General features: G+C 34.4%; 3 protein-coding genes and 2 long non-coding RNA genes across 8 annotated transcripts; 1 reads left to right on the forward strand and 4 right to left on the reverse strand.

Moving 5' to 3' along the window:
* Positions 1–17,770: 17,770 nt before the first annotated feature.
* Positions 17,771–19,118, reverse strand: LOC112786862 (uncharacterized). Its single transcript, XM_029296095.2, has 4 exons — positions 19,012–19,118; positions 18,495–18,916; positions 18,323–18,395; positions 17,771–18,212 (listed from the first exon to the last, which is right to left on the reverse strand). The coding sequence occupies exons 2-4, from the start codon at positions 18,834–18,836 to the stop codon at positions 18,136–18,138; spliced, it is 492 nt and encodes a 163-aa protein (XP_029151928.2). The 5' UTR covers positions 18,837–18,916; positions 19,012–19,118; the 3' UTR covers positions 17,771–18,135.
* Positions 18,099–19,768, forward strand: LOC140182792 (uncharacterized). The gene is made up of 4 exons (XR_011878922.1): positions 18,099–18,238; positions 18,587–18,816; positions 18,933–19,084; positions 19,151–19,768. It is a non-coding gene; the product is annotated as an uncharacterized lncRNA (long non-coding RNA).
* A 4,900-nt stretch (positions 19,769–24,668) lies between these two features.
* On the reverse strand, positions 24,669–27,853 carry LOC112786503 (putative SWI/SNF-related matrix-associated actin-dependent regulator of chromatin subfamily A member 3-like 1). Of its 3 annotated transcripts, none has more exons than XM_072229992.1 (4): positions 27,040–27,335; positions 26,564–26,958; positions 25,865–26,129; positions 24,669–25,246 (listed from the first exon to the last, which is right to left on the reverse strand). In XM_072229992.1, exons 2-4 carry the CDS (start codon positions 26,750–26,752, stop codon positions 24,819–24,821), a joined length of 882 nt encoding a protein of 293 aa, XP_072086093.1. In that variant the 5' UTR covers positions 26,753–26,958; positions 27,040–27,335; the 3' UTR covers positions 24,669–24,818. The 3 variants fall into 3 exon arrangements, 2 of the variants coding, with proteins under 2 accessions (XP_072086093.1, XP_029152256.1); XR_011878768.1 differs by having other exon boundaries at positions 25,129–25,246; positions 27,040–27,853; XM_029296423.2 differs by having other exon boundaries at positions 26,564–27,557.
* Positions 27,854–50,004: 22,151 nt separating this feature from the next.
* Positions 50,005–52,248, reverse strand: LOC112786505 (putative SWI/SNF-related matrix-associated actin-dependent regulator of chromatin subfamily A member 3-like 1). The gene is made up of 3 exons (XM_025829876.2): positions 52,060–52,248; positions 51,697–51,724; positions 50,005–50,804 (listed from the first exon to the last, which is right to left on the reverse strand). The coding sequence occupies exons 1-3, from the start codon at positions 52,246–52,248 to the stop codon at positions 50,005–50,007; spliced, it is 1,017 nt and encodes a 338-aa protein (XP_025685661.1).
* A 1,212-nt stretch (positions 52,249–53,460) lies between these two features.
* Positions 53,461–55,339, reverse strand: LOC112782855 (uncharacterized). Of its 2 annotated transcripts, XR_011878360.1 has the most exons (4): positions 54,997–55,321; positions 54,689–54,775; positions 54,093–54,189; positions 53,461–53,591 (listed from the first exon to the last, which is right to left on the reverse strand). It is a non-coding gene; the product is annotated as an uncharacterized lncRNA (long non-coding RNA). The 2 variants fall into 2 exon arrangements; XR_003816278.2 differs by lacking the exon at positions 53,461–53,591 and having other exon boundaries at positions 53,773–54,189; positions 54,997–55,339.
* Positions 55,340–65,815: the final 10,476 nt, after the last annotated feature.

Consider the following 65,815-nt stretch of genomic DNA (forward strand, 5'->3'; position numbering starts at 1 on the left):
GGTACGCGACTAATGACCCTTTCCACCACAACGGAAACACTTGTCTTCTGTTGATTTACTCTGCCCGATATTTCTTTCTTTTTCCCACTTCTGGTGAGATCCTCTCTTTTGAACATAATTCTTTTTCCTTCCATAATTTTTCTTGTTATTAAAGCCTTGCCATTTACCTCTTCTGGGGTAATTTGCCACATTTACTTCAGGAAATGGGGCGGCGCCAGCTGGGCGCGCTTCATGATTTTTCAATAACAACTCATTGTTGCGTTTAGCAACAAGAAGGCAAGAAATTAACTCAGAATATTTTTTAAACCCTTTCTCTCGATACTGCTGCTGCAGGAGCACATTCGAGACATGGAAGGTTGAGAAAGTTTTCTCCAACATATCATGATCAGTTATTTTTTTCCCACACAATTTCATTCGTGAGGTGATTCGAAATATTGCAGAATTATATTCATTTATAGATTTAAAATCTTGTAAACACAAATGCGTCCATTCATATCGGGCTTGAGGAAGTATCACCGTTTTCTGATGATTATACCTTTCTTCAAGGTCTTTCCAAAGATCTGCAGGATCTTTTAATGTAAGATATTCATTTTTCAATCCTTCGTCAAGATGACGACGAAGAAAAATCATGGCTTTAGCTTTATCCTTCTGGGATGCATTATTTTCAGCCTTAATGGTATCTCCAAGATCCATTGAATCAAGATGGATTTCAGCATCTAATATCCATGATAAATAATTGTTTTCAGATATATCAAGAGCATTGAATTCAAGATGAGAGAGTTTCGACATAATGAAAATTTGTTACCTGAGTCTTCTTAAAAATTTGATTAGAGTCTCGTGCTGATAACGTGTTGTAAAACAACTAAATAAATAAGGAAGATGTAAATATAAAATATGTAAATAGAAGACTCTAGCATTAATATAATTAACTCAATAATGATTTATATATATACATTAATATTATATGTTGTAATATGTATATATATGTAAAGATAGAAAAAAGTATTAAAAATAAAGAGAGAGAGAATTGCATTTATAAGAAGAAAGGAGAGAGAAAGTATTTGCTTTATTACTTTTATTGATTGTTGCTGTGTATAAAACAAGCGAGGCTTCACCTATTTATACTGATGACAAGCTTTTGGTTTCAACCTTTATTTACTTTCATTTTGCCTTGAAAATAAATCTCTTTACATGGGAAACATAGTAGCTAGAATCTCGATTTAATTCTTAAAATCTTTCGATATTACGATTTTAAATGAGTTAATCGATTTTATCAAATTTGTACTAGGTCTGACGATTTTACGATTTAAATCTTGTTAACATTTTACGTTTTACGTACTTAATTTATTTTTTCGATTTCACTTAAAATCTCGATTTTCTCTACCTTGATGGGAAAAATTATTAGTCGCCCAATTGATAAATGGGCATTCATTTCATGTTTATCCCAACATTGAGAATAAAATTTGAGAAGAATAGGGAAAAATTATTTTTGGAGATAATATTTTTTAAAAAATTTATTTAAGAAAAAATTTGAGCAAACTTTTAGTATCGAGTGATGTGCGACAAAAGCAACGTGGCATGGGCTTATCCGTTTATAAGGAATAGCCATATTCTATCGCTTCCAATTTCCAAAACAACCAGAGCACCCTGCCCCACGAGGAACATGCCATTAATTGTTATCCATAAAATATTTGTTAGTACTCACCTCTCTATTCACAAAGATAACTTTCTTTGCTACTCTATTCAGATTTAAGAATATTTCAATCCTTAATCTTTCCCAAATTATTTTTGTTACGGCTAAAAGGAGAGATCAGAGTAAAAGAATTTAGTAAAAGTAAACACTGATAAATCAATAATAATTTTTACGATAATATCATAGAGATGATAATTTAAAGTTATTATTTTAATTTAATATTTATAATAATGTATTTATTATATTTTATTTAATTATCTAAATAATAATTAAAGAATACAAAATAAAATAAATAGTAATTAAAAATATAAAATAAACTAATTTTAAACTGCTTTGAATTATGAACTTTTTTTATTATTATTTCTCAATTGTTTTTTGTAATTTTTTGTTGTGCATAACATTCACTACGCAATTCAAAATTAATAAATATTATGATTTATGTAATAATATATAAACCAACATAAGAGGCGACAGAAACGTGAGTCACAATGAAAACGTTCGCAAACAGCTTGTTTTCGTAATTGTTACGTTAAACAAAAATTGAAAAATCAAACACAATGAGGCTTGTGAGATGATCGAAATGTATGTAGCCATGTAGGGCTATTTTTACTTAAAATTAATAGTTAAAAAATATAAAATAATTTGATATGTTTAATTAAATTTAAATCTAATAATTTTTAATTATTAATTTTATATAAAAATAATTATATATGAATTTAATTTTATAAAAAATAATTTTTTAATTTTACAAAAAAATCGGTCGATATGATTTAAATAATTTTTATATATTTAACTAAATAACTTGATATAAAATGTACTAATATTTTACTTATTATTTGAGCATAAAATAATTTTAATGGTTTTTTCAGTAAATATTCATTCTATTGTTACTTTTATTTTCATGGAAAAATTCTGCATCCATATATTTTTTACATGGTTATTAACCAAGTAATTTTCCCCACACGCGCGTCTCCCATTCCTCACTGTTTGTTATACATGCGCTACATATAACATGCTGCAACCTAAAGTTTTGCTCAACGTAAACTTTCTGCTGCAACGTAAACCTCCTCCTTATTCTTCTTCTTCTTCTTCTCTGCTCGCGTTCTTCTTTATTGATCTACATTGCCTTCGTCGTTCTTCTTTGGTCGCGTTCATCTTCTCGTTTTCTTATTTCGATCTGGTTGCATTTATCTTCTTCCTATTCTTCTTCGTTTTCTTATTTGATCTGCAATTTTGAATCGAAACAATAAATGACTCAACTTCAAATCAGAAGAGCGATTTGGATTACTCTTTTGAAACAAATCAAACTGACAAAGTTTGGATTATTCAATTTTGAATCGAATTGAATGGAATACAATTGCTAATTTGAATTGAATTAAATGGATGGAGGTGTATTGAATTGAATTGATAATATGTAAATTGTAGGTAGAGTTATTTGAATTTGATTTTATATAATGAATTATGTTTCGTTCACTCAATACTATACAATTGTTTCACTATGAGTACTGTGTTCGGTTCATTCTGCAGAAAGCTGTTTGAATTTGATTTTATATAATGGATTATGTCTCGTTCACTCAGTACTATATCATTGTATTGTGTTCGGTTCACCATGAGTACTATGTTTGGTTCTTCATGAGTACTGTGTTCGGTTCATTCTGCACTATTCAAAACTCTTCTTCCTCACCTTCTACTGCTTCTTTACCAGAGAGAGAAGGAGAAAAAGACAAAAAAAAATACAACAGCAACAACAACAAAAGAATGACGATAGGGTTTCAGGGTTTATGGTTTTAGGGTTTAGGGTTTATGGGTTCAGGGTTCAGTGTATAGGGGTTTAGTGTGTTTCAAACTTTCGCTTCGCCCCGTGTATTAATTTTAGTTCACCGTGTTCATGGTTGAGGGTTTAGGGGTCTAGGGTTTAAGGTTCAGGGTTCAGGGTTTATGGTTTTAGGGGTTTAGGGTTTATGGTAGGATTCAGGGTTTAGGGTTTAGGGATTAGGGTTTAGCATTCAGGGTTCAGAGTTCAGTGTTCAGGGTTTAGCATTTAGAGTTTATGGTTTAGGCGTTTAGCATTCAGGGTTTAGAGTTCAGAGTTCAGGGTTCGGGTTCATGGTTTAGGGTTTAGGTTTTAGGGTGTAGGGTTTAGGGTTTTAAAGATTTAGGGTTTATGAGTTTAGGGTTCAGTGTTTAAGGTTCTGGTTTTAGTGTTTAGAGTTTAGGGTTTAGGGTTTAGTGTTTAGTGGTTCATAATTTTTCGGTAAACAGGAGAGCGATTTGGATTACTCTTCTGAAACGAAGCAAACTGACAAAGTTTGGATTATTCAATTTTGAATCGAATTGAATGGGATGCAATTGCTAATTTGAGTTGAATTAAATGAACGGAGGTGTACTGAATTAAATTGAATTGAATTGATAATATGTAAATTGTAGGCAGAGTTATTTGAATTTGACTTTATATAATGGATTATGTTTCGTTCACTCAGTACTATACAATTGTTTCACCATGAGTACTGTGTTCGGTTCATTCTGCAGAAAGCTGTTTGAATTTGATTTTATATAATGGATTATGTTTCGTTCACTCAGTACTATACAATTGTATTGTGTTCGGTTCACCATGAGTATTATGTTCGGTTCACCATGAGTACTGTATTCAGTTCATCTGCACTATTCAAAATTCTTATTCCTCACCTTCTACTGCTTCTTCACCAGAGAGAGAAGGAGGAAAAGACAAAAAAATACAGCAGCAACAACAACAAAAGAATGTCGATAAGGAGAAAATACGTGAAGAAGAAGGAACGCGAAAAAGAATGAAAAGGAGGAACGCGAAGAAGAAGAAGAAGAAGAAGAAGAAGAAGAAGAAACGTGGGAGAGAATAAGCGTTGGGCAATAACAATTTTGTGTGTGTTGGACGCGTGTATTTCACGTTTCATTTAATGGTATTGAATTTTTTTAGTGTTGGACTAACTTAGTTATATAGTTACATGGATGTGTATCATCCTGTTATTTTTATATCCAATTTATCAATGTAGGACCTACACGGTGGTCACATGAAGACCAGACCGTGATTTCCTCTTTGCAAGTTTTTACGTTTTCAAATGTCAACTCAGCGGAATCCGACGGCGGAGCCACAAACGTGGGACCCATCTCAACAAAAAGTCAAACGCGTCCGATCAGTCAATAGTGAACCATAGCTACGCGTTCTCTATTTAAAGAGGCAAAAACTCATGTTCCCTAGCTCCATACAAAAAAAATTATTAATTAAAAATTATTAATTTTATATAATATTAATTACACTTTAACTTTACAATTTGAAAATCATTTCCCTTTGAGTTACATACTTACATGCAAGAACAAGTCTTTTTACATTAACACCGGCAAAGTACATCTATTGACTATATATAGTACTCACATGTTAGAATTTATTTCCATGTATTAAAGTTTAAAATATTTCACTAGCTCATTAATTTACATGATCTTTTAATTACGTAATGAGTATAGAAAATTGGTACGCATATAGTATTTTGACGTTTATAGTTCATGAAAAAATTAATTCATATGATTTTTTTATTTATTTAGAATATTATACTAGAAGTCTCTGATACGAATTGTGAGATGGATCAGGGACTTACGAATCGAGGCAGTCGCCAGATTATCTAACTGAAACAATGAGGTGGTACCTGCAAAGACACTTCGACGCTCAAGTCAGAATGAATCTAAGAGGTATAAGGTGTGTAGAATGAATGATGTACCTGAGGAGGCCTCTGGCTCCCCTTTATATAACTAGTGGTAGTTATCTCATCTCATCTTATTTGGCTAACATAAGGGAGACATTTGAATTCGAATATTGGTTAGAAATTGTACTTTGTAGGGTCGGTTTGAGCCGTCATCATCTTATCTTTTTTTGGCTAAGATAAGGGAGGTATTTGAATTCGAATGTTCGGTCAGGATATTGGAAGTTATTGATCCGTCTTTGAGTCGTGAGGATGGCCAATCTTGGGATTGCCAAGTTTAGTGACCATTCTGAGAAAAGACTCGGAGATTAGGTCTGAAACAGTTGCCCCATAACATGAGAGCATGCTTGCTTGGTCTCAATGTTGAGTTGTTGGAGAGCCCGGTTCTCTGTAATTCAGGAGACTGTGAGGGGCCTGAAAAGGATATGACGTCATCCTGTGCCAATTGTCTGGATGTTGGTGAGTTCCGCTTTCCGCAAGTTGAAAAGTCATTAGCTTAGACCTTAACGCCGCTTTTGTTGACGAGTTTGGTTTTCTATTATCGGGATGCCGGGAGGGGCCTGAAAAGGGCGTGACATCATCCTGCGCCGATTGGCGGGATGTTGGTGAGTTCGGCTTTCCATGAATTGAAAGACCGTCAGCTCATGCTTGTTTTGTGTGGGCTTTTGGGCAGTTATTGTGAACTTATTTTAGGTCTCTTGGTGGGCCGATTTCAATACTTTGCTTATTTAGTTTATTTGGATATCCGTTTTGTTGGCTTCAGAGGTGATCAATTTATGGGGATAGCCACTTATTTAACTTATTTGGATATCTGCTTTGTTGGCTTCGCGGGTGATCGATCCTCGGGTCACCATTTTTTGTTATTTGGATATCCGTTCTGTTAGCATCGGGGTGACCGATCTCCGGGCTGCCTTTTCTGTTATTTGGATATTCATTTTGTTATTTGGATATCTATCATGTTGGTCTCGGGGTGATCGATCCCCAGATAGCAGTTTACTTATTTGGATATCCGTTTTCTTATTTGGATATTCGTTTTGTTGGCCTCGGGGTGATCGATCCTCGGGTAGCCGTTTACTTATTTGGATATCAGTTTTATTATTTGGATATCCATAGGCTTCGGGGTGATCGATCCCCCTCTTTATTTATTTGGATATTCGTTTTATTATTTGAATATCTGTTTTGTTGGTCTCGGGGTGATTAATCCCTGGTGGTAGCCGCGTTTAGTTCATGCCGTCAGACGGGACAATGCTTTTGAAAAAATGAATTTTGTTTGAGGTTTAGGCCTCGTAAAAACCTCCGGATGTGGGTAGGAAAGAGCGTCCGGTAAGAAAATATACGATTAAACAACTTAAGCAATAAATGAAAGTGAAAAAGGCAAAAAATAAAGGGTAAAGAGATAGTTTTAAAAGACCTCGATCTTGTTGCTTTGGAATGATGTTTTAATGTATAGTAACAGCATAAGTTGGTGGCATTCCAGGATCTCGGGAGCTCGGTCTCGTCTAGTCTTTTGATCATGTAGGCGCCTTTTCCGATTACCGTCTTCATTCGGTTAGGACCCTCCTAGTTGGGCGTGAGATTTCCTTCTCCAAGAGTGGGGGGACCGACATCATTTCATCGTAAAACGAGGTCTCCTGGTTCGAAGTCTCATCGTACCGTGCTGTGATTGTACCTTAGGCATATTCTTTATTTTAGGGGCTACTGACCTCGTATGCGAGGTCCTTTTCTGCTTCTTCGTCGTTTCCTCTCACAGTTCTGCGTGGGGTAAGGTCTTGGCGTGCAGCAAGGTCGGCGAGGAAGATGCCTGTCGTGTCTCGAGATCATTTGTAGATGTCCATGCTGGTGTTGTCGCACTTTACCGCGATTTTTCGGTCTCTGTGTATCATTCTGATGGTGCCATTATCGGCCTGGAATTTCATGATTAGGAACTTGGTGAAGATGACGGCAGATAGTTCATTGATCGTCTTTCTTCCAAGGATGTTGTTGTAGGCAGTGGAGTCTTTGAGGACCACGAAATCGGAGAGGATGGTCTTCCTCTGGCTTCTGGTTCCAATGGTTAGTGGTAACACTATGGAACCATCCGGTTTGAGGAAGTTATCTCTGAGTCTGGTCACCCCGTTGCGGTGGGTTTGTAGATTTTTGTTTCGAAGATCCAGTTTGTCGAATTCTCCTCTAAAGAGGATGTTAGAATCAGCTCCGGTGTCGACCAGTATTCTTTTCACAAGTCCGGTTCCTACTTTTGCCAAGATGACGAATGGGGCATCTTTCGCTGAGGTGTCGTATTGCCAGTCATCCGGAAAAATGTGATTGCCGCTGGAATCGAGGAGATTGGTGCTTGGTTTCTTGTGGCTAGTACTTTGAGATCCCTTTTTAGTGCTAATTTTGACTTTTTCGGCGCATCCTTTCTGGTGATGACGTTTACGATTATGGTGGGTTCGGTTTCCGGATTTTCTTAGGATACCTATCGTATCATTCTTGAGTTGCGTTATTCGTGTTCTGGTGATCTTTCTCTTTGATTTCTCTTAGGCTCTCGAATGATTTTGGAAAACTATAGGAGTTTTCCATCTCAAATGGCTTGTTCGAGGGCATCTTTTAAGTCAAAGCAATCTTGGATTTTATGCCCATATTCTCGGTGGTAGTCGCAGTACAGGCTCTTGCTACCGCCTGTCTATTCCTTCAGTTGTCGCGCCTTTGGGAGGAAGCCTCGTTCCGCTATTTGGTGGTAAATCTCCATGATGGGAGCAGATAGGGGGTGCAGTTTGAGAACTTTCCCATCCTGTGTAGTTGGTTGATGTTTATGCCTTTGGGGTGTTCTTTCTGGGTCTCTTTCGGTAGTGGGTTGCTACGAGGTGCTGTGTTGTCGTGTTGCCATTTGTTGGCAGCCACGACTTGGCTTACCTATTTGTTGTTTATGTTTTCCCTCGCGATGCTTGTGATTTCGTGCATGGGCCAAACTGGCTTGGTGGTAAGGTGCTTTCAGAAATCTTCATTTCACGAGTCTATTGGTCAGACATAGACTGGTTACCGAGTCCGTGAGTCCGTCAATCATTAAGTACTCATCATTTAACCTGTCGAGGTATTTTCTCGTGGATTTGTCTTATCTTTGGGTAATTCCGAGTAGGCTAATCGGGTGCTTTGCTTTGGTGATCCTGGTGGTGAACTGGGCCAAAAAATTTCTGGAGACGTCGTTGAAGTTGGTTATAGAACCGTTTGGGAGGCCATTGAACCATTTGATCACAGGGTCGACTAAGGTTATCGGAAAGGCCCTGCATCGGACCGCAACGACAGCTCCTTCTAAGTTCATCCAGGTCTCGAAGGCCGTTAGGCGTTCCTAGGGATCCTTGGTGCCGTCATAATTTATGTTGGTGGGTTTGTCAAAACCTTTAGGGAGTTTGGCCTTCAGGATTTTCTTGGTGAATGGGGTAGCTCCCATTATTACGTGCTTGTTTCTTGTTCGCTTGGTCTCTTGACGGTGCCTTCAATCATCCTCGTTAGGTCGGCGCTCTGGATCTTTGGATTCGCTCCGGTCGCGTCGTTTTCTGTATCGTTCTTTGGGTGACCGTTCGTGTTTGGCCTCTCAATGTGACCGGGTTCTAGAAGTTGCTTTGACTTGTGTGTTCGGGATGGTCATTCCTCGGAAGTAACTCGGCCCTCGAGGTTTTGCACTACAAGGCATAACTCTTGGATTATCTGAATTGCTTTCTCTCCTAGGCCGTCGGGCGCTCGGGCTTCAGTAATCGGTCGTTTGTCTTTCTTTGGTTGCTGCCGGACCGGAGTCGGCTAGCGGTGCACGGTGCTTGTTATCCTCCCATAGGTGGGAGGTATGCTATCCCGAAGTTCGGTTGTTAGGCTTCGCGGGTTTGAGGAATAGCTTGAATAGTTCAGGTGAAGAGGCGACCACGATAGGCACGGAATTGAAGTAGAGAGAGAAGATGGGGCCATGACGCTTGGAGAGACAGATGAAGGAGTGGTGGATGAGAGGGTCCAAGAGGTGGAGGTGTCCTACTAAAAGGAGGATGGGCTTTGGATTTTGTCGTTGGAGTAGGGTGAAGGTACATAAAGAGTGTTATCACTAAGAAGGTGATTACAAGTTCAAAAAACATTGTTCCTTTTTCCCCTCAGTTACAAGTAAGAAATCAAGTGAGTGAGTTTGAAGGTTACTCCTCGAGGTTCTCTGTCATGCTGTCACGACTTTGCAGTTCCCACAGACAGCGCCAATGTATTAGAAGTCTTTGGTACGGGTTGTAAGATGGATCGGAAACTTGCGAGTCGAGACGGTCACCAGATTATCTGATTGGAGCAATAGGGTGTGGTACCTACAAAGACACTCCGACACTCAAGTTAGAATGGATCTGAGAGGTATAAGTTGTGTAGAATGAATGACGTAGAGGGGGCCTCTAGCTCCCCTTTATATAGCTAGTGGTAGTTATCTCATCTTATCTTATTTGGTTAAGACAAGGGAGGTATTCGAATTTGAATGTTGATAGAGATTGTAGGTCAGTTTAGGCCATCATCATCTTATCTTATTTGGCTAAGATAAGGGAGATATTTGAATTCGAATGTTGGGTCAGGATATTGGAAGTTATTAACCTGTCTTTGGGCTGTGAGGATAGCTCAATCTTAGGATTGCCGAATTCGGTGACCGTTCTGAGGAAAGACCTGAAAATCGAGTCCAAAACAAATATCATAGGATAAAATTTACATCAAACATGAACCATCAAAAATCTCTATGAAGCATTGAGTTGTCGCGTATAAAATATTTTATATAATTAAAAAACACATTAAAAACATTTTAAAAATATATAATTTATAATTTAATATTTATAAAATAATAAAATATTCATATTTAATAAAAATTTAAAATTAACATATACATATTACACAGGTGAATTTATAAAATATTCATATTTTATAAAAAAAACTTTTAAGTATATTAATACACAGGTGTTTCAATAATTTTTAATTGTTGATATTAATTATAAAAATTATATATAATATATAATTAAGATCATTAGTTAAAATGTACTAAAAGACCAGTATATCGATATACTTAAAAATTTTTTTAAGTGTTATGTAATTACTATCACTATTCTCTGAAATATATATGTTCTCGTTAAAAAAATAATTATAAACTAAACAAATTTTTAAATATATCTAAAATATCTTATTTCAATAATCTCAATCGTTAATTTTAATTAATATATTATATATATTTTTTATAATTAATATAAATAGTTAAAATTATTGAAATACGAATCGACTAATTACACTTGAAATTCTTCTCAGAGACTAATATCCATACTCTCTCTCTCCTCAGCTGATTGAGCGCAATTGATGCACATGCTTCTCGCTTTAATTTATACACCATAAAATATTTTTGGATGTTTAATTATACAAAAATTAAAATACTTAAACTTTTCAACGATACAAATTAGAATTCGTTGAAGTCTTTCATACTTTTAAAGTCGGTTGGTTATATATGATTAGATTTAGGTCGCATTAATTTTTTTTAACAAAAGAGTGATAAGCAAGTTTATCTGTTTTGCCTAACAACCCTATAAATGAAAACGAAGATGTGGCCATTAATTAGCTAAGCATGTGTATCCCCATTTGTTAGTCCAAAACGATGGATTAAACATGATGATTAAGGTAATAATTGAACAGAACAAGTAATCATATGAGAGGTATGGTACAAAATCTTGATAATTAACTAGCTAGCTAGGGTTGTTTTCATTTTAATTTCTTAGTTACACTTTGTAACTTGCACTAACTTTAATAAGCCATTGTAAGCATTTTTTTTTAACGTGATAATTATTTGGATAGTTTCTTTTGAAAATGAAAATTTATCAAATTTTGCATACAAGACGTGGGAATCAAACGCAATAAACTGAAAAGTTAACTTGCTTAGAGTGAGCACTAGTAGGTATCCAATTACTCGTCCGAATCCGAATCGAATTAATTAAATTGATTCTCTAATCAATGGGTAATCGGGTCCAACCCAAACCAAATCGATGACTTTTGTTAGTGATTGGTTCGGATATCGGTTTTGAGGGTGCGAAACCCGAACTAACCCGCAAACCCGATCATATATTAATCAAATAAAAAATAAAAGAAATATATATAATTTTTTCATTAGACAATGATTATTCATTATTAATATATTTGGATTTTAATGAGTTTAGTTTTTAATATATTTGGTGTTTAATATGTTTGGATTATTTCTATTGATGTTACATATTTATTGTACTTGTTGAATTTTTAAGATAAAAATTTGATTTTTTTTATAAATTTTAAAGTCATTGGGTACCAAATTACTCGAATCGAACCAACCCATTTTTAATTGGTTTAGTTTGATTTAGGTACATATACAAAAAAACACAAATCTAAATTAAACCGAACTAATTACATTTTGATCGATTCAGTTTTAATTTTACCATAAACTTAAATCAAACCGAACTGTGCTCACCCCTAAACTTGCTAATTAAAAGTACTATTTCACTCTATGAATGAATGCAAAGTACCCGAACCAAAACTTTGAATTATAAAAGAAAAGATGAGAATTGAGATAAATCCCAATTTTTGTAAATATATAGAGATACCGCAAAACGAAGTTTCATGCAACTTCGTTATTTTCAAGGGTTCAAGGACATGTTTTGTTTTACTTAGTCCTATTGATTACTCCTGTGATCCTATTATTCCTATCTCCTGAATTTCTATTTTGAGCTGCACCTTTTCATTTAACATAAAATTGTTGCTGCCAGTTTTTTCAGTGTTTTTTTTTCCTTTTTTTTATAGGGGGTGTCTTTCATTTTTGGCCCCACGTGGGGTTGTCACCTGTTTCCTTCGTAGAAATCTAAGCTCTACCCACTCTTTTCTTGTTTTGTTATGCATCCTAGATCCACTTATTTTTTTTGTTTTATTTTATAGAAAAAATTTTAAATGTACTGAAAACATAGATATTCTAGTTGTTTTAACCGTTAATTTTAATTAATATATATTATAGAAAAAATTTTAAATGTACCTGAAATATCGGTGTTCCAATTATTTTAACTCTCGATTCTAATTAATATATATTATATATATTTTTTATAATTTAAATTTACGGTTAAAATAACTAGAACACCAGTGTTCCAATTACACTAAAAACTCTTCTTATATTATATATATTTTTAATAATTAAGATAAATAACTAGAATATCAGTGTTTTCGGTACACTTAAAACTCTTCCTATTATATATATATATATATATATATATATATATATATATTCTACCCATTGTTTTTAGTTTGGCACAGCATACTTACTACATACCGTTGACAGGAAAGTTGGATTGTTGTTTTCTAAGTTCTTGTTCATAAATTTTAATCAGCTTATTAATCTTCCTTTACCACCGTTTTTTTGGTCTGCCTTCAATGACAGCTACTTTAGTATAATAAAGAAAGAAATTAGCAATTTATGAATGTCTTGTGTTTTATTTATTTTTAATTAACAAGTTCTCTTCGATTTTATTTTCAAATTAGATGGATTAATCTTCTGATCTCAACATTTTTTACTAGTAGCAAAAATATTTTTGTAATGTGTCTTTCATATCCAAACTAATACTTAAACACATAAAAATATAACTGCATATCAGTAGATTCAATTTTATTCTTAACTAATATATTTAAAATGAGTTTAGAGATAATATACATTGTTAATACCAAAATTAAAGTTATCATGCTTCGTATCCGTACATGCGAATACTGTTATTTCTTAAGCATTACTAATACTTCACTCAAACGATACAATAAATTTGGTCAGATGCATGGCATGGGACTCTAATTTAATAACAATCAATTATTACATTGACTTATTGAGTGGTTTTCATGGAGCCAACCCTAAATTTATTACTCTTAAGATTAGGACAAAAACTCTGTCCACATAATTAAGTCAATCGATCATTTTAGGGTTAACACATTCATTATTGTTATGATGATGATGATGATACGATCTATATTCTGAATTTATTTGGATTCTAATTTTGCTAAGCAATTCCCCCTTCTTAACATTCTGTCCAAAATTTGTTGACCTTGTAGCTGTAATTTTTTTTTGTTATAGAATGTCTATTGGGCCCTAGTTGGAGGCCCAAATAGGCCCCATCTCCTTTATTGGTAATATTACTCGATTCTTATTTTCTTATTAGAAGTGTAATTTCACTCCTTATAGTAAAACGACAATACCATGATTATACATCAATATCTAGCAAGAAATAACTCAATGAAATTTCTTACGCAGAAAAAAAATTACAATTATTATTATTTTTTACTTAATTTAAGATTATTTGGAAATTGTGGAATTGAATGATTGTATACGTACGTAGGTGGCAAATTTTTTCCCTTTGTACCAAACGTTATTGGGGGATCCATATCATATCCATTGGTAGATAAACATTTTGTAGTAAGAAGACACGTGTTAATTTGATTGAAACATATCATGACTTTTGGCAACTGCGTTTCTAACAAAAAAAAAAAAAATCGTGTCGTATTCATGTGTGATTCCCCAATTGCATATGGTCATATGGAGAATTTAATTTAATTTTGAAGTATGTGTTGGACTGTAGCGTAAATTTATAGAAGGTAGATAGACATGCAGAATGGAGGGTGGTGAGTTATCGAAAATGGGGTAGGTGGTTACATGCATAGGGCATGTTACTATGTTAGATTGTTAGCGACCCTTTTAATTGCCTTTGTCACTTAACTAGAAAATTATCAATAATCCCAAATAAATAATTAAGTTCAATAAGCCGTGTGGATAAAATTATAATTTAAAATATATAAATTATAGCTGCACAAATTAGAAAAATAACACAGAATACTAGAGGTAGTAAACGGAAAAGTTTGCTCCGTTCCGTCCTGCTCAACAAAGCAGTCTTAAATTTTTCTTTTGTTCTATTTAATGGTAGACTGGCGTAAAATTTTTAAATTCACAATCATTTTAATAAATTTATAATTTTTAAAAATATAAAAAATTATAATTTTTAAATTTACAAATATTAAAAATTTTATAATTATAAATATATAATAAATATAATTATAAATCAAATTTTTTAAATAAAATAATAAAATTAAAATAAAATAAATATTGTCCAAAATTAAGAGTATACATGAGTCGAGTGAAAGCGATTCCAAAAACGGAACTAGATAAAATATTAAAAAGGGGCAAAAAATATTTACACAATAAAATAAGATTAAATAAAATTTTAAGGGGGACTAAACTGAAATTTATATATAATTTATATGTAAAAAATTAAAATTAGGGAGGTCATTGCGCCATTTTCTATAATGTAGCTCCGCCCTTGTCGGGTTCGCCTTGACCCGGACCTAACCCTAAATAATAATCGGATGTATTTTTTAGACCCTTACCCAGCCATTGACCCCGTGAAATTTTACTACTTTCATATCACACTAAAATCGGGTCTAAAACCTGTGAAATTCAGGTCTTGATAAACTTTATGTCAAAAACATACTTGTTAACGAAAAGTTGATATTCATATTTAAATTTGAATTTGTCTATAAATTCTAATTTCATGCTTCTTTGATCTATTTTATAATTTAACAAATGTAATTAAAAATAAAATAATAAGTTTATAATTAATATAACAAAATATTAGAATTAATTTAAAGCATATATACATGTTTTAGTCTCCTTATGATACACATGAGTCGGGTGAAGCAGGGTCTGCTTTGAAATAATGACCGAGTCTATTTTTGAAACCTTTACCTGACCCTAAATCCGGTGAAATCACACCAAATTAGGCCCCAAAATGTTCGGATCTGAACTGGGTCTTCGGTCTGGGTTGGACCATGTACACCCTTATTCAAAATATATAATTAAACATCTTCAAGTTGATAGTCAATAAAATATAAAACATAATCTAAAATATAATTTAGAACATCTTCAATTATCATCTTCATATTCTTGTAGATCAATAACATCATAAAAATTTGTAAAAAAAAAAGGTCCTGACAAACAAAAAAAAATGCATGGCCTGCCGTGCAAGTCCGCCTCGCCCCGCCGAAACCCACATATTAGGCGGTACGGGTTAGACGTGCTTTTTAAGTTTGGCGGTTTTAAATTTCCAATCTAGCCCGTCTTTTTTGGCGGATTACGCGGGCCGCCGGACAGGTTTTGACCTGTTTGTCACTCCTATATAATGCATAGAATTTAATTTTAATGAATTGTCGGTGTAAATAATTTTACATATGCATTTAATTACATAATGTCACATCAATAAAAATAAATATTTTTTATATTGACTACATGAACAATCATTCAAAAGAAGAGATGTAATTATACAACTGTATAAAATATTTTATACTATCAGTATATTAAAATTAAACTCATAATACATATGGTTCATTTTTAATAGAAAGTAAAAAATGATATAATTGTCAGAATATTAATTAGAATATATTTATAAATATAAAAACTACACTAGTCAAATCTTGTAACAATATTAAACTGTAAAATTAATGCTTACTATATTTATTTATTATACTCGTCCTGTTATGATGGTAATTAGTTGGAATTAATTAATCACTTATTTTACTTGTATCAAATTTTAACACATTTTTTTAGGCTAATCAATGATTAAAATAATTAATTTTTAAGAATAATGAAAGAATTTTAATTTGAATACATGAAGTTAAAATGGTAAAAAATTAATTTTTTTTAAATACTTAAAGTATTTTATTTTGTGACAAAAAGGAATAAAATGGGATATGCCATTTTACTTTAAAAAATTTGATTAAAAATCCAATTTTAGTGTAGTAAAGAAATTCTAAATGTGAAAGTTATTCACTTTTGTAAAATTTGTCTAATGCTTATTTTAAATCAAATAAGATTGTAATAATTTATTTAAAAGTGATCTAAAAGAATAAAGGGTTTAGATAATATATACCATAAGAATAAAGGTCAAAACTACAAATAATAAATGGTTTTAAAAAATTTATTTTAATAAATATATAATAAATATATTAAAGTTTATATTTTGTATTTTTTTTATTAAAAAAATTAATAATTTTATTATATGTCTTTATGGCTAAACTCAAATAATAAACTGTTTTTTCCAATACCCATCACATCATCAATAATTTTATTAACATTAACGATTTTTTAATTTTTTTTACTAAAAATATGAACTCTTTAGTATTTTTCTTTTTATTTTATTACCGAAAAAAGAGTACGGTTTATTATCAACCGCCCCTCTACTACTTGATCTACTTCTTCTTCTTTTTTTTACTGAATATACAGAGGTTCGAATCCGCAATCTCTTAATTGAGTATGAAGAGACTATGCCATTTTAGCTATTATTGCTTCTTAGCTACTACTTGATCTGCTTACATTTAGCTACATGTATTAGTTTTATATATATTTTTTCCTGTATGAATGAATATGATTATTATTTGGTACAAGTACAACAACCGCTCCTATATTGCATGCCTATTAATTCCATTAGCATCATGTTGCAATCAGAGCCACATTTTCTTTCTTTTTGTTCTAGTCTTGAAGCCGAAGTCCTTATTGCTATAAAATGATAATCATCAAAAGACTATAATTTATATAGTGGTATATATTATTGCCCGTTAATTCTTATATTTGGTGTGAACAACATTATATTGCAACTACCCTTTTATTTGAAGTTGCGGCAATGGTACGGTCATTATCATCCAATGTCATTACCATATGGCCCTCATTTCTCGTATATTTTTTATCGAAAATATTTGTTAATAAAAAAAATTAGTCAAAATCAGCTAAAATTTATTTATTTAATATTTATTAATTACAACTAATAAATATTAAATAAGACAATAATTAATAAATATTAAATAAAACAAGTTTTGATTATTTTTTTATATAAACATTACCCATTTTTCATCTTGTCATCATCACTATACATTTTTGTCTTTTTAATTCTGTATTTTTTTAATTTTCTGCAAAGTTTTCCTGCTTAGTTTATTTTTATTCAAGTTTGTTCTTTTCTGTTCTTGTTGTATTCCAAATTTCTATGGAGTTTTCTTGTACTTGTAATCACTTCGAAATTCAGTGAAGTTGTTTATCTAATTTGCAAATCAAAGTTGTTTCCTTTCCTTGTTTATTTTTGGATTCTGCAAAGTTTGTAGCTTCTTTTATTTCATTGATAAAGTAAAAACTTTGATGCATGTAAAATTGGTACTCGCAAGAAGAATATGTTTCGCTTCCAGATATTAAATTTAAAACCATTCTAGATGTTTGCAATTGTTAAAGTTGTCATTGATTTCAATATATGTTCAATCATTTATGTTGTTAATTTGTCATGTACATGTTCTTGAATCCTTAATTTGATCATATTTTATTTTCCATCATGCATGTAGAATAAAATAAAATATCAAATTTGGTATAAAAATAAATTCTAAATAAATAAAAACAAAATAATATTTGAACTTCAAACGAGCATCTTTGTAAAACTTACTTAAGGTTATGAAAATCGAACCGATCATTAGTACGCAGATTACTATCTATCTAACAAAATTCTGGAAACTATCTTACCTTAGCATAAATATGTGCCTGTCAAGAATTTAAAACGCTAACATATAAGTTTGTTAAGATCATATCATATCAAGCATAAATGGTAGATTAAGCTTCCTGATTCAGTTATGGAATCCCAAGAACTAGTTTTGCCTTAACCATCAGTTTTTTCAGTCTTTTTGAGACCTTCTGCTTGCATCTCTAGGAATATGTTGTATATCCGGAATGTACTTTATGATCCTTCTCCCTGTTGAAATTGAAATTCAAAATAAGGTATCAGAAAGCAAGATTTTGTAGTCATTATTGCTGGTTTCCAACTTAGAAAACAAAAAGGGACCATAAAAAAGAGGCACACACTCTTTTCATGTGCTTGGTATCTCTGATGGAGTTTCTTCTTTGAGATTTCAAGTTTCTCATCCAAGTCTGATGCCTGTGGAAAGAAAATGACACATGGCTTTATGTAACATTAAAATTCCAGTTTTCTGTTTTCGCTTCTTATATAAAGAAAAAGACACAGTTGTGTTCTTACTTGGCATTTTAGAGCAGAATTTGACCTATCATGAGCTTTCTTCTTGTCATTCTCAAGTGAATTTGTTTTCTCATTTGGTTCTTTCAATGCAGACTTTTGGAGCTTTATGATAGGGAATGACTCTGATAACTCTTGCCTCAGTGGCAACTCCACTTTTCTTTTGTTTTCTGCTGTTGTGAGTTTCCTCTGCCTTCCATGAATCATATCAACACCACTGCTGTTGTGTGAAGGTCTAAAATCTCTTGGATTGTTTGCAATGGTGATTTGTTGTTGCTTTCTTTTTCGGAGTTTGTTGCGGCGGATTGATGCTGATCCTTCATTGGTAGGTTGTTGCACTTCCATTTTATTCTTCTCTTCTGTTGTTGGAATCCTTCTTTTCTTGCTTTCATGAGGCTTTTCAGGTTCACTGCTAACTTTAGGATCTGTTTTTGCATAAAGAGAAGCACACAACCTTGTTAATGGGTTTCAATTCAACCAGAATGGAGGGAAACCAATACTTTTAAGGTTGTTGACTCACTTCCATCTTCATCTAGTTCCTCAAAAAACTTCAACCAGGAAAGAAAGCGGATCGTCGCGCCATCAGGAGAATAGTAAGAACAAAAAACAGAATTTTATTGTTTTCGCTTTAATGCTGACAAGCTTAAATAATTGTGCAGATTTACGTACGGTTAGAAGTTCTGATGGAGGCATAGTACACACTAAAGCTCCTTCATCCATTGGAGGAATAGGCAATGCATTTTCATCCAAAAGGGTGGAAGATTCAGGGCATTCACTACTCCTTTCTGTGTAAATTTGTGTAAACAAGGTAATCTTATAATCTAGCTAGTATCTAATGCAATTTAAGTGAGCTACTATTAATACCACTAACCTGAAAGTGCAGCATAATCAGCATCACAGTCCTTTATAATCCTCTTAAATATGCTGCAATGATATTTTATCAGGTATAGTTTCATTTGAAAGAAACTACATTTCAACTATACTAAGAAAATCTTAGATAAGTCTTCATATAAGTCCTAATCATAGACTCAATAGTTATCAAAACTCAGATAATAAGGTTGCAAGGACAAAGGTGACATGACTCATACTTAGTAGTCTTCCTTGCTGCTTCAGTAACCTTCCTTGACCAGTGATATTGAAGAACATTCACTGTAGGTCTAATATTTGTAGCCTGAAGAACACAAATTTTGAGAAATATAATGTTTTTTATGGAGAAGGGAAGGAAGTGAGAGATAAATAAAGTCATGATCTATTGCCATCATTGTTGGATATGAAAATTTAGTATTAAGTGCTTCATAATCTGTTAAGAAAACTATTTAGTAGTATTGAATTGGAATAACTTGTAGAAATTTGTGCAATTATAAAACCTAAATCTATGCATACTTACATGTATCTCTCCAACTGATTGAACAATCAATGACAGCACCCTTAACAAATTTATTATCTCTGTCTCTGTCTGTTAAAACAAAATCCATTCAAAATTTAGGACAAATTTATGATTGAAAGTAGACAAGCTTTTTAGAAGAACACTTCAAATTGTGATCATTGCATATATTAGCTATCCCATTGCAAAGTTTCATCTCAAAAAATTCTAGTACTACCTCAGTTATGTTTGTTGTGGTTTTTGAAATGTATCACACAACTAAAAAGGGATAACTGAAAATAGAGGAAAGGAGTTTATTACTTACAAAAATTGTATAAATTTGGGTGTACTAAAATCTTATTTTCATTTTCTGTTTTTATTTTTCGTGTTATCGATTACACGAATTTTGCAAAAATACATAAATAATGAGAAGGAAAAAAAAAATTTTTATTGTTATACTTTTTAGTAGAATTTGAACGTAGAATATACAAAAAATGAAATGAGACGCAAAACCCATTTTGAGCATAACAATTTTTATTAATCTCAGCACAATAAGTTATAATCACTAACCTCTTTGTGATGGTTGTAAAGTCTCTCCTTAATCTCCAAAATATGCCTAATATTATGGTACTCATCCTCAATCCTATTACCCAATTCCTCAGTTTCTTCAATGGTGTAGTTGCTAGTATTTTGGTTAAATCCAATTACCTTTGTATCCCCAACCTTATCATTATTATTCCCTCCATCACGAAGCTTATTACTATTAGCACATTCAATTTTGTCACCCTTAACATTATTATTTGAGTAATGGTAGGTTTCACAGACTTGAAGAACAGAATAAAGTTTCTCCATAATCTTACTCCTTCGGTGCCTGAACATTTTGGGATAATCTAAAGCAGCCACATCAATTGCATTGTGGATTACATCAAAGATGCTACATTCTGCACCCTCAAAATATTTCTTCCACTCTTGATGGCTATCAGAATTCATGGGGACTAAACAAAATTAAATCTTTTCCAAGAAATAAATAAAAAAGAATTCACCTTAGGGAGATTCTGCTTCTGGGGTACTACAGATTGACACAGACATATAGATCAAAATCTACCACTGATATAATCCAAGGGATAACAACAAGACTATACCACAAAGTAATAAAAGTGCAATAAGAAAACTATGATTGGGAAAATAGAGATTCACCATTTGGTGATTTTCATCTGATGATGCTCTTTTGGTATGTCTAGAGTGGATTCTGTGCTATTAATGACATTAAAGAGTTTTTCAATTCATTGACACAGGACACCGTTTATGGAAAAGTTACCATGTAGTGTGGCCTAAGGATAATATGGGAAAGATGTTTTTGAAGCATTTGAAGCTACATTTTCCATCGAATGACTCTCTTCATTCTAATTTCTAAGAGTGATCCTTCTGGTTCTGTATGTTTCCAAAACAAATATCACACTCTTGAAAAGGCTTCAAAGTTCAAACATAACACTCGTGCGAGGGAACTAATTTTTGTCATAAACAATGTTTCATGTATTAAATGGATTTTTTTTTCTAAAATAAAATAAAAATAATAATTATTTTCCAAAACCCCATTTTTTAACTTTAATTTCTCAAATACGATTTTTTTTTATTTAGAGCAAGTTCGGCGCACTCCGGCAAACTCTATAATTTTGATAGAGTTCGCCAATCTCCGACGAAAAACTTCACTCTAAATTCTAAAAAAAATAGCTAACTCAAATTCTTAAACTTCACAATGCACAATGACAACTATTGGAATTTTTAAAAATTTAGAAGAAGTTCGCTAGAGATAAGGCTCACAGTAACCCAAACAAAATATCGTATTCCTGAAATTAAAGTTGGAATATTGGATTTGGAAAAATAATATTTTTTTAATTTTATTTCAGAAAAATCCCTGTATTAAATATTTAGTTGACTTCTATTTATTGTAATACTCTTTTTAAAATTCTTGATAAGGTTATTCTGCTAGCCCCTCTCAGTAATTATCTTTTTAGCCTTTGCTTTCTTTTTAAAAGTCAGATTGTTTATTATTATTACTAGTGCATTAATATTAATCCACAATTTTATAAATTAAATATGAATAATAATAATAAATTTTATTTTAGTTAAAATGATAAACATGTTACACTAAAACTAAAAGATTACGGTTCAACTCTTGGTGTTAAATTTTTTTTATATAATAAATTGTATATGATAAAGGGTATAAAAAAAAATTGTGCACTAAATCCCCTCCAATCCTTATTATTTATGTAATAGATTATTATTATTATTATTATTATTATTATTATTATTATTATTATTATTATTATTATTATTATTTGGGAATATTTATCAATTACATTGATAATACGTAAAACTTGCTCCTGTGTAACTTTTTTTCTTTTTTATAATATTTAAATGATTTTTTTTATTCTGACTTAAAAATATTTGAATTTTATGTTAATTTTTACAGAATTGCTACACATCCAAAGTATTTTTTCATCCAAGTTTATCCAGTAGATCCAATACCAACAAAAATTGAGCGTCATTACACGCGCTTTTTATTCTTCTCCTCCCCGCGATTCTTCTTCTTTTCCCTTGCGCTTCTTCTTCTTTCAAATACACGAATACATCCTCTTCTTCTTTCAAATTCACGAATACATCCTTTTCCTTCGCGCATGCAGATTCTTCTTCTGCTTTTCCTCCTCCTCTTCTTCTTTTTCTCCTCTTTTGTTATCGTCATTACCAACAACACTAACATTTTGTTAATGGATTATTTTTTCAATCGAATTGAATGGAATGCAATTGTTAAATTGAATGAATTGAATGGACGCAAGTGTTCTGAATTGAATTGAATTGATAATCTCTAAATTGTAGACACATTTGTTTTGAAGTTGATTAACGTGTTCGATTCATTATGGAGAAACCTATTTTGAATTTGATTTTATATAATGGATAATGTTCCGTTCATTTAGTACTATACAATTGTTTCACCTTAATAACATGTTCGGTTAATTATGAATTGAATTGAATGGACGCAGGTTTTCTGAATTGAATTGATAATCTCTAAATTGTAGGCACAGGTGTTTTGAATTTGATTTTATATAATGGATAATGTTCCGTTCATTTAGTACTATACAACTGTTTCACCTTAATAACGTATTCGGTTAATTATGTAGAAAGTTATTTTTAATTTGATTTTATATAATGGATAATGTTCCTTTATTTAGTATTATATAATTGTTTCACCTTAATAACATGTTTGGTTCATTATAAATTGAATTGTGTTGAATTGAATGGACGTATGTGTTTTGAATTGAATTGAATTGATAATCTCTAAGAGGAGGAGAAGAAGAAGGAAAGAAGAAAAACCTACGTGTGTAAATTTGGAAGAAGAAAAAGAAGTTTGCATGTATTTCATTGAAAGAAGAAGAAGAAGAAAGAGGAGGAGAAGAAGAAGGAAAGAAGAAGAACTTGTGGGTTGAAGGAAGAAGAAGAAGAAATACGAAGAAAAGGATAAGAAAAAAAAAAAGTAACGCATAATTTAAAAAGTTGTTACAATAACTTGGATAGATATGAATAAGAATTTTACTTTGATGTATAGTTTTATTCTAAATTTCTAATTAATTTTTAATAGGAATGCAATTGAAGTGCTACCATTAAGGAGTGGTCTTATATTGATAAAATATTGAAGTAAATAATAATAGTTCCTTTTCGGCTTTTCCTTCAAGTATATAGATTAAAATGAAACCTACGAATTAATCTGATAGAGTAAATGCATTTGTCATGTGAAGGATACCTTTCCTTTTTTTGTCATTTGTCTACAAAATCTTATTTGTATTTAAAATAGTTAAAATATTATTTTTAGAAATTTATTTTCCAAAGCAATTCTCATATATCATAAATGGCAAGGTCATAGCATTTTCTTTTTCTCAATACAACTATAACACCAACAACCAAAACAAAAAAATAACCAATTAATGCAGTTGAGAATCCGATAACATAAAAGTGGATACAAAATTTAACACACAATCCTGCAATTGAACAAGCACCTAGCAACCATCATTAGTGCTTTGCTAACTCGGAAAAATCTTAAACAAGGGTTGTTAACTTATTATATTGAATATAACTTGAGAATCCAATTAACCAAAAAGAATAGAGATTGCATGAATAAAGCGATGCAGTAAAATACACTACCCAAAAAAACCTGATCTGGCGAAGCAACTATTTTTTTTTTTGGCAAATTATGCCCATAGATTTAACACAAAAGGACAGACTTCGAATTATATCAGAGTTCAATTCCATCATCCTATTTACTATTTAGTAAACCACCAGCATCACCAGCTGAGATTAATCCAACTCTTTAGTAATAGAAATTTGATAACTAAAGAAAATGGACAGACCGTTCTGCTTGCAGGGGCCTTAGGGTTTCAGGTGCAGGTGTAAATATCACGACCACCACCACGGTGTATTTCATGGAGCTATGATGGAATGTGGCTGTCCAGGAAGAGGCAATGGATCGTGTCCATTGCATTAGACAAAAAGAGGCTGTGAGGATTGTTAGATTGGTTGTTCGGGATAGCATTGAGAAAAAGATGCTGATGTTGCAGGAGGAGAAGAAGTCATTTTGTAGCCTGAAGTATAAAGATCTAAATTTCCTTACGTCCATAGAATGACTTCCCCTCTTCTCCTCGTGTAACATCAGCATCTTTTCCTCAATGCTATCCCGAACAACCAATCTAACAATCCTCACAGCCTCTTTCTGTCTAATGCAATGGACGCGATCCATTGCCTGTTCCTTGACAGCCACATTCCACCATGGCTCCATGAAATACCCCGTGGTGGCCGCTGTGAGATTTACACCTGCAGCTGAAACCCTAAGGGGCTTGCAAGCAGAACGGTCGGTCCATTTTCTTTAGTGTCTTGAAATTGATCAATAACACCAGCCCTCTGTTCAGCCGTCATCAAGTCTTGAAACCAGCCTCCTTCAAAGGCACTTCCAATAAAAGTAACACCTTGCGATATTGTGAAAACACAATCGATTTTGCTGTTGGCTTCTGTTCTCTTGATTCTTTGAGAAATTTTATCAACGCAGATGTTTTGGAAGATAACTCTTCATCCGATGATGAGGATGAAGAGGTACTATCAGCTCTAGAAGGCTCGATTGGGGCTGAGAACAAGTCAGATTCAGATAGAGCTCTACGGCAAAGAGGACAACGGGGGGATCCGCTGGATTGTATAATTCTCAGAATACAGACTCGGCAGAAGATGTGACTACAGCGGGTGATAACGATGTTTGCTGAAGGAGAAGAGCAAATTGGGCACTCATAAGCTTCACATTCTTGCAGCGTTTCAAGTAATCTTCGCAACAACAGTGGGTTATTGGAAACATCTGCTTAAAAACAGTATGGTTAGTAGAATATACTAAATGTCATTTTTACCTCTTCTTCACAATTATCACCGAAAATAGATATTTCTATCTGAATCAACATACCAAGACATCATTCATATTGTGAAACCAGGAGCCGAAAAGAACTGTGTATATTCTTTAAAATGTTTTAAGGGAGATTAAAACGAATTCATCCATATTCCAAGATTCAAAACACTGAGCACTCTGGAATTTCATAAAAAGAAATTAATTGTACATCAGACACTAAATTATGTTGAACATTCTGATTCTAATACTGCACTAATCCAGAGAAGTGCCAGTAATTTTCGGGAATTATGACTCAGTCTACAGTGGTAAGTTTGGTGTCTCTTTAAATTTAAGGATCAAAAGTTCAGCATCATGCGTTAAAATTTTGTGAAAATCCTGTTCTCAGGTTTACACTTCCATTTCATGAGAAGGATGTAAATTTACTATAATAAAGTAAGCGACGATCTTGAAGCAGTCACATGGAATTATGGATTATGGAACAGAAAGAGAAAACATGAAAAAGATTGATAAATTGATATAGGAATCTACTAAGTAAATATCTACTGTCTACTGTGTGACAAGGAGAGTATATACCTTCAAGAGTTAAACGGAATGTGTTTGCGAGATCACTGGGGCACAATGCTACATCAGCACAGACTTGGCAAAGATGCAAAATGGTACTTAGTACAGCAGGAAACTTAACTCTTTTGGTATCCTTCCTCATTAAATGCATCACTTCACCTTTTATCCAATTATATACTTTACGTTCTTCTTCATTAAGTTCAACATACAGAATCTCAATAGTTGTTGGTGGCACCCCTAACAATTCATTGTCTTTTGTTCTTCTTAACAAAATTGCCTTCATCAATACATGATGAAACAAGTTGGTAAAACAATCTGAAAGACCGAAACCACTTATACAAGAAACAAAAACCCAAAACACCGAAGAACAATCAATGAAGTTCATCCAGCCCAAAGCCAGAGAACATTGAACACAACTACACAAAGAAATAAGAAAAATGGAAGGCAATATTCCACAGATTTGACCAAATTCTTCACAGCAATACAATCTTAACTCTTCAGTCTCAAGTAATGTGTGGAACAGGTTTAAAATACATGTTATAAACAAATAATGTGCTGAATTCAGCTTAGGCTAATGACGAATGTAATGAAACATAATGCAGCTTATTATGCAATGTAACACAAAGCAACAAAAAGCTTTGATCGCAACAATGCAACACAATTCAGTGGTATGTGAATTCCAAAATATAAGAAATAAAGAAAGATTCATACCTCTAGGCACTGGTGGCCGCTGTCGAGGCCTTGATTTATGGAGCGCTGAATGAACTGGTTCCAACTTTCTCTATTGGAGAATGGTTCAAAATCCAGGAAACTCATGAATGCAAATGCGTCCACGTAGCTATCTTTGGTGGGTGTGGTGGTGACAGCCCACCTCCTTTTGGAATTAAGGTGCATCACCATTTGCCTTCGCCCGGCTCCTGAAAGTTTTATGCCCTCAGCCTAATCCAAAATAATCCTATTCCAAACAACTCTCTTTGCCGGCTACTCGGCCCTTTTATTCTCCAAAGCCAGTGTAGTGTAAGTAGTGAGCACCAAATCGTTAGCCATCAACTCCTCAGCAGCCTTTGTCCTTTTGTTACCATAGTACCTCAAATAAGACGGTGAATCTGAAAAAATGTGATCCTCCAATTGTGAAATCCAAATCGACACCACCGACATTGGACACACAACCAGGGTTGGACCGTTACCTTTATCAAGCGTCACAAGAGAGAGCAAAGTGAGAGTCTTTCCGAGCTCCGTTTCAGCAAAGATCCCTCCCTTCCAAGGTTCTAGCATTTTGCAACCTACTCTTTTTTTTAAGAGGTTCAAAAACTCCCCCTGCATTCTCCACCGAAAACGGCGGAAGCTCCTCGCTTTCCTCTCTGTTAAGGAGCCACCATAGCCCTTCCTTCTTGTGCTGCAGAAGCCTCTTCCTCACAATGCTTTCGGGAGGCTCCAGTGCTTTACGATCAGCAGCCAACTTCTTCTCGAGGTCTCTGAAAATGTAGTCCACTGCCTTAAATCTCTTAAGGGCAATGGTTTCCTTAGCCGCAGGCTCCATAAACTCGTTGTTAAGTGGGGTAATTAATTGGCAGCTGCGGATATATTGGGTGATTAAGGAAGAAAGATTGAGACTGGTGAAAATTAATATCTTGCAGGTGATACTTAAGCGGCGGGATTTGTCTATGGACGTCGGGACGACGGCTTTGAGGAGGGTGGGAAATCCAAGGTCCATGAGAGGGGAGAATATTTCGGTAACTGCAGTCTTCAAGGTGCCGAGTCGCCAGGAATGCTTGTTGTAGACGTGGATTACGTTCTCGTACTCCAGGACAAACCTCGTGCTCTCGGAACCATGGACATTGCCGGAATCATTCATGACTACGAGAGCATGAGGCTTGTTAAGAGTCTGAGAATGTAATTCATGTCTACAACAAGCACTCCCGCCGACTCGGCACCTTGGAGACTGCTGTTGTCGAAATACTCTCCCCTCTCATGGACCTTGTAACCCCCATCCTCCTCGAAGCCGTAATCGCGGCGCGCATAGACAGATCTCGCCGCTTAAGTATCACCTGCAAAATATTAAATTTCCCCGTCTCAGTCTTTCCTCCTGAATCACCTAATACATCCGCAGCGGTGGCCACCAACTAATTAGCCCACTTGACAAAAACCACTGCCTTGAGAGATTTAAGAAAGTGGACTACATTTTCAAAGACCTGGAGAAGATGACGTCGTATGATTCATAGCCAACCCCCCTAGTGGGACAAGGCTCTATTGTTGTTGTTGAAATATCATGCACAATGAAGAAATACCATTCCAAATCCCTAGTAATCAGCTTCCACAAGTCTAAAAAACCACATACAAATGAGTTTTAAGATTCTAACAAAAGAAAAAACAAAAGACTTACAGCACAAATTCTAAAGGTTACCATTTATCAATCTAAGACTTACTGTTGATTATTTTTAAAGGTTACCATTTATCAATCTAAGAGAAAAAGAAACACACAGAACAGAACCTAGCCTAAACACATTTACCGCCAGGCGCCAGCAAGTTCTGTTCACAGCAACAATAAAATGGCTAATGATATTCATATTCTGTTAACAACAACAATACAACACAACTTTAAAGAACGCAAAGAATAGAGAAAACAAACCTGTCCGAAAGCGATGGGGAGGCAGCAGCGAGGACAAGGACGCGACGAACGACGAGGACGCGACGGAGACGCACAGGAGCAAGGACGGCGCAGCGTCGGAGACGCACCGGAGCCGGCGATAGAGACTGAGAGACTTGTGAGGAACAGGGAATTAGGGTTTTAGGGTTTCGCGCTGAGGTTCCCGAAGGGAGAGTGAGAGTGAGAGTGGGTCGGATGTAGAATTGAGAGTGAGAGTGAGAGTGAGTCTGTTGGAGTCCGTTGGAGAAGAGTGAGAGAGTCCCCACACGCGCATTTGAAGAAGACAGAGTTCCGAGGGACTGAGAGTCCAATAATAACTTACCATGTGGCAAGTTTTTTAAAATAAAGAAAAAAAGACAACTCAATTTCTGATTTTTTTTTTAGTGCATCATACGCATTTAAATTTTTAAAAATTTAAAAATATATTTAAATTTTAGTTTAGTTATTTTGTTAATTTTTATAATTTTATAAAATTTTTAATTAAATCTCTATATTTTTTTTTAACTGAATTCTTACATTAAAATTTTTTTATTTGGGGTTTTATATTTTTTTTTATTTGGGTCTCTATACTAATTTTTTTTGTTAGTTGAGTTCCTATCAAATTAAGCTAATTACTGCTTAAAAAGGACTTAATTGAAAAAAAATTGGTGCAAGGTCTCAATTAAAAAGAAAAAAAGTATAGAAACCTAATTGAAAATTTCGCAAAACTATAGGATTAACAGAATAATTAAATCTTTAAATCCATGACCTCTTCAAAATCTGGACATATCAATTCCTAAAAAGTCTCATTTGTTCAATTTTAAAAACTCTCTCACGTGTACATTTGTATCAATCAGGTCAGTACAACAGAAATAGCGCTTGATTTTTTTGTTGAATCTAATAGACCCAAGTGAAAGAATCAATATGTCTAAATTTTAAAAATATTAAAAATTTAAATGTATTTTTAAATTTTCAAGAATTTAAATGTTTCTCTAAAATAAATAATTATAAAAAATCATAATTAATTAATTAAATTTAGAAATTAATATACGAGGATTATTATATGTTGGTGGTCTTCACAAAGTATTTGACCCGATGAACAGCCAAGTGTTTGTACTTTTTTTTTTCTTATTTTTTATTGAGTTTAGTTAATAGAGTTAATAGTAAAATTCGTCTTTTGAAAGATTATTTATTTTTTAAATTAGTCTTTAAAAATTTTTTAGTCATATTAGTTTTTGAAAGATAACACGTAAGTCAAATTAGTTCTTCTGTTAGCTAGATAATGACGTGTCACGTTAACTATCACGTGACATAATAACGTAGTAAGTTAATATCACGTATCACAAGATAATTGATTGACGTGTTAGGTCAGTAACATTTAGTATGTCACGTATCAATTAACATGTAAAAAAATCTTCAAATTTGTGTTATAATCAGATTAAAAATCTATGTAAAAGAGATGTTTCATCATTCATGTATAATTTTCATGAAAAACAAAATCGAAAACAATAATTCTGTTTTCTCATTTAAAGGGTAGTTCAAAAAATCCATTTTTTTTCAATAGCTTATATATAGTATGTGAAATTCAATTTTCAAGAAAAGAAAAATTGCCGTTCTAATGAGAACGGTTTAATTATAAATTTATTTTACCATGTTTGAATTTATTGTCAAATTATTATAACAAAAAATAAAATAAAATAAAAGAGAGTAAATAAAAAATGTATGTGAAGAGAACAAGTGATCAAAATAAGTGAATTAAAATATACACATTAGAATTTCAAATTTATTATATAAGAAAAAAATAGAAAAATACACAAAGAATAAGAGCTTGTTTCTGTGAGTTTTTAAGAAAAGATCTTTTTTCGAGTTATATTTTTTTAAAAGATCTTATGAAAAAGTAGAAGTAATTTTATATTTGGGTATCTCATGCAAAAAGATCTTTTTATTTATTAATTATGTTTGGGTATAACAATATAAAAGTACTTTTTATTTATTTATTACATGAAAAACATCTTTTTTAAGAGAAAAAAATCTTTTAAAAAAAATATAAATTACAGCTTCTCAAAAAAGATGTTTTTTTTATTTTTCTGGTGCTTTTATTTTTACTACTAGAAATTTGTCAAACTAAAAAAAAATTTATTGAAAAAAGATTTTTTTTTATTAAAATAATGGCGCTCAAACAAGTAATAAATGTGATGACAATAAAAGAAAAATAGAGAAAGATTGAAAGAAATTTAGTGAGAGTAGTGAGAAATTTGATGGAGGTAAGACGAAGAAATTGAATCGAAGGAATGAAAGAATAGATTAAAGGGTGGAGACCTAGTACAATAATGAGTTGGGTGCATAAAAAATGTCAATTAACAACTGACTGCTCTACCACTGAATTATTGAGGAACAACAAAAAATTTGATCTCATAATATATAACTAATTTGGCGTATAAAAATATGGTGGTGGATTCTTGTGATGTATACATTCTTTATATACATTAATTATATCATAATGCTTGATAAATGGTAATAATGATTGAATTTAGTTAATATGTATCTTATAAATTAAAAAAAATTATTAAAAATATAAAAAATATAAATTTTTAATATATTTATTTTATATTTATTAAATAAAAATATTTAAAATTTTTTATTAATAGTAAACTTGTTCTTAAGACGCATGTTAATCAAACTTATAATTATTTTATAATTAGTACTTTTTATTCGTAATAACATTATGAGAATATAAATCTTTTAAAATTACGTTGGTTTTGTCTTGACATGATAGATTATAGCACAAAAGTTTATACAATTAAACTATTTTCACACAAAAAATCGTAAGAGACAAAACTCACAGTCGACTAAGAAGACCAGAGTTTTCGTAGACAAAAAAAATTAAATAATAAGATTTGTAGTTATTATTTTCATGTGAAAGGGGTTACTTTTTTACTAATAATTAAATTTGACATTCGTTATCTAAAATTTGAAAGAATTTAATGTGTATACTTTTATATTTGATTAGGTGTTAAATCTGGTTTACAAATAGAAATAATTAATTTTTATGCTTGCTATTTAAAAATAATATTTTTCTCTTTATGCATATAAAAATATAACTAGATATTAGTATAAAAGAAGTTATATTGATAGTTATAAAATTAACTCAAAATTATTTTTTTAATAAAATAATTGAATCTTGATTCTAACTTTAATCACAATATTAGTATTTTCTCTAAATTATATGTAATAAATATTTGAAAGAAGATAAGTAAAATATAGATTAAAAAAATAAACAGTAAAAATTTAAAACTAAATAAAAAATATGTATATAATAATATTTTTTATTTGAATTATATTATGTTGTTAATTTTATTTTTTGTATAACAGAAAGGTAGAGAAAAATAGAAAATGAGAGAAAAGAGAGAAAGATAAAGAAGAAGAATGAAAGAGAGAGTTTGTTAATTTCGGATAAAAAATTATTTTAATTATAATGAAAAAATATTGGGTGACACATTTTGATTTGTCAAAATACTAATATAAAATATAAATTATATATAGAGTAGAAAGGATAGAAAGAAATAGAAAAAGAGAGAGATGTAGATAAGAAAATATAAGGAAGGGATTTACTAATTTTGGAGGAATATATTTTTTCTTAATTTTAATATGAGATGTCATGCGACACATTTTGGTTATTAAATTAGTTAGTAATATATAAATATAATATATAATATAGCTATATTTAAAGTTTATTTTTAATTTAATTTGCATGCAATTAGAGAATATTATGTTGTATATTTTGATTGTCAAATTTGTAATTAGTCATTGATAATGATATATAAGAGGGATAGAGTGAAGGAAGAAATAGGAGAGATAGATAAAAGGAGAAAGGGAAAAACTCTTTAATTTTAGAGGAAAATATTTAATTTCAATTGCAATGAGAAAATGACATGTGACACATTTTTGTTATAAATTTAGTAATACTAATGTATGTTCCTGTATCCTGTACATAGTAATTTATAAAATTATATAAAAAAATTTATTAAAAAATTAAATTAAATATATAATAATAATTATTATAAATATTTTATAAAGTCATAATTAAAATATTAAACAACTATTAGGAGTTAAAATCTCGCTTTGTATGTGTAATAATTCATTAGCTAGCAGTAAACCCTTAATAAATAGAGCATCAATACGCGGTTAGATTTGGCAGGAGTACCCGAATATGGGGGTATCCGACCCATCCATACCTAGTTGGGGAGGGTAATAACTTGATCCGAGTCGGGGCAGATTTTGCTCGGGACAGGACATAGTTGGGTTTAGGGTATACCCCTGGATATATACATATAAACACTTTTTAGGAATTAGAATTTGCCTCACATCACAGCTTCAATGATTTACAGCATGCTAGAGAAATCCAGCCATCCTCACCCAGAGTTTTCTTCTTCTCGGCTTTACAAAAAATCTCATAGCTCTCGTCATCGTGGTTGCTGAGCCCATCACCACCTACCCCTTCACCCTTCACAACTCATGTCGCCGTCGCTGCTTATCCCGTTACCGTCGCTGTTGAGTCCGTCGCCACCTTTCTCATGTCAAGTCTTTTTTCTCTAGGTAAATTCCTCTCTCTCTCTCTCTCTCTCTCTCTCTCTCTCTCTCTCTCTCTCTCTCTCTCTCTCTCTCTCTCTCTCTCACACACACATTGTCTGTTAAGTTCTTCTCTTCTTCTTCTACAGATTTATCACTTAGCCGCCGTCGTTATGAGTCTGTGCATTGTCGTTGCAATTTTATGTAACTCTGTCATCGAATAAAATAGAATTTTTATTCAAGTTGGACCAATTGAAAATAGGCATGCATGAGATCATTTTTGCATGTAATTTCTGAATTTTCTCATCCAAATTTGATCTATATGGTTGAGTATTTTAGTATGGCGATCATCATGGTTTCGTTGCGACACTAATGTGATAAAAGTTGTGATAATTTCATAACTAATTAATATATGAGACAGACCAGATTATTAAAATAATCAGAAAAATAACATTCAGATGTGCACATAAAGTTTATAAGATGTGATTATCTCAGAAAAATATATATGTATAGTCCAATTGGAAGATTTATAAGAAATTATTATTTCTTAATATATTTATAGGCAATACATATATTAATTATAATCACAATTTAAGTAATTTCACATTAAATAACTTATATAACAGTGATTTTATTTATTGTCATAAATATTTAATTAAATAAGTAATTATTACTTTTTATTTAGATAAATGAGATTAAAACCAGAGATTCTATTTTATTTGTATTTTAGGGTTTAATAAGTGTCACACTCAAATATAAATAATGACTTCAGAATTTTGGTCCCCAACACATCAAATCCGCCTCCGTAGCTCTTTTCTCACAGTGGAGTTGTGATTCAGCCCTATCAAAGATGCAGAATATTTTGGTTGACGAAGATAAAAAAAATCACAAGAGCCAAGCTCTCTGATCTCAATCATGCTCTCGAATGAAGGGACGCTTTCGCTCTCTCAGTTATATTTTTTAATGATTTAACATGGAAGATTTTGAGGTTGAGAAACCCTAAAATTTTCATATAAAATAGAATTTGCATTCAATCAAATGATGATAAATAATTTTATTGAATTAGATTATATTAATGTGATCATTGGATGATAAAAAATGTTAAAAAATAAATAAATAATATTTTAAGAGTATAGAAATATTAAACTGTCATTTCAATTTTTTTATCAACGAGAATAAATATCTTGGATTAATTAATTTTTTAAAATAATTATATACCTAAATTTATTTTATTTATTCAAAAATCTTTTGAACATACAATGGTTCAATTCGAAGTTGACTATTGAAAAATGAATATAATATTTTTAAATTCGTATTTTTAATAAAAAGTTGTACTTAGTTATATCTATCCTAAATAATTCTATATTCACTATTACTTATCCATCTAAATTGTAACACCCTACTACACAGTGTTTTATGCTTAAGTCATAGAACAGAGGTAGTGTGGTATTACAGACCTTTAATAGTAAGGATATACATATAATACTGAAAGAAATAATATACTAGGAGCCTTGAAACAGAGCGGGTAAACAAAAATCGCAAAATAAAAAGCGCAACGCTCAAGGAATAGGATTACTTGCGTGCTAAGAAACCTAATAGGAACATGATAAAACAATAAACGAAGGGATAAAGAAAAGCCAAGGAACAACATAACTAGCCTCTGACTCAGCCTGCGAAGCTAAGGCTGGCCGGAGGATACATATATACATATAAACATACATAAGTGTCCCCAAAATATACCAAAATACCAAAGTAAACTCCTATCTCTCCCTCAACCTCTAAGAGGAGCAGCATACATAAGTTACTTGGAGAGTAAGCTACACATATACATACATATATACAAATAGAAACCAAAATATACCCAAGGACTACTTCGCTTTCCAGAATCCAGACGCCTAGCGAGGAGCCTCTCGACCTGCATCTGAGAAACAACAATACAATATGGAATGAGAACCGGAGGTTCTCAGCATGGTAAAAGTGCCACGCGTATAAGAAATACGGTCCTGAGAATGCCATAGGCAATCCTAGAACTCCGTTATTCAATTAACCAACTTAAGTACTAAACAGAAGCCATAAACAGGGGTAGGTATTCTAAATCTGCCTAACTTACTCAAGTTCAAGCTTAACCTAACATCAAACCATTTCCTCCGTTTTCTCCATCCTTTCATCATTCAGAATGTAACAGAAACAAGCAACCAAACAAGTTCACGCACAAGTAATGATCAAATAGTACAAATAACAAGTATAACAAATAGCAGGTAATATATATCAATTAGGCATACCCAAAAAAATGCATAGCAATCAATACAAACAAATGCATATGATGCATGCCTGTCCTATGGCTGATGGGGCCCATCTGTCGGTTATCCAGCCAACCCGACAAGTCCGAAAACCTTAGACTGTCCCCCGTCGCGCATCCCCAAGAGTCTATGCATAGAGTTGACATTCAATCATCATATAATCACTCAATGGGGGCTATCCATACCCGGGAATTTATACGTGCCCGGTCACCCTTACGACGTAGGGTCAACAGAGTATCGAGATTCAACCTGGAACACGTGGTGGCGAGCCACGGCTCTTACCCAGGGAACTCGTATCTCAGATAGCATTATTCATAAGCCATTTCATAGTCATAATCATTATTTAATCATTCATCAAGCCATGGCATATTAACTCCTTTTATTAACAACCTCCCTTTCACATTTTTCATCGTCATTCCCTTATAATTCAACTTGATTACCCTTTCCGGGTCCTGACCAAACTTTTTATCAAACTCTTCTCATCCTTCTTAATATCGAATAATCTTAAAATCAACCCAACTCTAACATTAAATCAATCACATCACACGAGGATTGAACTTTAACTTCTCGAACTCATGACTATCACTAAGACATCCTCGACACTCTATTTTCTTTTCTATTTTTAATATAGCAAATGAACTCGGAATTGCACAAACTTTATGTCCAGGCGTTCATATTGAAATAAGCTTTCTAACAAACTAAATATCATAATTTTCTGATTTTTCTAGCCTCAGGAATAAAGGAAAAACCGTGACTGCTCTGCAGTGCATAAAACCAGAAAAACAGCAGCAGCATGTGATATTCAAAATTCAATATAAAATCCAAGTTAAATCCAATGACTTTGAAAATTAATGTAGTTAAAATTTACTCATCCAGGTTTCTTTCTCAATTGGTTCTGAGTCAATACCATTTTTAATGAAAAAGTTACATTACCTGGAAGTTAAGTAAAAATGAGACAAAATCTGTTTTAAAAACCAACAAGCTTAGTACCTTTCAATTGGAATAACTTTTATTACAAAACTCCAATTAAGCTAAATTTTGATTTGAGAACCCCTAGCTCATCTAAAAACAAGTGTGTCTTGGTTGCAACCCAATTTCTATTTAATTCTAAGAGTTACAAGCATTGGAAGTTGATGCATAGCTTGCTGAAATCTGTTTCTTTTTAGTTTTGACCACCAATATTCAAAAATTCACAGCTCCCAATCCTCAACTCTTAAAATTCTGAAATTTTAGAGAACTAAAGAAAGTTAATCAAATTTTATAACAAAATTGGTTTCGCTCCAAGACTCAACTCGTAAAAGTCGCAGCAAGACAAACAAGTTGCTGCCTGTTTGATCTTTTCTGCTGCTGGACAGATTTAACAACCTAACTTTAAAAATTTGCCATAAATTGTATATTTAACAAAAAAGTCCCAAAATTTCCAGTTTAGTTCCTTATATTCCCAAGTTTAGCCCAAACTTGGTCTCATGCAATTCCGATCATTACATAATTAGTTACAGCATATACAATACCACCACAACACAACTCTACATCCTTATTAACAAACACCAATTCTAATCCATCATAAATAAATATAAGAGCACACTATTAATAGCTTTCACACCTCATAATTCTAATATATAAATTCACTAACAAATCTATTCTAACAACATTACAAGGCTAATCATTAAATACAACAAACAATCCAACTTATTCTATGGTTCCTCTAACCTGAGTTTTCACAACACCGTAAATATTAAACGTGCGAAACTTAAACCATACCTTGGCCGATCACTTAATTCACCCAAGGCAGCTTCTCAACATAAAATCACAGCCCCTCCAAGCTCAATCAAACAGCCCCAAAGCAAGCCTTGTCACCAACAAAGCTCCAAGTAATCCAAATTCAAGTTCAATGCATAAACACCCTCTTAAACTACACCTAATACACATATATATGTTCCAATTCAGTTCTCTATTACCAAAAACAAGATTGAGCTAGGGTTAGGGTGTTCTTACCATACCCATATGCTCAATAGCTTGAGCCCACAAGTTCCGGAATCTAACTTGAACCTAGAACACAAAAATTAGACAAGATTCACTATAGGTTTTCAAGTTTACCAAAGAAAGAGGGATAGAGATTCTGAACTCAATAGAAGGCTTACCAGAGAAATTGTTTGGATAGAAAGGTAGAGCTCGACGCGCTGAGCGCGTGGCCGCGAACGGTGCGGCAATCGGAGCCCGGATGAGGAAGTTATGGTAGTTGGAAGGAATGGTGAGGGTTAGGTTTCTTCTCTTCTCCCCCTTGCTGTGTTTTTCGTTGCTGTGGTGAAATGGAGAAGATGAAGCTGCTGCTTCATTTATGTTAGGGGCCCGGTTGAACCCATGGGTCCGGTTTGGGCCCCGGTTCAACCGGTTCGGCCCTTCCGGTCCGATTTTGGGCCAAATTATCGAAATTGGTATCAAAATTTTCGTTTCGACGAGCTCTATCCTATTTCAATATTAGTTTTGTATTTTTAACTTTCCTAATTAAAATTCAATATATTAACTAATAATTTACCGATTTTAGCGGGGTTTACATCCTACCCACCTAATTAGGAATTTTGTCCTCAAAATTCAGAGGGAGTTACCTGAAAAGAGGTGTGGGTAGTCCTTTCGCATCTCTGATTCAAGCTCCCAGGTATGTTCTTCAATACCTGCCCGACTCCAAGCTACTTTCACCAAAGAAACTTCCTTTCCGCGGAGACGTTTGGTGCTGGTATCATCAATCCTAACCGGAGTTACTGGAAGCGTCAGGTCTTCTCTCACTTGGACTGATTCCGGTTCTAGGACATGACTAGGATCAAAAGTGTATTTACGAAGCTGCGATACATGGAACACGTCATGCAGGTTCGAAAGATGTGGTGGTAACGCGATCCTATACGCCACTGGTCCAATTCTCTTCAGGATTTCAAACGGTCCAATGTAACGGGGATTTAACTTCTTGGTTTTGATGGACCTCCCTATTCCAGTGGTTGGAGTAACCTTCAAGAAGACGTACTCTCCTTCCTCAAATTCTAGAGGCTTCCGTCTTCGGTCTGCATAGCTCTTCTGACGGCTTTGAGCTTCAAGCATTCGACTCCGAATTCTCTTTATTTGCTCAGTGGTTTCACTTACCATTTCAGGTCCTATCAAGCTCTTTTCTCCTGCTTCGTACCAACATAATGGAGACTGGCATTTTCTTCCATACAAAGCCTCATATGGAGCCATTCCAATACTTGCATGATAGCTATTGTTATAAGCAAATTCTACCAAAGGCATATATCGATCCCAGCTCGCCGGTTGATCCAAAACACAAGCTCTTAACATGTCTTCCAAGGTTTGGATTGTTCTTTCTGATTGGCCATCCGTCTGAGGATGATAGGCAGTGCTTAAGCTCAATTGAGTGCCAAAAGCTCGTTGAAATGCACCCCAGAACCGTGATGTAAAGCGAGGATCTCTATCCGATACAATGGTGGAAGGTACGCCATGTAACCTCACAATCTCCTTTATATATAAGCGCGCCAACTCCTCCATAGAACAACTTATCCGAATAGGCAGAAAATGAGCTGATTTGGTCAATCGGTCTATAACCACCCAAATAGCATCACAACCGGTCCGAGTCCTTGGTAAGCCCAAAACAAAATCCATAGCAATGCTCTCCCATTTCCACTGTGGAATCTCCAAAGGTTGAAGGGTTCCTGCTGGCTTTTGGTGTTCGATCTTAACTTTCTGACAAGTTAGGCATTTAGAAACATGTAACGCCACATCATTTTTCATTCCTGGCCACCAGAACATCGTTTTTAAGTCTTGGTACATCTTAGTGCTTCCAGGATGAATGGAGAACCCGCTCTTATGAGCTTCCTTCAATATGTTATGTCGCAAATCCCCAACATCTGGCACAATTATCCGGCCCTTGAACCTCCACAATCCATCTCTATCTTCTGACACTCTCCATTGCTTGCCTTTCTCAATCGCCGGCAAAATCTTATACAATTCTTGGTCGTTCTGATGAGCCTTTATCAGTTCAGCCTTGAATTCGCTTGAGATCTGTAATTGGCTTAAGCATAAAGTCCCAAACTCTTCTCTGATTCCCAATTTCAATCCTTCGAAGGCTCTCAACAACTCTTCCTCTCTCAGCATCATCCAAGCAGCACATAGGGATTTTCTACTCAAGGCATCCGCCACTACATTCGCCTTTCCCGGATGATAGTTTAGCTCGAAGTCATAATCCTTCAGAAGTTCCATCCACCTCCTCTGACGCATATTCAATTCTTTTTGTTCAAACAGGTACTTCAGACTCTTATGGTCCGAGAAGACTTGAAATTTCACTCCATAGAGATAATGCCTCCAAATCTTCAAGGCAAAGACAACGGCTGCAAGTTCCAAATCATGAGTCGGATAGTTTCTTTCATGAGGTCTTAATTGACGTGAGGCATAAGCTACAACCTTATGATGCTGCATCAACACGCATCCTAAACCTTTCAAGGATGCATCACAGTACACCTCGAATGGTTCTCTCGGCTCAGGCAACACTAGTACAGGGGCGGTAGTCAATATCTGCTTTAAGGCAAGGAAACTCTCCTCACACTCGGGAGTCCACACAAAAGGAACATCCTTCCTGGTCAGCTTCGTTAAGGGTAAAGAGAGCTGTGAAAACCCTTTAATGAACCTTCGATAATAACCCGCCAAGCCTAAGAAACTCCTGATTTCCGTCACTGAAGTTGGCCGCTCCCAATTCATCACCGCCTCAACCTTAGCGGGATCCACTGCTATTCCTTGTTTACTTACCACATGGCCAAGAAATTTCACCTCAGACTTCCAGAACTCACACTTGGATAGCTTGGCATACAACTTCCTATCCTTCAGAATTTGTAGCACTGTTCGCAAGTGTTCAGCATGCTCATCCTCAGTCTTAGAATAGATAAGAATGTCGTCAATAAACACAACAACAAACTTATCCAGATATGGATGGAAAATTCTGTTCATGTAATCCATGAATATCGCCGGAGCGTTAGTTAGTCCGAAGGACATCACGGTATATTCATAGTGGCCATAGCGCGTTCTGAAGGCAGTCTTTGGGATATCCTCATCTCTAACCCTTATCTGGTGGTATCCGGATCGTAGATCAATCTTGGAGAACACGCCAGCTCCCTGTAATTGGTCCATCAGGTCATCAATCCTTGGCAGCGGATATTTATTCTTCACTGTAACCTTATTCAGCTGCCTATAGTCAACACATAAGCGCATGGTTCCATCTTTCTTCTTCACCAATAATACTGGCGCACCCCACGGAGATACACTTGGTCGGATAAAATTCTTACCCAACAGATCCTCCAGTTGAGACTTCAATTCGGCCATTTCTAGAGGCGACATCCTGTAAGGAGCACTCGAGATTGGTCCGGCCCCAGGTACTAAATCAATAGCAAACTCAACTTCCCGTTTCGGTGGAAATTCATCAATATCATCAGGGAACACCTCCGGAAACTCACACACAACTGGGATTTGTTCCAAATCTTGATCATCACCCGAAACACCCGCAGCTAGCAACAATATCCCCTGACATTCAGCCCCAGAACAGTTCACCATCATGGAATTCAAGTAGTAGTTATTCACTACAACCGGCCCTTCAGTGTCTTCAGGCATGAAATACACTGTTTTCGCCGAGCAATCTAATAGAACGCGGTTCTTGGATAACCAGTCCAATCCCAGAATGAGATCAAGACCAGTCATCGTCAAACAAATTAAGTTATGCACGAAATCACGCCCTTGTACTCGAAAAGGAACTTGGGGGCACCCTAATCTAGTCACCATAGCCTCGTGGGTAGCATTATATACCTTTAAATCATACCCCAGTACTACTATTTTCAATCCTAGCTTATCAGCCTTCTCAAATGCAATAAAAGTATGTGAAGCTCCAGAATCAAACAAAGCATTCAAAGTTTTACCCGCCATCTCACATTTACCTCGGATCAATGCCTCTGACCCCTCAGCGCCTATAGAAGAAGTAGTGTATACCCTTCCTGGTTGCTGCACCCTGCCTGTCTCATATCTCTTCTTCTCGGGGCAACCACTAGCCAAGTGTCCCGGCTGCCCACAGGAGTAACAGACTCCAGTCCCAAACCTACATTGTCCTGAATGATACTTTCCACATCTGTGGCAACTCATATCCTGCTGTGGCTGCTTACCCTGTCTCCTTCCCTGATTAGCATTGGTATTAGGCCTCCTGGAGTTGCCTTGCCCCTGATTATTCTGAGGAACAAAGCTACCACGCTTGAACTGTCTGCCTCTGGGTGCAAAATTTCTCCCTGTGGTCCTCTGGAATGGCATCCTCATACCCCCTTTTTCTGCTGCAGCCCTTCTAACACAATCCTCTGCCACCCTGCTCCTATTTACCAACTCAGAAAACACCCGAATCTGCATAGGCGCCACAAAGCTCTGAATGTCACTCCTAAGGCCTCCTTCATACTTTATGCATTTCCACTCAGCAAAGTCCTCAGGAGCTCCCTGACAGATGCGTGAGAAGCGGCACAATTCCTCAAACTTACTGGTATACTCAGTGATGGTCATCTGTCCCTGTTTAAGCTGAAGGAGTTCGAGTTCTCTGGCATTTCTAACTGAAGTGGGGAAATATTTTTTATAGAATTCATCTCGGAACAACTCCCAAGATATCACAATCCCATCAGGTTGCAAAATGCGCCTCATGCCCTGCCACCAGTGCTGAGCTTCACCATGCAACTGATAGGTCCCAAACTCAACCCACTGCTCATCCGGAACCTGTTGAGCCTGTAATGCTCGCTCAATGGCCTGTATCCAATTATCAGCATCAGTCGGATTCGAGGTCCCTCTGAAAGTTGGAGGGTGAACCTTCAGGAAGGAATGCAGTGACATAGGACCATTCTCACCATTATTGCCATTATTTCCATTATTAATTTGATTTCCCAGGGCTTCAGCTGTTGCTTGCATTGCTGCTGCCATATTGCCTAATGCAGCCATGAAGTCTATAGGATTAGGAGTGTTTCCTGATGCCTCAGGCATGGCATTGCCTATTCGGCCTCTACCTCGCCCGCGTCCGCGTCCGCGAGTAGACATCTGGTCCCTATACACACCAAACAGGTGATATCAAGTTGATCAGTCTCAATATCGCAAGTTCAGTGCTTTAAGTCCCAAATGCATGCTCAGGAACGTTTATGCCACATACATCAATTAGATATCCTAATAGCACATAAACACATACACAGAGAATGCACAAAAGCACAATCAGTCCGTCCTCAGGCTCTATAGGAACGAACAGCTCTGATACCATAATGTAACACCCTACTACACAGTGTTTTATGCTTAAGTCATAGAACAGAGGTAGTGTGGTATTACAGACCTTTAATAGTAAGGATATACATATAATACTGAAAGAAATAATATACTAGGAGCCTTGAAACAGAGCGGGTAAACAAAAATCGCAAAATAAAAAGCGCAACGCTCAAGGAATAGGATTACTTGCGTGCTAAGAAACCTAATAGGAACATGATAAAACAATAAACGAAGGGATAAAGAAAAGCCAAGGAACAACATAACTAGCCTCTGACTCAGCCTGCGAAGCTAAGGCTGGCCGGAGGATACATATATACATATAAACATACATAAGTGTCCCCAAAATATACCAAAATACCAAAGTAAACTCCTATCTCTCCCTCAACCTCTAAGAGGAGCAGCATACATAAGTTACTTGGAGAGTAAGCTACACATATACATACATATATACAAATAGAAACCAAAATATACCCAAGGACTACTTCGCTTTCCAGAATCCAGACGCCTAGCGAGGAGCCTCTCGACCTGCATCTGAGAAACAACAATACAATATGGAATGAGAACCGGAGGTTCTCAGCATGGTAAAAGTGCCACGCGTATAAGAAATACGGTCCTGAGAATGCCATAGGCAATCCTAGAACTCCGTTATTCAATTAACCAACTTAAGTACTAAACAGAAGCCATAAACAGGGGTAGGTATTCTAAATCTGCCTAACTTACTCAAGTTCAAGCTTAACCTAACATCAAACCATTTCCTCCGTTTTCTCCATCCTTTCATCATTCAGAATGTAACAGAAACAAGCAACCAAACAAGTTCACGCACAAGTAATGATCAAATAGTACAAATAACAAGTATAACAAATAGCAGGTAATATATATCAATTAGGCATACCCAAAAAAATGCATAGCAATCAATACAAACAAATGCATATGATGCATGCCTGTCCTATGGCTGATGGGGCCCATCTGTCGGTTATCCAGCCAACCCGACAAGTCCGAAAACCTTAGACTGTCCCCCGTCGCGCATCCCCAAGAGTCTATGCATAGAGTTGACATTCAATCATCATATAATCACTCAATGGGGGCTATCCATACCCGGGAATTTATACGTGCCCGGTCACCCTTACGACGTAGGGTCAACAGAGTATCGAGATTCAACCTGGAACACGTGGTGGCGAGCCACGGCTCTTACCCAGGGAACTCGTATCTCAGATAGCATTATTCATAAGCCATTTCATAGTCATAATCATTATTTAATCATTCATCAAGCCATGGCATATTAACTCCTTTTATTAACAACCTCCCTTTCACATTTTTCATCGTCATTCCCTTATAATTCAACTTGATTACCCTTTCCGGGTCCTGACCAAACTTTTTATCAAACTCTTCTCATCCTTCTTAATATCGAATAATCTTAAAATCAACCCAACTCTAACATTAAATCAATCACATCACACGAGGATTGAACTTTAACTTCTCGAACTCATGACTATCACTAAGACATCCTCGACACTCTATTTTCTTTTCTATTTTTAATATAGCAAATGAACTCGGAATTGCACAAACTTTATGTCCAGGCGTTCATATTGAAATAAGCTTTCTAACAAACTAAATATCATAATTTTCTGATTTTTCTAGCCTCAGGAATAAAGGAAAAACCGTGACTGCTCTGCAGTGCATAAAACCAGAAAAACAGCAGCAGCATGTGATATTCAAAATTCAATATAAAATCCAAGTTAAATCCAATGACTTTGAAAATTAATGTAGTTAAAATTTACTCATCCAGGTTTCTTTCTCAATTGGTTCTGAGTCAATACCATTTTTAATGAAAAAGTTACATTACCTGGAAGTTAAGTAAAAATGAGACAAAATCTGTTTTAAAAACCAACAAGCTTAGTACCTTTCAATTGGAATAACTTTTATTACAAAACTCCAATTAAGCTAAATTTTGATTTGAGAACCCCTAGCTCATCTAAAAACAAGTGTGTCTTGGTTGCAACCCAATTTCTATTTAATTCTAAGAGTTACAAGCATTGGAAGTTGATGCATAGCTTGCTGAAATCTGTTTCTTTTTAGTTTTGACCACCAATATTCAAAAATTCACAGCTCCCAATCCTCAACTCTTAAAATTCTGAAATTTTAGAGAACTAAAGAAAGTTAATCAAATTTTATAACAAAATTGGTTTCGCTCCAAGACTCAACTCGTAAAAGTCGCAGCAAGACAAACAAGTTGCTGCCTGTTTGATCTTTTCTGCTGCTGGACAGATTTAACAACCTAACTTTAAAAATTTGCCATAAATTGTATATTTAACAAAAAAGTCCCAAAATTTCCAGTTTAGTTCCTTATATTCCCAAGTTTAGCCCAAACTTGGTCTCATGCAATTCCGATCATTACATAATTAGTTACAGCATATACAATACCACCACAACACAACTCTACATCCTTATTAACAAACACCAATTCTAATCCATCATAAATAAATATAAGAGCACACTATTAATAGCTTTCACACCTCATAATTCTAATATATAAATTCACTAACAAATCTATTCTAACAACATTACAAGGCTAATCATTAAATACAACAAACAATCCAACTTATTCTATGGTTCCTCTAACCTGAGTTTTCACAACACCGTAAATATTAAACGTGCGAAACTTAAACCATACCTTGGCCGATCACTTAATTCACCCAAGGCAGCTTCTCAACATAAAATCACAGCCCCTCCAAGCTCAATCAAACAGCCCCAAAGCAAGCCTTGTCACCAACAAAGCTCCAAGTAATCCAAATTCAAGTTCAATGCATAAACACCCTCTTAAACTACACCTAATACACATATATATGTTCCAATTCAGTTCTCTATTACCAAAAACAAGATTGAGCTAGGGTTAGGGTGTTCTTACCATACCCATATGCTCAATAGCTTGAGCCCACAAGTTCCGGAATCTAACTTGAACCTAGAACACAAAAATTAGACAAGATTCACTATAGGTTTTCAAGTTTACCAAAGAAAGAGGGATAGAGATTCTGAACTCAATAGAAGGCTTACCAGAGAAATTGTTTGGATAGAAAGGTAGAGCTCGACGCGCTGAGCGCGTGGCCGCGAACGGTGCGGCAATCGGAGCCCGGATGAGGAAGTTATGGTAGTTGGAAGGAATGGTGAGGGTTAGGTTTCTTCTCTTCTCCCCCTTGCTGTGTTTTTCGTTGCTGTGGTGAAATGGAGAAGATGAAGCTGCTGCTTCATTTATGTTAGGGGCCCGGTTGAACCCATGGGTCCGGTTTGGGCCCCGGTTCAACCGGTTCGGCCCTTCCGGTCCGATTTTGGGCCAAATTATCGAAATTGGTATCAAAATTTTCGTTTCGACGAGCTCTATCCTATTTCAATATTAGTTTTGTATTTTTAACTTTCCTAATTAAAATTCAATATATTAACTAATAATTTACCGATTTTAGCGGGGTTTACATAAATAATTCTAACATTGATAGAATATTATTTTTAGATAGAAAAAATTTAAAATGTATTTATTCTATTTTAAAAATTAATATTCACATTTAACTTAGGATTTCAACAAATATGACAAAAAATATTATATTTTTTAGTTAAAAAGGCAAAATATCTATAAATATATTTTTGTACTTTAGCTTTAGATTTTTTTAAAAAAATTGGTAAGTTAATAGAATCAAATCATATTTCTATAACATATATAAGAATGTATATTACACATAAATAAAAAATGTTAGGTGTAATAAGAACAAATACATAAGTTAAAGTAAAATTTAGAAAAATAAAAACTAATAAAATATTGAAGAAAAGAAATATAGATAGAAGATAAATAAAATTATTAGACGGAAGAAAAATAATTTAATAAATTTTATGTGTATATGAAAGAGGAATAAAAAGAAGATATACAGTACCTTGTTTAATTTAATAAGATTTATGAAAATAAACACATAGAATAAGAGAATAAAAAAAATAATAATAAATTAAATATTTGAATTAATATAAAAAATAAAAAATAATAAAATAATAATAATTTATTATAATTTTAATCTTTTAATATAATTAATTAATAACAATATAATTAATCTACCATAATTTTAATATAAATTTTTAATATAATTAATTTTAATTAAATAATCAAATAAATTAAATATAAATATGTCTAATTTAATCGTATAAAGAAATAGTAAATTTTCTACAATTAAACATATTTTATATATATATATATATATATATATATATATATATATTAGGATAAAACGTCATTTTAAAATAAAATTATTATTATTAATGACATATAAATATTAAAATAATAAAATTATATTAATACATAAATTGAAATATATTATTAGAATAAAAAGTTACAAAAATTAAAATAACTGAAAATATCGCATTCCTAAAATTAAAGTTGGAATATTGGATTTGGAAAAATAATAAATTTTTTTATTTTATTTCAGAAAAATCCCTGTATTAAATTTTTAGTTGACTTCTATTTATTGTAATACTCTTTTTAAAATTCTTGATAAGGTTATTCTGCTAGCCCCTCTCAGTAATTATCTTTTTAGCCTTTGCTTTCTTTTTAAAAGTCAGCTTGTTTATTATTATTACTAGTGCATTAATATTAATCCACAATTTTATAAATTAAATATGAATAAAAGATTATGGGTTCAACTCTTGGTGTTAAATTTTTTTATATAATAAATTGTATATGATAAAGGGTATCAAAAAAAATTGTGCACTAAATCCCCTCCAATCCTTATTATTTATGTAATAGATTATTATTATTATTATTATTATTATTATTATTATTATTATTATTATTATTATTATTATTAATTGGAAATATTTATTAATTACATTGATAATACGTAAAACTTGCTTCTGTGTAACTTTTTTTCTTTTTCAGAATATTTAAATGATTTTCTTTTTATATGTTAATTTTTACAGAATTGCTACACATTTAAGTATTTTGTCATTTAAATTTATTCAAGTAGGTCCAATACCAACAAAAATCACTCTCATTAAAAGAGCATCATTACACACGCTTTTTCTTCTTCTTCGTGCACGCAGATTTTTCTTCTGCTTCTCCTCCTCTTTCTCTTTTTCTTCCCCTCTTTCGTTATCGTCATCACCAACAACACTAACATTTTGCCAATAGATTATTTTTTTAATTGAATTGAATTGAATTGATAATCTCTAAATTGTAAGCACAAGTGTTTTGAATTTGATTTTATATAATGGATAATGTTCTGTTCATTTAGTACTATACAATTGTTTCACCTTAATAACATGTTCAGTTCATTATGAATTGAATTGAATGGACGCAGGTGTTCTGAATTGAATTGATAATCTCTAAATTGTAGGCACAAGTATTTTGAATTTGATTTTATATAATTGATAATGTTCCGTTCATTTAGTACTATACAACTGTTTCACCTTAATAACGTATTCGGTTCATTATGCAGAAAGTTGTTTTTAATTTGATTTTATATAATGGATAATGTTCCATTCATTTATTATTATATAATTGTTTCACCTTAATAACATGTTCGGTTCATTATTACTTGAATTAAATTGTTTTGAATTTAATAGACGTAGGTGTTTTTAATTGAATTGAATTGATAATCTCTAAGAGGAGGAGAAGAAGAAAAACCTACGTGTGCAAATTTGGAAGAAGAAGAAGAAATCTGCATGTGTTTCGTTGGAAGAAGAAGAAGAAGAAAGAGGAGGAGAAGAAGAAGGGAAGAAGAAGAATCTGCGCGTTAGAAGAAGGAGAAGAAAAACGAGGAGGAGGAGGAGGAGAAAGAGAAGTAGCGCGTGATTTAAAAAGTTGTTACAATAACTTGAATAGACTTAGATAAGAATTTTAATTGGATGTAGAGTTTTATTCTAATTAATTTTTAGAGTTAATACTCAATTTAGTCCCTGAACTTGCACGCGAGTCTCAATTTAGTCCCTGGAGTTTTAATTACCTCTATTTAGTTCGCAAATTTTATAAACGTGCCTCACATTAATCCCTGTGATGATTTTTAGTTCAAAAACATTAATGGAGCGTTGAAATGAACAATCAAATGCCACACTAAAACTTGTAAAATGATATAGTTTTTGTTTTGGCATTTAAATAACTCAAAAATGATGTAGCATCATTTATTTTGTTAGGTAAAGTTTCAATAAACACCACTTATGATGTTGTTTTTGGATTATTTGAATGTCAAAATCAAAACGACATCATTTTACAGTCTAACGTGGCGTTCGCCTATCTATGACAGCATTCTATTAATGTCTATACGTAAAAAATTGTTTCAAAGACTAACCTAAGTTATGTTCGCAAAATTTGAGGACTAAATAAAGACAATTGAAATTTTATAGACTAAATTAAGACTTGTATACAAATTCAAGGACCAAATTGAATATTATCTCTAATTTTTAATAGGAATGCAGTTGAAGTGTTACGATTAAGGAGTGGTCTTAAATTGATAAAATATTGAAGTAAATAATAATAGTTCCTTTTCGGCTTTTCCTTCAAGTATATAGATTAAAATGAAACTTACGAATTAATCTGATGGAGTAAATGCATTTGTCATGTGAAGGATACCTTTCCTTTTTTTGTCATTTGTCTACAAAATCTTATTTGTATTTAAAGTAGCTAAAATATTATTTTTAGAAATTTATTTTCAAAAGCAATTCTCATATATCATAAATGGCAAGTCATAGCATTTTCTTTTTCTCAATAGATCTATAACACCAACAACCAAAACAAAAAAAATAACCAATTAATGCAGTTGAGAATCCCATAACATAAAAGTGGATACAAAATTTAACACACAATCCTGCAATTGAACAAGCACCTAGCAACCATCATTAGTGCTTTGCTAACTCAAAAAATCTTAAACAAGGGTTGTTAACTTATTATATTTAATATAACTTGAGAATCCAATTAACCAAAAAGAATAGAGATTGCATGAATAAGGCGATGCAAGTAAAATACACTGCATAAAAAAACCTGATCTGGCGAAGCAACACCTTTTTTTTTTTTGGCAAATTATGCCCATAGATTTAACACAAAAGGACAGACTTTGATAAAGTTCAATTCCATCATTCTATTTACTATTTAGTAAACCACCAGCATCACCAGCTAAGATTAATCCAACTGTTTAGTAACAGATATTTGATAACTACATCGTTTTAGAGGAACAAATGGAATTGGTATACCCTACCTGTTTAGGAATCTACATCAAGTAAAGCCAATATTTCTATATACTATTTCTATCAAATTAAAGGTCCTCACAAACTGATTAAACCTAAAATTTACACATGCAAGCAACTCATTCAAAATTGGAGCAATGGAACCATCATTCTATGGACATAAGGAAATTTAGATCTTTATACTTCAGATCTTTATACTTCAGGCTACCAGAATGACTTCCCCTCTTCTCCTCCTGCAACATCAGCATCTTTTCCTCAATGCTGTCCCAAACAACCAATCTAACAATCCTCACAGCCTCTTTCTTTCCGATGCAATGGACGCGATCCATTGCCTGTTCCTTGACAGCCGCATTCCACCATGGCTCCATGAAATACACCGTGGTGGCGGCTGTGAGATTTACATCTGCACCTGAAACCCTAAGGCCTGCAAGCAGAACAGTCGGTCCATTTTCTTTAGTGTCTTGAAATTGATCAATAACACCAGCCCTCTGTTCAGCCGTCATCAAGCCATCAATGCGCAAAGTCTTGAAACCAGCCTCCTTCAACGTCACTTTCAATAACACTAACACCTTGCGAAATTGTGAAAACACAACCGATTTTGCTGTTGGCTTCTGTTCTCTTGATTCTTTGAGAAATTTTATCAACGCAGATGTTTTGGAAGATAACTCTTTATCCGATGATGAGGATGTAGAGGTACTATCAGCTCTAGAAGGCTCGATTGGGGCTGAGAACAAGTCAGATTCAGATAGAGCTCTACGGCAAAGAGGACAATGAGGGGATCCGCTGGATTGTATAATTCTCAGAATACAGACTCGGCAGAAGATGTGACTACAGCAGGTGATAACGATGTTTGCTGAAGGAGAAGAGCAAATTGGGCACTCATAAGCTTCACATTCTTGCAGCGTTTCAACTAACCTTCGCAACAACCGTGGGTTATTGGAAACATCTGCTCAAAAACAGTATGGTTAGTAGAATATACTAAATGTCATTTTTACCTCTTCACAGTTATCACAGAAAATAGATATTTCTATCTGAATCAACATACCAAGACATCATTCATATTGTGAAACCAGGAGCCGAAAAGAACTGTGTATATTCTTTAAAATGTTTTAAGGGAGATTAAAACGAATTCATCCATATTGCAAGATTCAAGACACTGAGCACTCTGGAATTTGATAAAAAGAAATTAATTGTACATCAGACACTAAATTATGTTGAACATTCTGATTCTAATACTGCACTAATCCAAAGAAGTGCCAGTAATTTTCGGGAATTATGACTCAGTCTACAGTGGTAAGTTTGGTGTCTCTTTAAATTTAAGGATCCAAAGTTTCAGCATCATGCGTTAAAATTTTGTGAAAATCCTGTTCTCAGGTTTACACTTCCATTTCATGAGAAGGATGTAAATTTACTGTAATAAAGTAAGCGACGACCTTGAAGCAGTCACATGGAATTATGGATTATGGAACAGAAAGAGAAAACATGAAAAACATTGATAAATTGAATATAGGAATCTACTAAGTAAATATCTACTGTCTACTGTGTGACAAGGAGAGTATATACCTTCAAGAGTTAATCGGAATGTGTTTGCGAGATCACTGGGGCACAATGCTACATCACACAGACTTGGCAAAGATGCAAAATGGTACTTAGTACAGCAGGAAACTTAACTCTTTTGGTATCCTTCCTCATTAAAAGCATCACTTCACCTTTTATCCAATTATACACTTTACGTTCTTCTTCATTAAGTTCAACATATAGAGTCTCAATATTTTTGGTAGCACCCCTAACATTTCATTGTCTTTTGTTCTTCTTAACAAAATTGCCTTCATCAATACCTGATGAAAAACAAGTTGGTAAAACAATCTGAAAGACCGAAACCACTTATACAAGAAACAAAAACCCAAAACACCTAAGATCATTCAGCCAAACGCCAGAGAACATTCAACACAACTACACAAAGAAATAAGAAAAATGGAAGGACAATATTTCACAGATTTGACCAAATTCTTCACAGCAATACAATCTTAACTCTTTAGTCTCAAGTAATGTGTGGAACAGGCTTAAAATACATGTAATGTGCTGAATTCAGCTTAGGCTAATGACTAATGTAATGAAACAGAAAGCTTTGATCACAACAATGCAACACAATTCAGTGGTATCTGAATTCCAAAATATAAGAATTAAAGAAAGACTCATACCTCGAGTCGCTTGTGGCAGCTGTCGAGGCCTTGATTTATAGGGCGCTGAATGAACCAGTTCCAACTTTCTCTATTGGAGAATGGTTCAAAATCCAGGAAACTCATGAATGCAAATGCGTCCACGTAGCCATCCTCGATGGATATGGCCGTGACAGTCCACCTCCTCTTGGAATTGTGGTGCATCACCATTTGCCTTCGCCCGGCTCCTGAAAGTTTTATGCCCTCAACCTGATCCAAAATAATCCTATTCCAAACAACTCTCTTTTACCGGCTGCTCGGCCCCTTTGTTCTCCAAAACCAGTGTAGCTTAAGTAATGTTAACCAAATCGTTAGCCATCAACTCCTCAGGAGCCCTTACCCTTTTGTTATCATAGTACCTCAAATAAGACAATGAATCTGAAAAAATGTGATCCTCCAATTGTGAAATCCAAGTCGACACCACCGACACTGGACACCGTTACCTTTATCAAGCGCCACAAAGAGAGAGCAAAGTGAGAGTCTTTCCGAGCCCTGTTTCATCAGCCAAGATCCCTCTCTTCCAAGGTTCTGGCTTTGCAGACCTACTCTTTTTTGTTAAAAGGTTCAAAAACTCTCCCCTGCTTTCCACCCAAAACGGCGGAAGCTCCTCGCTTTCCTCTCTGGGCGGAGAAAGCAGGGAAGTTTTTGAATCTCTTAACAAAAAAGAGTAGGTCTGCAAAGCCAGAACCTTGGAAGAGAGGGATCTTGGCTGATGAAACGGGGCTGAAAGACACTCACTTTGCTCTCTCTTGTGGCGCTTGATAAAGGTAACGTCTCCTGTGGCGGATCTTGGCTGATGAAACGGGGCTCGGAAAGACTCTCACTTTGCTCTCTCTTGTGGCGCTTGATAAAGGTAACGTCTCCTGTGGCGCTTGATAAAGGTAACGTGTCGGTGGTGTCAACTTGGATCACAATCGGAGGATCACATTTTTCCAGATTCACTGTCTTATTTGAGGTACTATGGTAATAAAAGGGCAAAAACTGCGGAGAAGTTGATGGCTAACGATTTGGTTATCACTACTTACGCTACACTGGTTTTGGAGAACAAAAAGGCCGAGCAGCCGGTAAAAGAGAGTTGTTTGGAATAGGATTATTTTGGATCAGGCTGAGGGCATAAAACTTTCAGGAGTCGGGCGAAGGCAAATGGTGATGCACCTTAGTTCCAAGAGGAGGTGGGCTGTTACGGCCACACCCATCGAGGATGGCTACGTGTACGCATTTGCATTCATGAGTTTCTGGATATTGAACCATTCTCCAATAGAGAAAGTTGGAACTGGTTCATTCAACGCCCCATAAAAGGAAGAAGCAAAGCACGGCCACTCACCTTCGACGGAGACACAGACGGCAACCACGGCAAACGGCAAGCTGCTCCAACCTCCAAGCCACGAAGAGAGAAGCCAGTGGACGACGTGCCGAGCTACCTGGGTTCTGGACCTGGGGAAGAGGAAGAAGCGGAGGCGCCGAGAAGGGAGAACCTGGGGACGACGGTGGCAAGGAACCTGAGGAAGAAGCGGCTAGGGTTTTGCTTCAAAGGGCTCGTTCATGAATGATGGGGAAGGGGGAGGGTTTCACGCATAGTTGTAAGAACCGAACCGGTGATCAAACCGGTCATGTTACTGGTTCATTGGTTTACCAGTTCAACCGATAAATCACTGGTTGAACTGATAAAACCGGTTCTATGTAAATAAAAAAATATAAAAGTAACTTCCCTTTTTTCATTATAATAAAATGTTTATTTAAACATATTCTAGTGTTAATACATATGTTTAGTTGTGTATCACAAATAATATCAAAGGTTGATCAATTTCAACTTACAAAAATTCGTCTCATATGTACCAGTATGTACTATGTACCAAAGGGCATAGAATATGGTTGACGAATATCATGTTATGAAAGAGTTTAATCAAAGTTAAAATTCAAACCCAGCAGCCAAGCTTCTAATCTACAAAATGCTAAAACCTTTGATAATAATTTGCATGGTAATAGAAATACCATAACGGTAAATAACACAATACCTATAACTAAATCCAAGTAGGGCAACTTATTAAGCAACTGGTATATCGCTTCTATGGAGTAACAACCTCAAGCCTTGTTTGGTGCTTCTCCAACTTTCTGCAGCAAGACATGACAAGATGAGTCCTAAGCAAGTTGATATGATGCACAGAAAATCCGAAAATAAAATTTGTGAATGATATATGAATGCTAGAATATGCATTTAGCCTAATCATGCCAGTCACATTTAGCATATCTAACTGAAATTCAGAACCTCATAAACTAGGTTGGTAATTTCATGAATTGAAGAAAGAGAACCCAAACTTAGAAACCATGCCAATTACAATTCAGTAATAATATATCTTCGTGAACATCTTCCTAAATATTCTCCTGATTTCTAAATAGTGAGAACATAAAAAGCACTCGTTAGTTTCTTTGTTTATAAATTAGAAGGATAAATAATTTCTCATTAAGTTTTTGTAGATTTAAATGTAAAAGCAACCATAGAAACTTTATCAAGTAAAATCATGAGAAGAAGATAAATTGCCCCGCAAATTCAGAGTGTAAGAAGTAGTCACAAAATTGAATTCGGACTTCCAATGAAGGTAAAATTATGTACCTCTTCTTTGTTGCCCTTGCCTCTAGTGAAGAACTTGCAATTCCCATAGATGAATGCGCCCCACCCAGCCAACGAAACAAGCACAAACTGCAATGGCAGAAGATTCAGAAATATTTAAAATATTACCATAAACAAATATCAGGGAAACAAGACAATGAAGTAACTAAAAATATAACATAAATATAACACCAATAAACAGAATTTCATAATCAAGAATTAACAAATATATCATAAATAGAATAATTAAAAAACCAGAGATAATGCAGAACGCAGAGAAGTGAAGAATGAGCAATGAGGAGACCACCAACCTGTCCGATAGTCCGAGAGAGGACGCAGAGGACGGAGAGGACGCGATGACGGCGACGACGACGACGACGACGACGTGGAGCCGCGACGAAGGGGACGGCTTGCGACCCAAAACGCGACGGTGAGGTGAGGTTGAGATGTCATTGGAGGCGCACCATTTTCCGGCGAGATGAAGAAGACGACAGGCCCGCGGTGAGTTGATGTGAGGTGAGGTTTTCTTCAACTACGTTGTGATGAGCAGATGAGGTGAGAAAGATTGAAGGAGGGTTAATGCCGTTTGCCCATTTAGGGGATTAGGGTTAGGGGGAAGGGGGTTAGTTCGAGCGTGTGTGTGTGTGTGTTTTTTTTTTTTTTAAATCCAAAAGGTCGTGGTTTTGGAAAAGGGGAAAAAATTCTCGAACCGGCCGGTTATACAAAACCGCCGGTTCTCCGGTTTTTGTCAAAACCGAACGTTTCAAACCAGTTTTTTCCGGTTTTATTTCTTATTTGGTCAGAATGACCAACCGAACCAACTAAATGATCGATTTATCGGTTTTTTAGTTGAACCGGCTAGTTCAGTCCGGTTTTACAACTATGGTTTCCCGAATGGAATGGGCGAATGGCTTAGGCTTCAGCTCCTTGCACGTTTGGTCTTTCTTTTTTTTTTTTTTTTTAAACACAAAACGGTGTAGTTTTCATATAATCGGCCGGTTATCAATATGATCCAACCGACTGGTTTTCATTCGGTTCAACAATTTTCTAACCAGCAGTCATTAGTAATGGATCGGACCGTTTTTATTGTTGGTTTCTAATTAAACTAATTCGACTGATCAGTCCGGTCCGATTTTCAGAACCATTGGTACTATGGTAGAATTGTTTGGAATAGAATTATTTTTGATACGACTGAGGCCTGAGGGCATAAAATTTTAAGGAGCCGGGCCGAAGGCAAACGGTGATGCACCTCAATTTCAAGAGGAGGTGGGCTGTCATCGCCACACCCATCAAAGATGGCTACGTGGACGCATTAGCCACGTGGCAAGTTATTTTAAAATTTTTCTTTTATTAAAGATAAAAAGATTCGAATTTGCAATTTTTATGTAAATATAAAAAGGCTATACCGTTTAAATTATAATCCGTTGATATTTTAAAATAAATAATTATATAAAATTATAATTAATTAAATAATTATACTAAATAATAAAATTATAATTAATTAATTAAATTTAGAAATTAACACGTACACTAAAGGAGGATTATTATGTGTTGGTGGTCTTCACAAAGTATTTGACCCCATGAACAACAAGTGTCTGTAATTTTTTTTTTCTTATTTCTTATTGAGTTTAGTTAACATGTAGATGTTAATATTATTACTAAACCATTTGTTCTTAACTTCTTATTTATATCTTATTAGACCCCATCTCCCATATTGGGTCCCCACAGAGTCATGGATTATTTATGTTTAGAAATTAGAAATTCCAACATCATACGATTCATCTAAACATGCAATTGCATTTTATTCAACAAAAGTGGGCAATATAAGTGTATAATAATATTCCAAGTGTATAAAAACCTTCCTCTAGGTTTGAACAGATTGGTACAACTAACACATTCTCAAATTATTATTCTACACACTTTTTTTTCTTCGTATTATTGCTCGTATAGAACACTTTGAAAATGCCAAATATTATATATATGATAATATGAACAATGTTTGGTATATATTAAAATTAATTATTGTATTTTTATATATATACAAATCCTGAAATAATCTAACTTAAAATTCAATCTCATAGTATAATCAAATTATAATCAAATATGTATGTTCCAAAATTGTATTACAATGCAAACTTCATTTATAATCAAATAAGTTAAAGGTAACAATCAAACTCAATAATAAATTTATGAAAGAATAAAGAAAGAAAAGATGAAAAATATATTTTATATTTTTTAATTGATTGTTGATGGATTGAATTGTAAATTATGAAGGTATATATATATATATATATATATATATATATATATATATATATATATATATATATATATATATATATATATATATATATATATATATATATATATTTTGACTTATGAAAGATAAAAGTAAATAAAAATAAATAAAGATAAAATAAAGATAAGATAAGATAAAATAATAAAGGCTAAAATTGTAACTGAATTTATATATGCTGTTGGGCTGAATGTTTGGCCCGTTCATGAAAAATCGGGTTAGCATCAATATGAAGAGCACTCTGATTATCACAATATAAAACTGGTGGGCGGATAGGAGAGATGCGTAAAAATTGTAACACATTTAGTGTCCATTGAAATTCATAAGTTGTGTTGGCAAGTGCACGATATTCTGCTTAAGTGGATGAGCAGGCAACGGTAATTTATTTTTTGGTCTTCCAAGAGACTAAAGACTGCCTAAGAAGAAACAATAGCCTGTTAAAGATCGTCGAGTGTCAGGACATTCGATTCAATCAGAGTCACTAAAGTCAAGAAACTGAATTTATGATTCTCTTTGAAAAAGAAGTCCTTTGCCGGGACTAGTTTTCAAATATCGTCACACATGCTTGGCAGCTTGAAGATGAGATTTAGTAGGAGATGCCATAAATTGACTTATTTGTTGAGTGGTATACATGATGTCTGGTCGAGTAGTAATGAGATAGATAAGACGCCCAACCAAACGGCGATATACAAAAGGGTCAGATAGCAGGGGACTTTTGTCTTAATATAGTCTTGTGGTACTATCCAGGCAGATTTAGCACCTAATAAACCAGAATCCTCCAAAAGATCAAGACAATACACAGTCCTCTTGAGCTTTGCTGACATTGATGGATAAACCAACCAATTCAGATCCTAAAATCCCTTCAACCTCCTCTTCCACTGTGAATAATCAACCTTCCAATTTAGCTCAAAACGATCTTCTTCGAATTGCCGAGCTGCCTCCCTGCTCTGTTCTAGATCAAGGAGAAAAGGCACACCAGCAACTTCATCAGAAGTCTTTTGGGACCAACACTTTTCTTTCATGATACTTTCTTCCAATAAAGACATTCGTCCTTCAAACCAACTTGGGCCTTTATCAAGTCCAATTACTCATTATCTTTGTTCTTTCAGTACTTTTTCTATTGTTAATAATTTTTCAAATTGAGATTCATTCTTGAATACTTTGATCATTGATTCTGGTGCCACAGATCACATTGCATCAAATTTATCTTAGGTTCACTTCTTATACACAAATTTCTCTTATTATTGTTCATTTACCAAATGGTTCTCAAATTACTGTTTTTTATAAAGGCATTGTTCAATTTTTACCATCTTTAGTTCTTCATGATGTTCTTTATTTATCTAATTTCAACTTTAATATTATCTCTATCTCAAAAAGTATTTCAGCACTCAAATGTGTACTCATTTTTTCATCTTCTTCTTGCACTTTACAGAACAACAATTTGAGGATGATTGATTTGGGCAGAATGAGAGAGGGATTATATGTCCTTAAACCCAATTTTTGTAAAAATCCATCCACTACACATTCCATAAACTTCGTCAAATCCCCACTAATTACAACTTTAAATACATGGCACAAAGACTTAATCACTTATATAAATATTTTTCTTTTATTTCTATGCATCATAATGAGGCTTGTGATGTTTGTCATCTTTGTAAGTAAAAGAAACTTTTATTTTCTCAAAGTTTTAATAAAGTCAATGCAAGTTTTGATTTATTACATTTTGATATTTGGGGTCCGTTTCGACAAAATTCTATTCATAATCATAAATATTTTTTTTATTATTGTTGATGATTTTAGTCGCTTTACTTAGGTTATTTTATTAAAATCAAAAGGAGAAGTGTATAATAATGTAAAGAATTTTATTACTTTAGTTGAAATAAAATTCAACTATAAAATCAAAGTTATTCGTTCCGATAATGGACTAGAATTTATTTTACATTATTTTTATGTTTCAAAAGGTATTATTCATCAACGTAGTTGTGTTGAAACTCCTCAACAAAATGAAAGGGTAGAATGCAAGTATCAACATATTTTGAATATAGCTCGTGTTCTTATGTTTCAATCCAATTTACCATCATCTTTTTGGTCTTATGCTATTATACATGCTGTTATTTACTTAATAGAGTTCCATCATACGCAATTAATTTTAAAATACCATTTGAGATTTTATTTAATCATCCACCAAATTATCATGACGTTAAAATTTTTGGATGTTTATGTTTTGTTTCTACCTTAATGACAAACAGATCAAAATTTGATCCAAGAGCAAAAAAAACTGTGTTTATTGATTTTCAACATGGTTTTAAAGGATATGTTGTTTATGTTTTAGAAGATAAAAGAATTGAGATTTCTAGAAATGTTATTTTTTATGAAATAATCTTGCCCTTAGCTACCAAAAATATCTAATTCCATACACTCAACCCAACATTGCCAAACACGCCTTCTCAAAAACAAAATTCAGTTACTCTTCCAGTTGGACCCTCATCCATACCCATTGACCCACTTCCATCCAATGCTTTCTTTTCTTCAACAATCCCTCTTTCTTCCTCACTGCCGTGTCCTAACCAATTTGAATCCATGACCCCAAATCTATTTCAAGTCGTATAACCTCTCCTCTTTCTGCAATAGACACTAACCCACTATCACCTCTTCATCCCACATCACCTTCCTCAACACCTGAGTAACTCCATTCTCGTCATTCCGGCCGACCTCTCCGACCTCCAGCATATCGCTCTGATACCATGATAAAATTATGAAAGAATAAGAAAAGAAAAGATGAAAAATATATTTTATATTTTTTGATTGATTAAATTGTAAATTATGAAAGTAAAATTATATATATATATATATATATATATATATATATATATATATATATATTGACTTATGAAAGATAAAAACAAATAAAGATAAGATAAGAATAAATAAAGATAAAATAAAGATAAGATAAAATAAAACAATAAAGGCTAAAATTGTAACTGAATGTTGGGCTAAATTTGTGAGTCGCGAGACTTTTTTATTATTATCATGGGTTAAGATGGAAGAGTGATTTAATACTCAAAATTTTAAATATAAATTTAAACTTGTGTTATAATCATATTGAAAATCTATGTAAAAGAGATGTTTCATGTATAATTTTCATGAAAAACAAAATCGAAAACAATATGTTTTCTCATTGAAAGGATAGTTCAAAAAATATATTTTTTTTTCAATAGTTTATATATAGTATGTGAAATTCAATTTTCAAGAAAAGAAAAATTGCAGTTCTAATGAAGAGGTTTAATTATAAATTTATTTTACTATGTTTAAATTTATTGTCAAAGCTATTATAACAAAAAATAAAATTATTTTATTTATCTTAATGGGAGTGAGAGAGCGAGAAAGGTGGGAAAACACTGGATGGAAAAATAATGGGAGGGGTAGCAATAGCCAAACAACCAACCACGGGAAGGATCCTAAAATTTGGAACAAGGAAGAGTATCATCGATTGGAACTTGATGCTTTTTCGATCTTTGTCGACAATCTTCTGATTGATATATCAAAACGGAAACTTTTCAGTTTGTTCAACTGGACGGGAAGGATCATTGACATCTACCTGTCAAGGAAGAATAAGAATGGACAGATCTATCTGTTTGCTTTTGTGTGATACACTACAAAAGGAGGAGTTTTGAAGGTGATTGCTGAAATGAATCATATGGTGGTGAGAGAAAAAAGAATCTTTGTAGCAGAAGCACAGTACAGACGAATCCCTGAACCGAAAGATGTTAAAGGAAAAGAAGTGTAGAGGAACTCAAGACGAGGCGAAGAAGGGAGACCCCGCAACATAAGGATTCAAGGAAAGTGGAAGAGAAGGTAGTAAAGGCTTCGAGAGATGAGACTGTTAAGGACCCAAATAAGAACGGATGGACTAAGAAAATAGAGATTCCAGTTGCAAAAGATAATATCATATGGTTACAAAGGAGCATTGTTGGAGACACAAAGAAGATGATCAACTTTGATGCACTCCGTCAAAAGATTCATAATGAATGCCAGTGCGTAACGCATGTATGAGAATTGGGCGCATACAAAGCAATGCTAACGTTTGACACAATATCCAGTGCAGAAGAAGCGTACACATTCAGAATGAATGAGCTATTAAAGTTGTTCCACATGGTATGGAGATGGTATGAGAGTGAGAGAAGTGAAACAAGAAGGATATGGTTGGAGTGCTACGGAGTGCCAATGCATGCTTAGTCAACGGAGACTTTTACCGAAATAGGAGATTAATGGGGGGAGGTAGTGAAGTGTGATAGCTTAACGAAAATATGTAGCTCCTTTAGTGTTGGCCGTGTCCTGATCAATACATATATGTTCGACATGATTAACGAATGGATTCACGTCACTGTTGGTATGACTGGGTTTGACGTTCTCATGAAAGAGGTAGGTGGAGAGGTGTATCGAGATGAATGTTTTCCTGGGAGAACAGGTTGAATACGTAGATAAATGCACAATTATCAGAATAGAAACGCATAATGTTGATAAAAGGAACAAAGCTAGTAGTGGCGCGGAGCCGATGATGGCTAGAAGTGATCTGGTGGCGGAGATTACGGTACGGCGGTGGAAGATTTGGACAGGGAACAACACAAGGACAAAGTTGGAATTTTACCGACTAAATTAAATGAATGGAATTTTCAAAACTCAAATTGCCGTTACATGAGTGAGAATTTAGTGCTAATTGAAGGAAAGGAGAATAAATTGGTGGCATTTGCAGCTCAGCAGGAAGAAGATTCGGAGTACACGATCTCATGTAATTATGAGGAGATTTGTGATGAATTTCCAAAGGCTCAAGCCAGGGTTCTAAGTGGGCTGGTGCAAGAAAAGCCCAATGGCCATAACCGGTTTGAAGCAGCACGGGGAATAAGCACGACCCAGCAGAAAAAAGGATAGATTTGGGCTGGAGGAAGCGGGTAGGGTTGGCTTGGTGGATCAGGCGACCCGGTTGAATGAGAACGCGCATACTCTATTATGCTCATTCCCAGGTTTATGAAGGCGTCGAGGGGGAGCAAGAGGGAGTCTTGGGTGGAAGCACTGACCTCGAGGGTGACTGTGGCGGGGAGCACAGACTGGGGAAGGAACCGCATCACACTGGGCGGACGGCTGGAGTTATTGAGGAAGGGCAAAGTCCTGCCATGAAGATGGCAGAAGAGGGCAGGGGTGGCCTGGCGAATCAGTGGGCCAGGTCGCAAGGCTATGCGAACGCTCAGGTGCGGTTTTCCCAGGACGCACAAAGTCATGAGCGAGAAGACGGGGGAGTCTCGGGCGGGCATGCTATCCAACGGGGAGATTGTTGCATGGCGTACGGTTCGGGCATGGAACCGCAGCGGGCTGGGTGGTCGGCTGGGACTGATGAGGAGGAGTGTCGCACTGCAGCGGAGAGCACAAGACGTGGCCATGAGGAACATAAACAGGTTGAGGAGAACGTCATATCTGCTACTCAAGTAACTAATCAAAAGAGGCTGACTAAGGAGCAAATTGACTTGGGAGGGATAGGACCAAATGCAGGGATACAGAGACAATATGAAAGCAGGGGCGGAGCTTAGTTCAGATAAGGGGGGCCATGGCCCCCCAAACTTTTTATAAAAAAATTAATAGTACTTTTTCAAAAGATAAAAAATAGTTCAATTGACTTAAATATTTTACTATGATTTAAAGTATCCAATAAGTTCAATAAGCAACACTCCCTCTATCTTTAAGTTCAAATATAAAAAATTAGATATTTTTTATTTATTTAATTTAATATTATTTTATATTTTATTGTTTATTTAATTTAATTTTTTATATAATAAAAAATAATAGAATATTCAATAAGTATTAATATTATTGTATTTATATAAATTGATAAAAAAATTCAATAAATATTATAAATTTTAATATTTGTCCTTCTAACTTCTTCTTTACATATTTTACAGGATATATATTCAAATTTGATATAAAATAATAATGAAAAATCAAAGAATTGATGCATTTTTTAAAAAGAAGGCTAATATTTAAGGAGAACATATAACTTTTACAATATCAACACCTGTAGATAGTTCTTCTACTTTAATGAATCACGAAAAAAGTGAGATACAACCTTTAAAAGTTCAAAAAGTTACATCTGATGAGTTTGTCCTTAATTTTTTGGAACGAGACCCTAGAAAACGACTTTAAATTTGGCAATATCACACAAACCAGAGAGATGAGATTAGACGAGCTTATCTTAAATGGGGTCCATATCAAAAGTATCTTGACAATTATCCTCTATCTGGCCCCCCAAAATTTTGTTTCAAGTTCCGTCACTGTAATGAAAGTATAGCTAAAATAACAAACACCGACCTTCAAGAAGGGAGGCAGGTGTCTAGCGGCACAAATGGCAGGCAGTCAAAGGCAGAGGAGACATTAGCAGTGGAGTTGGGTGAAGGATCAGGGGTAGGGGAAGAAAATGAACATGACGACTTCGTGGTAGAAGAGACCTGCAACGAGGTGGCTATGCACGAAGGTTCAACGACACACAAGGACACTCAAAGTCGGCATTGGGAAGAGAAAATGGCAGAGAACAAGGAGGCTTGGAAATTGGTGATAGAGTCAGGAGCAGTACCATGTAGCGATGAGGAAGACATCATGGCCATCGTCCAGGAACAGAATGAAGTAATAGTTTTGAAACGAAGGTAGTCGAAGCAAAAGGAAAAAATCAGAAGAAGTCGGCCAAAAACACGTAAGCATGTGTGTATTAATATTTATAAATGATCCTAAGTTCTTGAAATGTTAGGGGATTGGGAGGGGCGGCAAAATTGAATATGATAAAAAACTTCAAACATAAGTTCAAGATAGACATGTTGGGTTTGATAGAAATAAAAAAAGAAATGATGAATAAATATGACGTAATTGGGATTTAGGGAAGTGCTAGTTGGGAGTGTGTTAATTCTGTTGGTGCCTCAGGAGGCCTTCTGTTAATATGGGATGAATCTGTTTTTAAATTGCTGAATTCCTATAAAGGAGATAGGTGATTATGTGTAAAAGGAGTGATGACTAAAGATAATTTTCATTGTGCGATTTGTCTGGTTTATGGACCGCATGTGAGAGATGGCAAGCTCTTAATGTGGGAAATTTCAATGAAATTTTGCACATTGAGGAAAGAAAAGGGGTGACCAGCTTGCCAGCTTCTGCTGAAGAATTTAGAGCCTGGATTAACGATATGGAGCTGGTGGACTTGGCGCTTAATGATCGCAAGTATACATGGTTTAGAAGTCAGTCCTGCAGCCGCATTGATATAATTTTGGTCAACTTGGAGTGGCTAGATAAATACCCGGACACGCGCCTAAGAGGATGATCGAGAGGGTTATCAGATCACTGTCCGTTGATAGTAGAAGATTGAAAAATAGTCCAGAGGCTGAAACTTTTTCACAGTTTGGACTCATGGTTCATACATGAAGGTTTTCTAAGGAAGGTAAAGGAAGAATGGAGGGGGTCGGACGATGTACAGTTTTTAGATAAATTGAAAGCACTGTCAAAACCTTTGAGTAGATGGCACAAGTAGTACTTTATGGACATAACAGAGAAGATACAAAAGTTTGAGGACGAGATTAAGAAAGTGGACGATATGGTTAGCAATGGTGTACATGATGGTACAATAGAAGCAAGAAGGAAGGCACTGGTAAGATGCTGTGAGGTATGGTATACCAGACAAGATATACACTGGAAGCAAATATCTAGGTCTATGCATGCCAATGAAATGAATAGGAATACTAGATACTTCCACAATGTTGCCTCAGCTAGAAGAAGGAACAACCAAATTGACTCTTTAGTGATAAATGGAAGATTAGTAAGGAATCATGCAAGGATAAAGGTGGCCACTAAAGACTTCTACAGAAACCTATACCGCCAAGAAGCCTCGCCGACCGTTAGCTTTTGGGATGGCCTAGTAAATCGGTTGGAGATGGAGGAAGCACAAGCACTAGAGGTGTTACCGTCAGTAGAAGAAGTGAAGCATGCAGTCTGAGAATGTGAATCATCTAAGGTCCCGGGGAGTGACGGATATAACATGAACTTTATAAAGAGATGTTGGGAGGAGATTGGAGTGGAATTTACTAAATCTGTGTTGAGTTTTTTTGAGACGGCGAGGTTACCCATAGAGTCAAATGTTACTTGGGTGGCGCTGGCCCCAAAGTTTGCGGGTGCAAAGGAAGATGAGGAGTGTAATGCCAGGGTTATATTAGTATGGTTGGGTGCGTCTATAAGGTCATATCAAAAGTGTTGACAAGAAGGATGAGGAGTGTAATGCCAGGGTTAGTTGGGGAATCGCAGAGTGCATTTGTCAAAGGAAGGCGGATACATGATGGAGCGCTAATAGCATGTGAGACTGTACAATGGCTAAAACTGAAGAAGGCATCAACAATCATTAAACTGGACTTCCAGAAAGCTTATGATAGAGTTAAATGAAACTTTGTTGACATTGTACTAGAGAAGATGGGGTTCGGTAGAAGATGGAGGGCATGGATAACAGAGTGCATTACATCAGCATCTATCTCCGTAATGGTCAACGGGGTACCCTCCAAATCATTGAAGATGGAAAGGGGACTTCAGCAAGGTGACCCATTATCACCTTTCCTATTCGTGCTGGTTGTAGATGTATTGAACAGGATGATCAGAGAGGCGGTAAGGAATAGGAGAATTGCCCCTCTATTAGTCGGTAGGGATAATATAGAGTTATCACACCTACAGTTTACTGATGACACTATATTGTTCTATCCTCCAGAAGATGAGACAATCAGAAATTACAAGAGACTTTTGAAGTGCTTTGAGGTGATGTCCGG

Source organism: Arachis hypogaea, chromosome 20 (assembly GCF_003086295.3).
Source record: "Arachis hypogaea cultivar Tifrunner chromosome 20, arahy.Tifrunner.gnm2.J5K5, whole genome shotgun sequence".
NCBI lineage: Eukaryota > Viridiplantae > Streptophyta > Magnoliopsida > Fabales > Fabaceae > Arachis > Arachis hypogaea.

What these genes read in the sequence shown, in the direction of transcription:
- LOC112786862 (XM_029296095.2), bottom strand. Translation starts at nt 18,836, where the DNA reads ATGGAAGTGCAACAACCTACCAATGAAGGATCAGCATCAATCCGCCGC. An exon ending in ATTCTGCTCTAAAATGCCAA is followed by an intron (nt 18,396 to 18,494) that starts GTAAGAACACAA and finishes TTCTTTCCACAG; the next exon opens with GCATCAGACTTGGATGAGAA. An exon ending in ATACCAAGCACATGAAAAGA is followed by an intron (nt 18,213 to 18,322) that starts GTGTGTGCCTCT and finishes CAATTTCAACAG; the next exon opens with GGAGAAGGATCATAAAGTAC.
- LOC112786503 (XM_029296423.2), bottom strand. Translation starts at nt 26,752, where the DNA reads ATGGTGATGCACCTTAATTCCAAAAGGAGGTGGGCTGTCACCACCACA. An exon ending in GCGGCCACCAGTGCCTAGAG is followed by an intron (nt 26,130 to 26,563) that starts GTATGAATCTTT and finishes GTATTGATGAAG; the next exon opens with GCAATTTTGTTAAGAAGAAC. An exon ending in ATTCCGTTTAACTCTTGAAG is followed by an intron (nt 25,247 to 25,864) that starts GTATATACTCTC and finishes GTTTTTAAGCAG; the next exon opens with ATGTTTCCAATAACCCACTG.
- LOC112786505 (XM_025829876.2), bottom strand. Translation starts at nt 52,248, where the DNA reads ATGGTGATGCACCACAATTCCAAGAGGAGGTGGACTGTCACGGCCATA. An exon ending in GCTGCCACAAGCGACTCGAG is followed by an intron (nt 51,725 to 52,059) that starts GTATGAGTCTTT and finishes TCGGTCTTTCAG; the next exon opens with ATTGTTTTACCAACTTGTTT. An exon ending in ACCAACTTGTTTTTCATCAG is followed by an intron (nt 50,805 to 51,696) that starts GTATTGATGAAG and finishes GTTTTTGAGCAG; the next exon opens with ATGTTTCCAATAACCCACGG.